The sequence below is a fragment of the Delphinapterus leucas genome, chromosome 16, assembly GCF_059928025.1.
Source record: "Delphinapterus leucas isolate spDelLeu-1000000601 "Yukka" chromosome 16, BTC_Dleu_Yukka2, whole genome shotgun sequence".
Classification (NCBI taxonomy): Eukaryota; Metazoa; Chordata; class Mammalia; order Artiodactyla; family Monodontidae; genus Delphinapterus; species Delphinapterus leucas.
In genome coordinates this window covers 4,674,581-4,744,903 of record NC_143144.1, presented here as the reverse complement: position 1 = coordinate 4,744,903, position 70,323 = coordinate 4,674,581, and the positions used below count along the sequence as shown (strand labels likewise).

The 70,323-nt window shown below is 48.6% G+C and overlaps 2 protein-coding genes across 13 annotated transcripts; one reads left to right on the top strand and one right to left on the bottom strand.

The window, feature by feature from the left end:
- Window positions 1-11,695: 11,695 nt before the first annotated feature.
- URB2 (URB2 ribosome biogenesis homolog) lies at window positions 11,696-36,794 on the bottom strand. 6 transcript variants are annotated; one of them, XM_089897382.1, is made up of 10 exons: window positions 36,697-36,794; window positions 34,620-34,758; window positions 33,106-33,282; window positions 28,082-31,388; window positions 24,452-24,612; window positions 22,755-22,865; window positions 20,718-20,960; window positions 18,033-18,120; window positions 16,189-16,328; window positions 11,696-12,157 (listed from the first exon to the last, which is right to left on the bottom strand). In XM_089897382.1, exons 2-10 carry the CDS (start codon window positions 34,743-34,745, stop codon window positions 11,933-11,935), a joined length of 4,578 nt encoding a protein of 1,525 aa, XP_089753508.1. In that variant the 5' UTR covers window positions 34,746-34,758; window positions 36,697-36,794; the 3' UTR covers window positions 11,696-11,932. The 6 variants fall into 6 exon arrangements, with proteins under 6 accessions (XP_089753508.1, XP_022408792.2, XP_089753505.1 ...); XM_022553084.3 differs by having other exon boundaries at window positions 11,696-12,130; XM_089897379.1 differs by having other exon boundaries at window positions 12,049-16,328.
- Window positions 36,795-37,006: 212 nt separating this feature from the next.
- On the top strand, window positions 37,007-63,305 carry TAF5L (TATA-box binding protein associated factor 5 like). Of its 7 annotated transcripts, none has more exons than XM_089897386.1 (6): window positions 37,007-37,161; window positions 40,778-40,877; window positions 46,414-46,558; window positions 49,348-49,452; window positions 56,444-57,168; window positions 61,421-63,305. In XM_089897386.1, exons 3-6 carry the CDS (start codon window positions 46,417-46,419, stop codon window positions 62,216-62,218), a joined length of 1,770 nt encoding a protein of 589 aa, XP_089753512.1. In that variant the 5' UTR covers window positions 37,007-37,161; window positions 40,778-40,877; window positions 46,414-46,416; the 3' UTR covers window positions 62,219-63,305. The 7 variants fall into 7 exon arrangements, with proteins under 7 accessions (XP_089753512.1, XP_022408798.1, XP_022408800.1 ...); XM_089897387.1 differs by lacking the exons at window positions 37,007-37,161; window positions 40,778-40,877 and adding exons at window positions 37,715-39,852; window positions 50,744-50,822; XM_022553089.3 differs by lacking the exon at window positions 37,007-37,161 and adding an exon at window positions 37,720-39,852.
- Window positions 63,306-70,323: the final 7,018 nt, after the last annotated feature.

Below are 70,323 nucleotides of genomic sequence, written 5' to 3'. Positions count from 1 at the left end.
CAGCTACAGAAACCAGAAGTTCTCTGAAGAAAAATGTGGACCTGTACCAACTTTTTAAACATCTTTATTGCTGTGACACACAGTAAAGAAGTTATATGTTGATGTTTAAGTTAGGATGCAGATTTTAGGCAAATTCCTCAATTTTAGTTTTAACTAGAATGAAAATAATTTGGTTAAAACACTTCCTTACAGCCTCACTCACATATGCCTTTGCGATCACAGCTGAATGGTACGTTGCTGCCCGTTTGCATCACTGGGCAGACTTGTCTGGTCACTTCACTGTTATACCCGCAGCACCGAGAACAGTGTGGCACACAATTACTGCCCAAGAAGTATTTGTTAAAAGAATGAATGCTTTTGAATGAATGAATAAATGCCATTTAGACGCAGAAGTAAATGCCCCCCAAACTTGGAAATAAAGTTGCTTCTGGGAATGAAATTAATAATAAGATATACTAAAATACCATAGCTGTAAAAATAACCCCAAATATTGCCTATACATGTGAGAATGAGGAGATTTGGGACTCCTAAGTATAATCAAGATATGGGGTGTAGTATTAGGGAGTTATGATATAACGTGATCACAACCAAGAAAATAAAAGACATTTTTTATATGTTGCTGGAAAAAACTAAGTAACTGAATGGGATCTGGGAAATAAGGGATCAGTGATTAAGAATTTTTAATTTCTCTGACTCCCTTACTAGTGAGAAAATAAGCTCCACGGGGTCAGAGACTTTTTTTTTTTTTGGTTTGGATGGGTGGATGGAGGGATGGATGGATGGATGGATGGATGGATGGATGGATGGATGGGTGGATGGAAGGATGGATGGGGTGGATGGGTGGATGGGTGGATGGATGGATGGATGGATGGATGGATGGGTGGATGGAAGGATGGATGGATGGATGGGTGGGTTGATGAATGGGTGGATGGAAGGGTGGACAGATGATTCATTCATTCATTTATTCATGTAGTAAAGAATTGTCCGTGCTAATCCAAATGGTAAGTCTTAGACTCACTACGTCTCAAGCCTCCTGTGGATCTGTTCCCCACAACTGCGTCTCCACCAGCTCCATCTGTGCCGGAGGAGAGACACAGAGGCTGGAAGGCTGAGCACAGATGTGTCTCGCTGCCAGGGAAAGGGGTGCACGAGGACGTGAGGTGAACGGTGACCCCTGGCTCTGCAAGCACAGATGGACACTCAAGTGCAGCCCCTAGCTCTTCTGCCTGGTCACCTGCCGGCCCCAGAGTATTTGCCTTGTCTACGTGGCTGCACTCCAGGCAGCAGGAAAAAGAACCCGTTCCCTCTCCTCCTGGAGAACAACAGGGCAGATGCACACATGACTTCCAGTCATGCCCCACTAGCCACGTGGCCACGCCAGGTAGGCTGGGAGGCGTAGCCTTTATGGTCCGTGGCCACATCCCTGGTGAATCTCTTCCTCAGCAAGGGGAGGACAGACACTGAAGGACAGCGTCTGCCCTTTGCTGGCATGGTGGGGTCATTTGTAAGGTATTTTGGGGAAAATGTGACACCAGTAAAAGTTAAAATATTGATGTTTGTAAATGAGCTGTTGCAATTTGCAAATTATATCTCTCCTTGACTGTCTTTCATTTCAATACGACTCTGGGTGAAAAGCAAGGCACAGAGCTTCGTCGGGCACAACTGCGTACATGAGCAAGGCTTTGGTGGCCCCCAGACTTCATCAGGGGGGTGGGGGAGAAAGGCACAGACCACAGTGGAATTAGAGAGCTGGGAGTGCAGCAGCCTGGGCTAGAAAGCCATGTGGGAGCCCTGCAGCAGCTCAGCATTGCCAGCATTTGAAGTTCGGGAGGAATGATGTGGAAAGACCCACGTGAAGTGTCCTTAGAACCCTGCAGATCCCTTTACACAAACATCATCCTCACCAAGCAAACCCCGATGAGAACCAGCTTCCCAAGGACTCTGAAACTGGGTAGGGCTTGGTGCCTTTGTTAATAGATCAAATATGGCAGTCACCATCAATAGATCTTGTCCCCTGTAAACCTCTTTCAAGTTTGGGGATCATAACATTGTGAGTTAACTCAGAACCTAGCTGATGCTGGGCTCACTGATATGGTGAATGTTCCCAAACTAGTGCGTGAATGCATGTCACCAGAACACAGGGACCCTGGGTGAGGGGCCCGGCCCATGGCGAGCACCCCCTCGGCGTTTCGATCACTGCATGACTCATGGCAACAGAATAAGCCCAACACCATGTATGTGGCGTCATGGCTTAAACATGCATGTTTACACCAGGATGACTGCCTGCCAACCAGAAGATGCAACAGGATGGCAGACCTGTCCCTACAGCCACCCATGTGAGACACAGGTGCTACTCTAGCCACCAAGAATCACAGAAAACTCTCAGGGCAAATAAGCACAGAAATCCCTAAATGCCTTTTTCCCAGCACTAAAAAAATTAGACCGTTCCAGTATTTCTGATTTAACATGGCTGATTTTAGATTCATATATCGGGGAGAAAAAAGGGACAGATCTCTTGCCAACTGCTACAATGGAAATAAAATAGCAAAACTTTACAAAAAGCCCAAATCAGAAATACATTGTAAATATAATTAAAGGTACATAATGCCCTGCCTGTCAATTTGCATAAGTGATCTTTTCATTTTCAGTGAAAATTATAGGCATAGCTATTCTCAATAAATGTGTAATTTGGATGGAGAAAAGCCCAGACCTAGCGTAAAATTCATCTCTACCAGTTGGTGTTTAGCTGTTTCTAAAATGAAATAGAGCAGAAACAATCACAGAGCTCCCAGAAAGTGAGCGGGTCCAAAGAGGTAGCAAACAAAAAGGAAACACCTGCAAAGCCCACAGCGTCCAGCCACCTCGGAGGATGTTGTGATTCCAGTAGATTGGGTCCACTTTAGGAACCCAAAAGTCTTTCTCTTTCTGCGTCAAAATATCCTTCATTGCCTAGAGCCAAGGATATCAGTTCACGTCTATGACTCAAAAGGCAAGGACCACAAAGAGAATAATGGCTAAGAAGGTCAAGGCTTTTCTTAAATTTCATTATGTATTTTATTTTTCTGGTTCTGTTATAAACTCCAATTTCCGATACTTCCGAGAGCAGCTTAAGTGTCCAAAAAGCTGGGCTGGCCGCGAGCACCTTGGTGGCAGCCGTGTCAGCATATTGTCCTCTGGGGAGGAGAGGGAGCAATGGCAGGGGGGACATCCACACCTGGTATTGGGTGAAGCCCTTTAAAATCCATTGCCTTGCTTAAAGGGCAGGACCCCTCTGGGGTAAATAATTATTATCTCCATGTCACAGATGAGAAAAATGAAACTTGGAAAACTAAGTCACTTCCCCAGAATCTCACCACTAAGACATGGTTCCTGCTACGTAGTCAAAGTTAACAAACGTTTGCTCAATGAAAGCAAGAATATATAGTTCCATAAGTTAAAAATAAAAATACAGAGGCTGTCAGATTCCATAAGCAGATGTATTTGTTTGCCAGAGGAAAACTATGGCCCAGTGCCCGAGGATCCTGACATGGGGCACACTGAGGGCCTGGCTGAAGGAGGGGAAGTACCCAGGGCCAAATCCTCACATCTGAGCAGGCACAGGAAGCCCAAGGTAACAGCAAACGCCTCTGGGAAGCAGGGTCTGGAACCAAACTCAGGGCAGGTGGGGGAGGGGCCCCACGAGCAGTGAGCACAGAGTCTGCTCATGAGGGGGTGTCTGTGCCATACTCGGGGCATCCAGGTGGGGGCACAGGCCACAGCGGCACAGGTGGCATGGGGGAACCCCACTGGTCACTTTGGGAAAGAAGGTGACCAGTATTCCCTCAGAGCTGAGAGATAAAGGCATTTGCCTCTGGGCGGGCACAGGTCCCTGGACACAAGGCTCAGTGAACAGAGTTCAGATCAGGAACTTCTGGGCAGTGCACAAACCGTACACCTGTACACGGCAGCCCTGAAGGCAGGCAGGTAGCTGGAGAATCTGTATCAGAACCTCTGGACCCCAGACGCTGCCTGTCTCCTGGTCCAGCTCCGTGTGGATCGTGACCTCCTGCCGACACAAGCAGGCCTCACCGAGCATCCTACCCCTCCACTTCCCTGGACAGAGGCCTTCTCTCCATCTCCCACCTGAAGCCTGAACAAGGCAGGTGCAGCCCACCGGGAGGGGCAGGACATCCCCTCCTTTCTAGGAGCTTCTCTCTTCTCTGCTTCACGGCCCTGCCCTCCCTCCTCTCCCTGGACCGCATTCCAGAAATAAAATAAGATCACACGTGTCCTCTGTCTCACACCCTGCTTCCTGGGGAGCAGAGGTAGATAGCTAAGAGAGTAAATGGAAGCCCCCTCCCCAGGAAAATGCACATGCCAACAAACTGAGGCATGGCGTCTCCGTGGTTCGTGGCTCCCCTGAAGGCCAGGCTAAGACCTAGGTACGAGTTTCAGTTTTGAAGTAAATGCACATTCCTTTCTCTTATCTGTGAAGACACTCCAGCACTTCTGACCCCAGGAGAGCTCAATATAGCACAGAGCACCCTCAACACAGCCACCAGAAGCTAAAACCTGACAGGGGTGAGGCAGCTCTCAGAGGCTCCTGGAGACCTGGATGGGGGTTTGAAGTGGATCTGAGACAGGACAGGGTGTTTCCGCCGCACTGCTCTGGCCCTTGACCAACCTCGGCTCACGTGGTCTTTTCCCCAAACTCCCTTGTATCTTAGCAAGTAGCATCAATGTTGTTCAGTAAGATAAAAGGTTCATTACAAAACCTTCCATGGCCCAGAAGCCCACCCAGACCGCAGTTCCTCCAGCCCTGCTGCCGTGGCCGCCCCACGTGTGCAGACACCTGAACCACTGCACTGCTCCCCCCGACACCCCTACCACCTGGAATTTTGGTGGGTTTCTGTTTGCCAGAGACCTTGAAAGACCTGAAGGTTCTCCCTCGTCTCCCCTAAGGAGGGAAGAAGCAGCCCCCTGGCCACGTGCCTGCATCTATGAGGATGAGCTTTGAAGGGGCTGGAGGAAACCATTAGCCATCGCTGGACACACAGCCAATGCACCAGCCTTGGACACACACGCTACCTGTCAACTGAAAACCAGCAGTGGCATCCAAATGCCACCCAGAGAACCCCTGAGAGGCAGGTAGGCAGTTAGGTCTGCCTAGCACCCCTGCTCTGTGCAAAGGTGCTGCAGACAGACAGACAGGCTGGCTGCTTTTAGCCCACTCCAGCTGCTCTGAATACTTCCTCCTCTTCACACCCCCCATTGCAAAGGGAGCCACCAGTCCCTGCATTTCCAGCGCTGCAAGCTGAGCCAGCGCCAGCAGCAGTATGCGTGGCCAGGAGCATCCTCGGAATTCAAATCCGGTGGAGCTACCTTCTGCCTGGTCTCAAATCTGAAAGACGACCAAAACCAGTTGCCTGGCAGACAGGTTCCCGAAATATCGGCCTCTGGTATTAAAAGCGCCCTCCTGACATGTGCCTGATTAGGGGCGATGGATCTGGAAACTGCTACAACCAGGAAGCTAAAAAAATATTACAATGCTAGCATCACATTTCCAGTAAGCTGTGGGAGGGCGTTAAGTGGAAGGAGGCCGCAATAACGCTTCCCTGCGGTAAACAGTGACCTCAGAGGCTCAGGCCACACAGCACTGGCCCACTCGCTCGTTCTCCTAGATATTTATTCTATGAAGACACATTCATTGACATTTGTGGAAGCAGGAGGGTGGAGAGCAGGTTTTCAAACTGCTCTGCTGAAAGCCCGGAGCTCCCAAGGGGCTTTCATTCAACGAGTATGAACCAGCGCCTACTACGTGCCGGCACCGTTCCTGGTGCTGAAATACAGCAGCAAAGAGCTCAGTCCCTGTTCGCATGGAGTTCAGCTTCTACTGGGAGAGAGGACACCAGACAAAATTAATAAGTACGTATAAATTGAGAGCAGTAAATATTGAGGAAAAGGGAATAAAGCAGGGAAGGAGTGAGGACAGCCAAAGCAGGAGGCTGGGGCTTTAGGTTCCCTGGGAAGGCTTCCGGGAGAAAGGGACATTCAAGTAAGGCTGTGAGAGAAAAGGAGACCCTGGTGGTCCACCCTGGTGGGGGGAGAAGGAGGCAGAGCCAGGAACGTTGTAAGGGAGGTAAGAGCCCAGGGGAGGGAAGGGGATGGGGGCTGACCCGGAAAAAGCCAGTATTAGGAAGGGGAGGGAGGGCAGAGTGGGCTGTACCGGGGGACCAGATGCTTCAATCATGGTAGTCCTATTTTCATCTGTTCAAAAAACACTGATGTTCTACATCAGATTTTGTTTCGGAAAATCACTCACTGTCAAAGGGGGGCTGGGGGACAGTTTGAAAACGCCTTTCACCCGTGTGGTGTGAAAGGCTTTGGAACAAGGCAATGCTGGGTTTGATTCCCAGGTCGGTCACATGCGGCCTGAGTGTCCTGGAGCTCTGACTTGCAGCTGACCCTCCCTCTCTGCACGCCCAGCACAAGGAGGCTTGGGGAAAGAGCCCTTGGCACAGAGTCTGCAGCTTACCTGAGCTCAACGGACGGTTTCCCTGATCCTGTCTCTAGCACGGACAGCCTGGGCTTGAGGGACACACAGGCTGGGACCCACCTTCGAGGAACCACAGCCAGGAAGGAAGGTGAGATAGTACACACAGGACACAGTGGGAGGCAGCCTCAGGCCACAGCCGAGCTAGAGGTTTAACCTCCAGAAGCCACTGTTTTCAGCTACAGGGGCCAGGAGGAGGTGATTCACTAGGGAGGACCTTGCAGGTGGAGGGGACGAGGTGCAGGTTTATCAGCAGGGTGTGTTGGAGGATGCCAGGGAGACTTTGGTGAAGGTCCGTCCTCGACAGCTGGAAAGGCTGTCGACCGACCGTAGTCAGATCACAGAGAGCCTCCAGTGCCAGAATGATAGGGTGGTTTTTAGAAGGAAATGGGTCCTTGGAGGTTTTAAAGATGAGATACAACCATTAGGACCATTTAGACACAATGTGTGGGATGGATGGCCAGAGGCAGCAGGAGACGGAGGGAAGACAGGGGCTGGGGTGCAATGCAGATGCAAGCGGCAGGAGCTCAGAGCCCTGGCAGGGCTTAGATAACCGTCTGCGCGGCTGACTGAGAAACCTGCCCTGTCCTCTCCGGTTGTTAACTCGAGAGACAAGGCAATTGGAAGAGTAGAAATTGGGAAGTTTAAGAGGGACTTTGCTCGGTGATGTCGGAGGGGGAGGAGAGGAAGCAGGTCCAGAGACGACTGTCAGGGACTGACCCCTGGGGACACAGGGCCTGAGGGAGAGCGAGCTTCGGGGACACCCGGGACCCTGGAGATGGAAGAAGCAGAAAAGCCAAAGGTGCCTGGATACAAGGAAGATGGAGGGCCAACCCAATAGCCCAGAAGCTGGGTGGTTCAAACTGGCCCCAGGATCTTTCTGAGGGCAGCTTCAAGGGGGAGGATATCAAGGTAAATAGGAATGACAAACGTAGACTATTCATATCTGGTCGGCGGTCAAGAGAAGGGGCTGGGGTGATTTGGGAGAATTATAGGATTGATATTCAAGTTTTTTAGATTAAAGGTATTCTGTGTGCATCAGTGAACAGAAAGGAAAGTGATAGAGATTTGAGAGGCCGAGGATGTGGTTAGAAGACTGGGAAAAGGCTATTTGACTCATTTAATCTGTGATAAAAGCCCAGAGGGTAGAGAAGATACCAGCACATGCCACCTGGCCAGAAAGCCGGGACACCAAGTGCCGTGCGCACCCACATGTGCACAGACAAGGGCAATCACCTCAGTCCTGAAAGTGGCCTCGGTGGTCAGTTGAGTGTGGCCACATCCTGTATGCTGACTTGCGTGGCTGCCCCCCTGCTTCCTCTGGGGCTCATCACCACTGTGGCACCTGCCAGGTGCTCTCTGCTGGGATCTTCATGGTTCCGTTTCTCCGAATGTGTTTCTCGTCCCGACGCCTGTGGAGCCTAGTCCTGCCGCCTGCAGCATGGTTGAGGCCCCCCCGCTGAGTCGCACCCCTCGGCCCTCCTTTGTAACGAGAACCCTTTCCCACTCGTCTCGGTTGCATTCACGATGGAGCATTTTGCAAACCTTTCTCTCCTCCGTAACATTTATGTTCTACCATCAGCTATAACCTCACGCAAAATCATTACAACAATCCAATCACCACGAATTCATAGCACCTCGAAGCCATGCCGCCTCGGCCATGTTTCTTCCTCTGAGGAAGAAAGAGATTTTCCTCCCAAGAGGTGGGCCCAGCTGAACAGCGAGAACAGGATTTTGTGGAGAACCATCATGATTCTGTTACTTCTCCAGCCACAGAGCTTCCTGCCCCGCCCGGGCGCAGGATAACCAGAGTGTGACAAAGTGACAGGAGCCAAAGGAGGGGGATGCTCGTGAAGCATGGCGGGCACGGTGCACGGAGGGACGAGGGGCAGGCCGAGACCGGGCAGTGCGGAGGGGAGGGGACACTGAAGAGGGTACCTTGGAGCGAGCGGGCTCCCACGGGAGGACGAATGGCTAGCGGCTGGTGGCCGAGTGGGGACAGATGTGGGGACGGCGGGAAGGGGGCCAGGGGTGGGGAGGTCCTCGGCGTGGACGCCAAGGCTACAAAGAACGGAGGCAGGAAATGGGAGGGAACTGGACACAGAGCCACGGAACCAGCAAGCGGGAGAGGGCTGGGAGGCATGGGCAGGATGTCCACAGCGACACAGGTGACAAGAGTCCTCTGGCCCAGCGCCCAGGATGACACCTGTGACACCCGTCAGGCCACGGAGGAGACAGACAGAGGGGGCTTGAGACCCTCCGAAAGGAAAGTGAAACGAGAAAGAGAAAAGAGAGCGCTAGGAACACATGGGAGGGAACGAAGAATCATAGGTGACCCAGCCTACGCCTCTGCAGAGGATTTCATGGGACTTGAAGCATAAAGGTGAGAGCTGATTAGACAAAAGAGGAAGGGGCGTAGCTGAATTATTTTGAAGATGAAACGAGAAACTAGGCAAACGAATTCCTTCCAGGCGCGCGCGAGCCCTCCTTGGCTGGACCCTGGGAAGCTGCCGAGAAGGAAGACAGGACACAAAGGCCCGGCCGCTCTGGTCCACGGGGGGAGGTCAGGATGGCCAGGGCAGCCCCCACAGGCACAGCCCAGAGCCCCACATTCATTCTTCTTGCCCCCCAACTTCCAGCACACCTGTCCTGCCCTTCGGGTGCCCATCCTTGGCCAAAACCATGGTGACAAGCGACGTCCGTGCAGCCTGACTGAAGGCCCCTGGGGGCTCCTGATCATCCGGGCAGGTCTCAGCTCAGACATCACCTCCCCAGGACGGCCCCGCCCTTGCCCAGCGCCTGCACTGGGGCCCCCTGCCATGATCCTGCGTACCTGTCGGCAGGTCTCTGTCTGTGTCCCCGGCAGGAAGCCAGCTCCGCGAGGCCCAGCACCCCCCTGCACAGAGGGACTGATGTCAGCATGTCAGATGCAGGAACCACACAGGCCTCCAGTGCAGAGGCTGGGGCCACACACATCACAGGGGTCTCACTGTCACCCCAGGACGCCCCACTGCCACGCGGAGAGCAGCCAGGGCCACCTCTCTGCCCGCAAGGTCTAGTCTGATAAAGTATTTAAAATGAGGACTGCCGAGCTCCCATGATTACCACTAAGAAAATGGTTTCCTCTTCCCTATTAACCACCAAAACAGAGTGGAAAATTATTCTCCCCTAGGAAGGTTTAGCGTTCAAGCAGAGATGTCTGCAGGGACGGCCCAGATCCACAGGCCCCTCGTCCCCTCCCTCCCAGGCTGCAGGCACCTCTGAGTCCTGAGCAAGGACGGCAGCCCTGCAGTGCCACCACCAGGACGCCCGAGGAACTGCTCTGGGCCTGCACCCCAGGAAGGGTCCCAAAGCAGGGGGATTCCTGAACTTCTGGCAGAGAAAAAAACAGGCGCAAATCTGTGAGGGCCTCAGAGACCAGTGACCCTCCTGTCGGGGCACTTGACCAAGAGGGTAAAGCCAAGAACATGGTTTTCACTCCAGCTTTGTTTACAATCTGCATCTGTAAGGTCCCCTGCAGGCTCCAGCACAGCATCTCCAGGTGTGAAAAAGGAACAACATCAACCCCGTGGAGGATGCTGCAGGGAAGTGGGCACAGGGACAGGATTCTGCCAACGCAGAGCATTAGGCAAAAGATGTCAGAACCCCGGATCCATTTCTGGTTACCAGAGTTTAGAAAGCTTCTACACACAAATGTCTAGACAGAGGGTAGGAAACGGATTAAAACATGTAGAATGCAAAGCAGAACTATATCCCAGACTCGGTCAGCCAATGCAAGAAATACAATCAAATCTTGAGGCGTGAAAAATGGGGTATTTCTCTTAGGTTGCCAAAAAATCCATTTTATATTGTCTGCTACAATAACACGTGCTTGAAAAGTTAGGATTAAAAAAAAAAAACAACAACTTTTGCTTAGGGATGATCCTTCAAACAATTTGTCTATATTTTGACTGACTAAAAAAGGGGTATCAAGAAAATTCCAACATAAATTCCACAAAGATAATAAGAAAAAAAGCAAATATCCCAATTGAGAAACAGGCTAATATTACATAAGGAACATAACTGTATAAACATAATTTTTATAAGAAATAAAAATGGTAAGTATAAAAAATGAAAAATCTCAGTAATTAGAGAAATTCAAAACCAAATAACATTTCCCTATCAAGGAGGCATTAAAACAAAGAAAATCAATAACATTAAAGTTGATTCACTGGAAGGAAAATAAATTTGTATACCTTCTGGAGGGCAATTTGGCAATATTTACATAAATCCTTAAAAACCGACAGGATTTTTTGACAAATAATACAACTTATGGGAATTTATCTTATAGAAATAATTATAGCAGGGAAGAGCTGGCTGCAAGCATCATCTGTAAAAGGGAATTTGTAAAGAATCTGATGTCTACCACGAGGATTTATTAAATAAAACGGCTGTGTCCTCAGCAGAGAGCTATGCAGCCATTACAGTGTGTCCAGTATCTCTCTGTCCCCAAGATGTTACTGAAATATTACACAGGAAAAAAAGTTGGGTAACTAAAACAAACAAAAAAGTGCACTTATGATCCAATTTGGCAACTCTATATACATCTATTTAAATACTCATCTGCATATATATATGCAAAGGGACAGAAACAAGGCCCTCCCAGATGACGGCGGCTGTCTGTACAGCTGAGACTGGGGGTATTTTTAAATTTTTTCCCTTTTATTTTCTGAGGTTGCTACAATGAAACATATTGCTTAGGCAATACAAAAAAAAAACAAGAGTATTTCTTAATATTAAATTAAATTAAAAGAAAGAGGAAAATAAAATTCCAAAATAAACTCCCGAGAGTGGAAGCAGGAAGGAAGAGCCCCAGGCCCAGCACCTTCCCGCAGAGCGACCACCCGCATAGCAGGGGCCGCCATCCCCAGCCGACACCAAGTCTCCACGTCCTGACTTGCACAGCTCCATCGGAAGATGCGCTCCGAGGGAGGGCAGAAAAGTGGTGTTTCAGAAAACGTCCCATGTTTCTTGAAGAACGTAAAAGGCAAAGATATTTAAATTGGGCTTCATTACACACCCATGTACCTGAAGTGAAAAAAACAAGTTCTACGTAGTTCCTAGTGGGGAGATGGGACCCCAAACCACTGGACCGAGACAAGAACCACATTTGGAGTGGCCACAAGGGAGATCTGGCAAATTTTATTGAATTCAGGATCTATTTTCAGGATTCTATTGCAATACTTACTGCATAAAAAAATGTTAAGAAATAGTGTGAAAAAATAACTGTAAAATGCAATACATATTATATAAACTCCAAAGGATTCTCCACGTGTTTCAATGCCGTGAATTCAAGCATCTGAAGTCCTGCCTCCTCCACCTCTCTTGGACCTGGGCCATGGCTGCACGTCCGTGCGCAGCTTAGACGGTGTATCTTCTCTCTCCCTCGTGCTTTGCCTTGTGGTACTTCACGTAATCACTATGCAGCTCCTTAAAGATGTCTCGGACCCCCGGCTGCAGCGAGGCCCGCAGGAACTGGATGTCGGGCTCAATGCACAGGTCCAGGATGAGGTAGATGCCCTCCTGCAGGAGGCCTTTCACCGCCGGATACAAGGTGACCTGGGAGAGGGGGACACACTCACTTCTCTGTGAGCGCAAACAGGCAGGTGCCAGACCCTTGAGGCTCTGACAAGGGATTCCAGCTTCTGCCACCAACTTGAGAAAAGACATTCCTTTTAAAATGCCATTTTGCTCGTAAGTGAAACAACTGACTATTCATAAACTTTTAAGTTTATATTTGGGGGAAACAGAGGCCAACTCAAGCAAACAAAAACCTGAGATGGAGTAAAACATCATGAAATCACAGGGGCAGCTTTGCTATTCAGTGAATGATGCCTCCGCACTTACCAGAGGCATTTAAAAACTTGAATCTTTAGATTTAAAAAATCTTATGGTAGGACTTCCCTGGTAGCACAATGGTTTAGAACCCGCCTGCCAGTGCAGGGGACACAAGTTCGAGCCCTGGTCCAGGAAGATTCCACATGCTGCGGAGCAACTAAGCCCGTGTGCCACAACTACTGAGCCTGTACTCTAGAGCCCACGAGCCACAACTACTGAGCCGATGTGCCACAACTACTGAAGCCTGAATGCCTAGAGCCTGTACTCCATAACAAGAGAAGCCACCACAATGAGAAGCCCGCCCACCGCAACGAAGAGTAGCCCCCGCTCACCTCAACTAGAGAAAGCCCCTGTGCAGCAACAAAGACCCAACACAGCCTAAATAAATAAATAAATAAATTTATGGGGAAAAAAAACTTATGGTAAGAGCCACCTGAACACTGTGTTATATTCTTCCTCGTGGCCAATCACGTTGGAAGCTCTACTAACTATGGGATGAGGGCGGCAATGTTGCCACCTCCCCCCAGAGCAGGGCAGGTAGGCAGTGGCTCTGACGCTCTCCAACCGGATCCCTGATAGATCCCGTCACGTGACTCAGTGTCAGACGTGACTTATAATAGATATTTTTGCTTCTTTCAACAATAACACAATGGGCCCTAAATTCCTAGCTGCCCCAGAATGGTTTAATCGGTCCCTGTGTCCAAAGATGCAAGCCTTCCTAAAAATCTGGGTTAACCAAAATCTGGGCCACAGCAGGAGGAGTGGCAGCCCAGCTCTGGCGTGGCTACATCGGCTACTGGCGCAAACTTTGCAGATCAGAGATTCAGGCTGGTATGTGGACACAGAGGCCAGGACAGCAGGCACTACTCACCCTGCCAGAGCCTCCCAGGCTTCAGCCGGGCCTGGGCAGGGCAGAGTCTGCCCACTGCGGCAGCTGCAGCCAGAAAGCAGCAGCAAGGTTCCGGCTGACAGGCCTGGCGTGTGGCCAATTCTTCCTTAGTGTCCTGATGACCTAGGAGTTTCATGCCTCTCTGCAGACATGCAGCTTCCGGAGAGGACACATTTTATTAACTAGGAGAAGCATGATTCACCAAGGCAACCTCCAGGAGACAGAGTCCTAAAGAGGCGGTTTGTTTCTGCCCCTAAGACGATGCTGTTGTTCACAGATATGGTTATTTTCACACAATAGCTCAAAAAACATCTGACAGATGATCATCTTAATTAAATTTTACCGTTTTATAGATGATAAGAACATTCAAGGGCCACAGGAGGAATGGCTTGTCTGTGATTCCATACTAAGGTATTAGGGAGGGAAAGAAAAAATAAAACGGACAAACTGAAACCAGAAGTCCTTAACCTCACTAGCTGGGTGAGGGCTTGCTCATTCATTCACTGAATCACCACTCACTAAACAAATAATTCCGTTTGCAAAGGCAAAAAGAGGCGCAGTAATTTCCCCAGTGGCAGCACTGAGGTCTGAACTGGGCATCTGAGTCCAAATGTCACAGCCCTTTAGCTGGTGTGTCTCCTTAATGAAGTAGAGCACGGGGAGGGGGAATGGGACAGCAAGGCCGGTAGTATCAGGACAACACAACCCCTTCGCATCTTTACGTTAAGACAGATTATTTGGAAAACAGGGGAAAAAAAGTCAATTTCTACAACGTTACGGTCACTGGCCAACGAATGGAAACATCTCTAAGTTAACCTAAAAGGACCTTAGGCCAGGGGAATAGTGCAAACTATTTTACTCTAAGCTATTGATATAGAGGGACAGTTGTAAATCTGATCTACAGGTAAAAGAGAAGATAAAAGTGACCGTAACTTCCCTGACACTTCTCCAGGGTGACACATCTCTGCGTGGAAGGAACAAAGTCTGTAGGAGCGGCTGCCCCTCCTGCCCGAGGCCGTCTCACTGTCATCGGCCCCAACCACCGAAAGACCTTTACCTACGCTGCCCGCTGCTGAAAAACTTGCCATCTAGCCTGTAATTAAACTTCAACATGTCTTCCTGGTCTAGAAAGATTTATGGCTCTCTCAGTAGAAGCCTCTAATACATATGGAATACTTTCTTCATTCCCGATTTTAAAAACAAGTAAGAGTTAAAACGTAGACTGTCCTGCCAGTGGATTCTGGGACGCAACAGCCTCAGATAATTCCCAATGCCTTTGGCCTTCAAGATTAAAATTAAAAAATAACAGGTAAGCATAAATTAGACACGAATAATGAGGCTGGCAAACCAGAGACTTTTCATAAAGTAAATCTCAGAAGAATAATCAGTGACTTCAGGGTTCAAATCACAGCCTCCGCTCTTGGCCCTTGGGTAAGTGATATTGCCGTGTCTCATTTTGTTCTTCAGTGAAACAAAAAATCATACCAGCTCGGACTTCCCTGGTGGCGCGGTGGTTAAGAATCCGCCTGCCAATGCAGGGGACATGGGTTCGAGCCCTGGTCCGGGAAGATCCCACATGCCGCGGAGCAACTAAGCCCGTGCGCCACAACTACTGAGCCTGTGTGCCACAACTACTGAAGCCCGTGTACCTAGAGCCTGTGCTCCACAGCAAGAGAAGCCACCACAATGAGAAGCCCACGCACTGCAGCGAACAGTAGCCCCCATTCACAACTCGAGAAAGCCTGTGCACAGCAACAAAGACCCAACCAGCCATAAATAAATAAAATAAATTTATTAAAAAAAGAAAATCATGCCAGCTCGTATTCCAGCAAAAGCTCACATATTAATGACTTGACTGCTTGGGAAACAACAAGATTCTATAAAAATGTTAAATAATTGCAAGGAAACCAAACCCCAAGCCCATATCTCATTCAAAGGACGACCTGCAGGGGCCCTTGTATGCGGCCCCAGTTCCTACACACCCCGCCCCCCCGACCCGGCCAACCGTCCGCCCACATGACGGGTATCTCCACTGGCTGAGGGATTGGGGCCGGGGCTGTGGAAACAACCTGAAGCGGGGTCAGGATGGAAGCTGAGGCCACACCAGGCTTTCTAAGGAAGCCCATTCACACGACCCTCCCTTGAGAAACGCCAACACCTCTAATGGAACACATTTAACCAGTGGCTCGCCACCATTCTTACGAGATTTACAAAGGGGGGTATTCTATTGAGAGCAAGATAAACGATGTAACTGTGTATCTATACCTGCACAAGGAGACAGATAATACACCTGAACACACTACTTTAAGAGTGTGACGTTCCATTTAAACAAGTAAGACACGAAGTCTTGTAACGAACTTACTACACAGGTCACGCGGGGTCTTGTGGAACTGTGAAAATAGCACACTGACACTCCAAAGTGAGATCACTGTTGAAGAATGAATGAATTATCCAGAATACTAAGGCCAAAAGTCAGATTAGTTGGGACCAGAGCGTTTAATCCAGTTGAACAAGTCTACTGGGGTCTCCCCCAGGCCATCTGCCTGAGCGTCGGAGAGCGGCCCCATGAGCCCCTGCTGCTGAGGGACCCCGGGATCCCTCTTTCTGCCTCCTGCTCTTGGACCGGGGTAACATTTCACCTCCCTCATGACCCAAGAGACTGAGCAAAACAGGCCCAGGGTTTGTGCCAGAGCAAGGAGAGACCTACCGGTGGCTGAGAGCCCCCGCGACCCAGGCACCGCCAGCGCCCTGCGTCTTCGTGCAGCCCGCACGGGGACCCTGCAGGGGCTGCAGCACACGCGGGACAGCCGCCACTGCACAGGACCGCCAGGCCCCACGGGTCGCTGGCCGCACAGCTGGGGGACCCTGCAACCGAGGACTGTGGGCTTACCTTCTGCACCTCCATCACATACTGGGCCACCATAAAGGGGGAAAACACCCTGAACTCCTCAGCCCGCAGTGCCATGTGGCTGTACATCCTTTCCACGAGGCGGGCGCACTCCAGCACCACTGGCAGGTCCTCTGCGCTTCCTACAGAAGTAAAGAGTTTCCAAACCGATTAGCTCAAAAGCCGTGAGTTTTAACTCTTCCAATTTTACTCTTTCAACATAGCCCCAATTATTCAAACCTTCCCTTTTTTTTTTTCCCCAGACTCTTTCGTTGGCTCAATTTGAAGACAGAATTAGGGAGACAGGATGTGTCCAAATATTGATCTATATTACAAAACGAAAGGCACTTACAATCCTCAACAGTCCATGGGTTTTTTAAGGATCGGACTAGAATAACCAAGATTTTAGGGTGAAATCTAGGATTGCTATTGTATCTAGAAAGGAAAATATGATTCTAAAGATAAGATGGCCTAATTATGTCTTTGCCTCGTTAAGTTTCAGAAATCATCTAGGATTTCTCCTTTATAGACAGGTATGAGGCTCAACTACCATTACTAGACCTCTTGCTGGCTTCCCAGGTTTATTTCTGACTCCTAGTTCCTCCCACCCTAAAGTGCCAGGATCACCCAGGCCTTTACACACTCCTCTCCCAGGGATTCTAACAGCCTGAAGTGTCCCCGCGACCCAGGTTACATGCACCCCGGCCCCCTCCAGCCAGGCCGTCACAGCAGTTGGGGAGGGACCCCAACTCAGCAGAGCAACCTCCCCGGTTTTCACTCAGCATGGTAATACACCGTTTTTATAAAATTCTAGAAAATGCAAACAAGCCTATGGTGACAAAAAACACATCAGTGGCTCCCTGGGGCTGGGGCTGGACCCCAAGAGGGCTCTTTCGGGGATGATGCAAATGCTCTGTGTTTTGACTGTTGGTGGTGCTTCCCCGCACGAATTTACCCATCAAAACTCATTAAAGGGGCTTCCCTGGTGGTGCAGTGGTTGAGAGTCCGCCTGCCGATGCAGGGGACATGGGTTCGTGCCCCGGTCCGGGAAGATCCCACATGCCGCGGAGAGGCTGGGCCTGTGAGCCATGGCCGCTGAGCCTGCGCGTCCGGAGCCTGTGCTCCGCAACGGGAGAGGCCACGGCAGTGAGAAGCCCGTGTACCACACACACACACAAAAAAAGTATATACCGTAAACAGATGCAGTTTGTTACACATAAGTTAGGCGTCAATGAACTTGACTTTTGGAATGCACAGTATAATATGCAAATTTCTAAATAATGAGACTCTCCCCCGAATTAGAAATTTAGCAAGAATCAACAAACCTCCAGGCTGGAAAACAAGCTGTACACATAATTTATGCGATTGTCGTATGGCAGCTTGCTTCATTGGTAAACAAACACAACCTTGCTGAGATGCAGCAGGAACAGTGAGCTGCAGGAACTCTGCCCCCGTATAAGATGAGCAATAAGCTGGCTCCACCACTGCCTGTTCCTCCTTCATTTCCCCGTTAAACTATGAGCTCTGTAAGAGCAAGAATGGAATTGTAGACGCTTTTATATCCCCAGTAAATGAGAGTAAATATTTCCTGAATCTAGATACTTTTTTTCTCCAGAAAAGAACTATTTCAATTAGGGGACGTTAAATGCATTCACTGCTGTGGGTACAGTTAAAAAATGTCACAGTCTGAAATTTTTAAAATTGTTTACGTGTTCATTTGATGATCTGAATATTTCTCTTACGTAAACTCAACTGTGTGGTTTTATCTTCCGTAACATGTGTGGCCAGAGACACCTGTAAAATAAACACATTTGAAATCGGTATCTGATACTGTTACTCTGAATTACCTTTGTCTTTCTGCCGCCCTTCGCGTATAACTGAACACACCAGTCTATGAAAACAGTTCAAGAAAGAAGGGATGGCTTTCTGCATCACCTGCAATGATAGACAAAAGACTATGAAAATATGTAGGCAACTGTTTATTTCAAGATCTACTTTAAAGGAGTTCATATTTATTTCCTTCTTAACCTTACCTATCAGGACACTCAAAACAGTGTGGCAACTCCTTTTTGCCAGGATTTTCTAGGGGAATGCTTACCCTACTTACTTAACTCTTTTACATCCGTTTTCATGGTCCGGGGTGGGGCTTCCATGCTGCCATTAGGAATCTAATGCAGCAATCCTAGTTTAGAATTTGCTGAATCTGTCTTTTACTCTGTTAGTGGTGCCTTCTGGAAATGGGTAGAAATAAATAACAAAACGTACAGTAGCCAGTGTATTCAAGTATAATTGCCACTAGAGAAAAAGATTACATAAAGCAAATCCATTTAAAATGAGAAACAAAACTTCTCATTTTTTAGCAATGAAAAGGTCTGGCTGGGACTTTATCTTGAAAAATGGTATGAAAGTTACAAAACAGGCTTCTTCTTCTTTTTTTTTTTTTCTTTGCGGTACGTGGGCCTCTCACTGCTGTGGCCTCTCCCGTTGCGGAGCACAGGCTCCGGACGCGCAGCCTCAGCGGCCATGGCTCACGGGCCCAGCCGCTCCGTGGCATGTGGGACCCTCCCGGACCGGGGCACGAACCCGCGTCCCCTGCATCGGCAGGCGGACTCTCAACCACTGCGCCAACAGGGAAGCCCAAACAGGCTTCTTTTACACTCAACCGTCCTGAGATCATGATCAAAGCAATGCACTGTCCAATAAGGCAGCCATGAGCCACATGTGGCCACTGAAATGTTAATTAATTAATGTTAAAATTCAGTTCCTAGTCATACAATTCCACATTTTACGTAGTCAAGACACGTGTGGCCAACGGTTCCTGTGCTGGGTGGTGCAGATACGGAACACGCCCGGCCCAGGAGTTCTACTGGCGGCACCGCTCTAAGGCTCAGGGTGAACGAGGAGTGAATCAAGTGTTGGGACTCTTTTCTTTGGTACAGTTTATCCAAGCAAAGTCTGGAGAGCATAACACCACATTCTTTATGTCAAGTTATCAGCTTCAGCAACATGTTCAGAAAGAGGTCATTTCTGCCAAAGAATTGCAGGGCGACATCGCATTTCCAGAGGCCCCGTCTTCCTCCTCTGCTATCACAGTGATTAAATGCACACAAATCCAGGGCCAGCCCATCTGAGTTCACACCCTGGCTTAATATGCAATCCCGGACAGAACACTGAACCTTTTCTGTGCCTGTTTCCTCATTTGCAAAGTGAGGATAATAACAGGCTGTCGTGAGGGTTAAATAAGTTAAAGCACGTCAAGAGCTCAGAATGGCACCAGCTGCGGATCACCCTGCCGGGGACCTGGCTGGGCTTACTCTGTACTGCTCCCTGCACATTCACCCAAAGCCGATTCCAGCCGGGGGCCCATACCAACGCCCATCCGCCGCCCACACGGCCCAACGCGTGGGCCCCGCTCCCCTGAGGCTGCCCCGCGGGCAGTGAGTGTGAGCTGCTGTCGTAAGTCACATCCTTCTTTGCTGCAATACCGTGTCATTATCCTTGTCAATTCTCTCCTTTCATTAAATGGTCTAATTCTGCTCAATGGTCATTCCTCACTGGTTTTGCAGGAGATGCACACAGTTTTCCAACGTCACTTTCATCAACTGCATGAAATCCTGAATCTTTTGCAAGATCTGTGGTGTCAGTTTGTAATTGATTGGTATTGCATTTACATTCTACGGTCACACAAAAATCTAAGAATCAGCAGAGATCTAACAACAAAGAGCCTCACAAGATAGGCAGGGCCGAAGGCGATTCTTAATTGGGGAGGACATTGGATGGAATGCTTAGTTTACCAGAGAATAAATTTTTTAAAAACTGCACTGCTGGCAGGTCTCCAACCTTAGAACATCAAAACACTTAAAAAATATTTGAACGTGCCTATGTATATGTGTATCTGTCCTATTCATAAGTTCCCACGCTTCACACGTATAGCAGAGGCACAAATGAACACCAGCCAAGGAAATCCAGTCTTGTAGCTAAAATTCAGACTCAGCTGGGTGACACTGGTCAAATCATTCAGCAGCTCTGAGCATCGGTTTCTCTACCAATGAAATGGGATTGCCACCGACTACACAGACTTGCTGTAGGGGTGAAAGGAGACACACAGCAAACGTTCAATAAATGGTGGCTAAACTGGAATCTCTTCTACGGGGCGTTTGCTCCTAGTCTCATTTTATTTAAAAAGCAGCACACTGTAAAACCGGAACTCAGGATGGCTCACTCCCTACATGCAACTGAATTATAAACCCGAGAGGAGATCTACGCCAGTGAGTGACATTTAAATATATGATCTGCAAAAACAGAATAATTTCTAACGGGCTTCCAGAAACACCCAGGACACAGGTATGTTCGAAGTGTCAGATCCAACACAGCCTGATGTGAAGGTCACATACTTCTGTGCTTGAGAAGCCACCTGGGCCCTAGAAATTACTCGAAGCCGGAAGTTTGTTCCGCAAACCACTGTTCTTCCCACGCCGCCGCTCTTCTCAAGGATGTGTTTCCCTGCCCAGCGGGCGCCCTGTCCTCCTCACCTTCGGGTGACACTGCAGGATTGAGAAGAGCACGTTGTGGACCCGCGGGAAGATGCGCCCATACTCGGGGGGCCTCAGGGCGTCCAAGGGCACGGCCAGCAGGACACCGAAGGCCAGGCCAACGTGGTGCGGGTTGCCGATGGCCCCCTCCCCCTGCCTCAGCAGCGCAGCCAGGACATCCAAGACGGGCCCGACCAGTGCCGGCGCCACGGGCTGTTCCCGACAAGCCTCTCGGGTCTGCAGCTACAGGGCGAGGAACGAGGGACAGAAGATGAAGGCGATCCTCCGGAGAAACAGCCCCAAACCCAAAATGACCGAGGGAAGAACGTCCAGACCCCCAAGTGACCCGAGTGGTCACTGGGCAGTTCAGAGAGACAAGGAGACCAGCGTTCAACCCCCTGGGCGGCACCTACGAGGGACGTGGCTGTCTCGGTCCACACCCTCTGACGGATGCGCCTACCACGAAGAGAAGTAATTTCTCATAGAAGAGTTGATTCATCTACTTTCTCAGAATAAAAAAACTTCACATCACACACATAACAATATCCTCCCAAAAAGATCCTTGGTTCTAAAATGTCTATAATTCAACTCCATTTGTTACATTTCATAAAGGACAGCTCTAGTTCAAGACATTCAATTATTGTTCTAAAGAATAAAGAGAAGAGACTGAAGTTGAGGGGTGGCCCGAAGTCTTACCTGGGTACCCTGGGCGAGCCCACCTGTGACAGCCCTCCTCACACGGCCAGCTATAAACAGCACCCCAGCTGAGGCCGTCTGGGGCCTCTCACAGTGATCATCTTTCCTGGGTGCCCTGGCTCTGCTGACGCTGTGCTATCCCCTTTAGAGTGACCTAAACGCCTAGCCTGGTGTTTATATCCACGTGGCCCTACTATGCGCTCGGCCAACACTGACCAGGCACTGCCCTGGGCCCTATTCCCCCCTCCCCCCCTTTCTTCCTGATGTTCCCCCTACATACACCTAAGTACAAATGGGCTTCGTCCACTAATGCAGATTCCCAGGTAAACAACAAAGCAACAAAACAAAAGATCAGAGAAGAAAGCAATGTCTATTCTCTAGACCCTTTTGCCCTGAGAATATGCTAACCCAAGGCAATGCTCTCACGTAGCACAAGCTATAATCAGGGTTGATAATGATGGTCAAATAGGCACTGCTCTTCCGAACCCAAGTCTGGGAATACTGACACCAGACTTTTATTCTTTTTTCTTTGCGGTACGCGGGCCTCTCACTGTTGTGGCCTCTCCCGTTGCAGAGCACAGGCTCCGGACGCGCAGGCTCAGCGGCCATGGCTCACGGGCCCAGCTGCTCCGCGGCACGTGGGATCTTCCCGGACCGGGGCACGAACCTGTGTCCCCTGCATTGGCAGGTGGACCCTCAACCACTGCGCCACCAGGGAAGCCCCCCCTCCACTTTCTTTTTTTTTTTTTGACACCAGACTCTTTTGAGAGCAGGAACACAGACAGCGCCCACCGGAACCAGGCTTTTGTTCTAATGAAACAAAAAGTCATGTGACTACTGTGTATGTTCACATGTGCCAAAATTTAACGTCTGCATGGGATTAACAATCGTCTATCTGCAACATTACTATCCTAGTCTAGACCCGTTTTTTTCCTCACTGAATCGTCACTTAAACACACATATTCCTACACGTGAATGAATGCATGAAACTGCCCACAGAATTTCGTGTGGACACAGAGAGGCCCGGGACTCCTTCTCCTGTCACCTAATTTAAATGGAAGCCCCCTGTGGGCACCACGTTCCTTCCATTACGGACCACGAATGCTTTCTGACGCCCAAGGGCCTTCACATCACATCTACTGATGACACTACGTGTGCAACCAGACAGAGGTGCTGCCTGGACACCCCGACAGAAAAGCAACGTGGTTACAGCCGTCTTCAGGACACGGCCCCGGAAACACACTCTGCATAATAAAACCAGAGCGTGACAGAAGCAGAAGCACCGCCCCGTCTGCATGTGAAAGGCAGGGGCAGGGGGACGCACAACCCAGAGGTACTCACCATTAGAGCCATGACCATCTGTGGGCACGCACGCCAGAACAAACTGGCCTTCTCGCCACCAAATGGGCAGTTCAAGAGCAACTTGACCAACGTCACAGCCGACAAAACAGCCTAGGGGACAAGGGAAAACACTCAGCAGCAGGAGGAACCAGCTCTCTCGGGAAGCCCAGCTCGGGAAGCAGGCTGGTCACTGGTGCTGCGACAAAGCAGAGCCCGTTAGAGCCCTGTGCTGGGGCAGGGACGAGACCCAGCTTGGGTCAAGTGCTGAGCGTGGTGCCCTTCACGTCACCTAATGAAATGAACAAGGTGAGCAGACTGCGGCAAAGGAAGGGCCTTCTCTGTAGCGTCTCACTAAACCGAACACGTAAACGTGCCAGGACAGTGAAACACAGGAGGCCACAGCGATCTTATCAGAGGCCCGTCTCGTCAAGGCGGCGTCGGAAGAGGAGGCCGCTGTAACTCACCCGCGAGAACCGCACGTGCCTAGGGGTGAAAGGAAACACGGACAACGTGCGACAAGTAGACCAGGTGCCGGGATGACAGGTGACGGTTTCCGACCATGGGAAGGGAGGGGGAGGGACTCAGTGACCCGTGCTGGGCATCCGTCAGCATCCGCTCCACCCATCGGCCCCTTCCTCCTGCTCCTAACGCTGCAGAGCCCCCACCACGAAATCCCGGCTTCTGCCCTTTGCTCCCTCCGACCACAACCCACCCCCACCCGGCCCGAGCTCCGTGTGTCTCCCCACTGAGGGTCTGCTGGCTGGTGCCCCCATCCCCCCATCTCCTGGCACTCACCTGCGCTCACTGCGCTGTGCAGTACTTTCCCCTCCCTGTCTCCATAGCAACGCCCCCCAGCCCCATCCAAAGCCTCTCCACCTCTGACCTCAGCTCAGCCTCACCTCCTCCACGACTCTCCTCTGACCATCTGACGGGCTTACATAGAAGTTTATGGTTTGTCTCCCCTGGCTTGCTGAAGGGAAGCCCAGAGGCCTTCTCAAAGCTGAGCCCATCGTGCTGCACACGCACGGTGAAAACTTCCAGAGGGAGGAGGGTGGCAGCAGAGATGGGCCTCGTGTTCACACAGAGGAGATTTAAGTCCTCCCTGCTGCCCCCAATCTGCTCTCTCCAGCTCTCCTCCCACCCAAAGCAAAACCCAGCTCCTGGGTGCCAATTACTACCAGCAATCAAGAAGCCACTCATACAGCAGAGAAAGCTCAGAACCAAAAGGCCTGGGCCGCCACCCTGGGCCCAGACAGTGAGCTCCCAGCCTTCCTCTGCCTGTGCGAGCAGGGACAGCCTCTGGCCGGTCCGGCACTCAGGGCCGTTCAGGGGACCAAACTCGAGCACATCAGCTCCGCGCAGAGCCTCCCAGACACACAGGCCTAGTGGGAGTGAGGGGCTTCGTTAGCAACTACCAAACAGACTAGGGGGCTAAGGACCAAAGGGCAACTCGTCACCCTGAAAGAGCCTCAAATGGGACCCAGGCTATGTGACCAAACCAAGTAAAAGCAGAAGTACGATGTGAGAGGTCTCACACAACGGATGTGAATGTAACTTTTTACGGGTCAGTATACGAGTACGGATTGACTTTGCACGTTTGTTTAGTTTCAGCGCTGACACCGCATTGCAAGTAACTTTTCCCGTTGAAGCCCATATCACTTACGTGCTGCCGCGCAAGAGAGAAAGGAGCAACCCACCTGCAGATCTGCTCTCCACGTGTTACTGACGTCCAGTCCCTGGAGGATACTCTGCAGTGCCATCCGGAAGTCCTCTGTCGTCCCAACCTCTAACATTTGGGTGAACAAGGCTCCCAAATGAGGCTCTATCTCCTCAACTACCTGAACCGGAATCGCAGGATCTGCGAGGAAAACAAAACTGCTGTGATAGACAAGGGGCAGGTGAAATGGTGCACAGCTGCTAAAGGTCAGCATCTCAGGGACGCAGCAACGGTCACAGTGCAGGTCGACACTGCAGGGCAGATGTACAGCATGACACCACCCCCTCACACCCAGCACCTGTGCCCTGCCCGCGGCACCTGTGCCCTGCCCATGGCACCTGTGCCCTGCCCGCAGTACCTGTGCCCTGCCCATGGCACCTGTGCCCTGCCTGCAGTACCTGTGCCCTGCCTGCAGCACCTGTACCCTGCCCATGGCACCTGTGCCCTGCCCGCAGTACCTGTACCCTGCCTGCAGTACCTGTGCCCTGCCTGCAGTACCTGTGCCCTGCCCGCGGCACCTGTGCCCTGCCCGCAGTACCTGTGCCCTGCCCGCAGTACCTGTACCCTGCCCGCAGTACCTGTGCCCTGCCTGCAGTACCTGTACCCTGCCCGCAGTACCTGTGCCCTGCCTGCAGCACCTGTGCCCTGCCTGCAGTACCTGTGACCTGCCTGCAGCACCTGTGCCCTGCCTGCAGTACCTGTGCCCTGCCTGCAGCACCTGTACCCTGCCTGCAGCACCTGTGCCCTGCCCTCAGTACCCGTGCCCTGCCCATTGCCCTGCCCGTAGCACCTGTACCCTGCCCGCAGTACCTGTACCCTGCCTGTGGCACCTGTGCCCTGCCCTCAGTACCTGTACCCTGCCCGCGGCACCTGTGCCCTGCCCGCAGTACCTGTGCCCTGCCCGCAGTACCTGTGCCCTGCCCGCGGCACCTGTGCCCTGCCCGCAGTACCTGTGCCCTGCCCATGGCACCTGTGCCCTGCCCGTAGCACCTGTACCCTGCCCGCAGTACCTGTGCCCTGCCCATGGCACCTGTGCCCTGCCCGCAGTACCTGTACCCTGCCTGCGGTACCTGTGCCCTGCCCGCGGCACCTGTGCCCTGCCTGCAGTATCTGTGCCCTGCCCGCGGCACCTGTGCCCTGCACCCAGCCCGAAGAAAAGCCCGAGAGAATGAGGAGGAAGACGATGTTCAGCAGGGCTTGTCTCTGGACCATGAGAGACAGGTGACCGGCACTTTCTTTATACTCTTTTTCTACTTTGCTTATATTCTTTTATAAAATCAATAGGGGCACAGGGGTGGGTGGTGCTTTAACACAGACGGGGATGTTGAAGAGATGGAAGGAACCCCAAGCTTGTGGGGACTGCCCGCTGCAGTCACCCAGTTGTTCCCACTTAATGCAGGACAGCCTTCTGAAGTAAACCCAGTGTCCCCAGGTTAGGGAGTTCAAGGCCCTTTGCAATCTGACTCCAGAGTAACTCTGCAGCCCCGTTCCAGCCAGCAGGCTATCCCACACTGCAGAAGACCCTCCTCCGCCCCAGTCTTTGCTTACGGGGGGGCGGGCGGGACCAAGGCTTCGAGAGAGAACATCTAGGTCCAAGTGTTCCACAAACTGTAACATCCTGGATGCAGGACCTCTCTGGGCCTCAATTTGCTCATCCGTGAAATGGGTAGAACAGCACCAACTCTTGCGGTTGGCACATCAAAGAAAGGGCACCGCAGACTCCCATCCCCGGGAGGCTGAGTGTCAGCACTGCCACCTTACCCGCCCTCCCTTCACCCACCTCCCATGGCGGAGGCCTCGCCTGCCTGCACAATCCACCGCTCTGGTCATTTCAGAGCCTTTCCTCACCCTGTGACTCAGGTAACTTGTGTGAATGTCTGTTTACTAAATGAGACAAGTCAAAATCAACAGCTCATTCATCGCCAGAGGACACAGTTCCACATGTATATGAAGCGTTTTTAAAACGGATGGGTTCTTATCATTGAACTGAGGCAGCTGATCCTCCTGTCAGAGAGCATTTCTTAAAAATGCTCATTTTTCTGAGCTGAAACCTACCTGAATCACCCCCGAGGACCCAGGTGGTCACCTTAACCCTCCCTCTCCCAGCCCAAAGCCTTGGGCCACTCCCCCCTTAGCCTTTGCTCCAGACCTCCCACCACCCTGGTCCCTTCTCCAGGCCCAGTCTAACAGCTCAGGTGCCTGAGGCCTGGGCCCTGGGGCAGTGCTCAGGCCTGCGATCTGGGGAAGCAGTGGGGTGGCTGGCCTCACTCCCGACCGCGGCTCTGCCCCCAAAGTCAAAGGTACCACCAGTCCAAGGACACACAGTTAGGACTTAGGGGCCACCTCCATTGCAGGGATAAAGGCGGACACTGCGTTCTGCAGGGGGTTGCAGGGATAAAGGGGGACACTGCATTCTGTCTAACGAAGGGGCAGGAGGGTCAGAGCTTCGGACCACCGGGGGCCATATCTTAGGACGTTCGTTTAGAATGCTCTAACCAGTGTTAACAGAGGACTGAATTTCAGCCCCCGTTACTAAGGTGACACCATTCCCTAAGACAGTAGCTGACAGGGTGAGACAGAACACGTCAGACCGAAGCCTTTCAGTCAATCCACAACCAGGGCAGATCAGAAAGGGGGGCGGCAGAGTGTCCTTCAGGTTACAGCACCCCAGCCCTGGCCGTGGCCCAGGCGGCCTTGCTTCCTACGGGGCCCAGAGAACACCTGTGTGTGCTGTGATGGCTGGGCTAGGCTGGCAGACTCCCCAGCCCCACCCCAGAGGACTACCCTGACTAGCCTCCACCTCGGTGCCAACCAAACAAGAAGAAAATGGACCCACGCCAACTGGGAACAGTGCCACCTTGATGAGCTCAAGTTAGGCACGGACCCTAGCCTGCTAACCTCTGACCTCGGGGACAGCAGGTAGTGACTGTCCTGCTGGAGAGAATGAAGACACTGGCTGGGTTTTCAGTCCTGATTAGCTGGCCTGCAAGGGTGACATCCGACTACAACACTGCGATGACATCACAGGCTGAGCCTCTGTCCAATCAGCACCCACAGCCCCGCGACGCCTGGTACCACTCTGAGACCTGCGGGACGCTGTCCTGCCCTCAAGGAATTTTATGAGGTTCCCTATAAATTAAGTCACTTGGAGTTTTGAAAAGTTGGCAGATTTTATCTTTCTGAAGTCCACTGATGGCGCTGAAGATCTGATACTGAAGGGCCTACGAATAAAGATGAAACTATCTATGTTGACCTCTGGGGCCAGGACAGAAAAAGGCTAAAACAGAGAAGAGTGGTTCAAAACTATAAACTAGAACAATCTCCAAAATAAGTGAAAAACTGAAGTGCAAAACAATATACCTAGAAGGCTGCTGTTTGTCTAAAAAGCAGGTAAAACAACTGTGAAGGTAACTTCTTACAGGTGCAGAGAAGGCAGACGCCGGAAACAAACTCCGGGGAGGGAGAGTTTCTCCCAGGTCATCGTGTGGTACCTTCGGAAATGCAGACCTGCTCCAAAAAGGAGAGGGGGAGCAACTCACCTGGCTGCCGCTTAGTGACCTCTCACCAAAAGCTCTACAGTACAGAACTAGCTTAAGAGAAAACGACTCACCTGCAAGGACTTTTCTCACAGATTGAAACACAGAGGTAAACACAGACTCCTTCTGGGGGTGCAGTTCTGGGGCTAAAAAGAACAGAGTCAAAAACTGCACAGCTGCCTGGAGAGATGGGGTGTCTCCTGCTAGAGCCGGCAACTCTGACAGGATCTGAGAGTAGACAGCCTGGTAGAGGGCGGCACGGGGCAGCAGCACGTGGTCCGTCCCGCCATGCCCGGAGCACAGGGCCACATCGGCCTCCAAGAGCGAGGCGACCGACGAGAGGACAGGCGGCGGGAGGCGGCGGCCCCGGGCCCCGCGGGCAGCGCAGAGCTGGAGCACGGCCCCCGCCTGTACCACGGCTGCCTGCAACAGCTCACGCGGTGCTTCCAGGGCCTCGTGCTGCTTCTGCTCCTTGACCAAAGGCCCCAGCACCTGGCACAGCTTGGTTAAGGACACCAGAAGGAGCTGCTGGCCCAGAGGTGTCTGATCTTCCGACCGTGTGCCTGGAGCTGCTTCAGGGCGCAGCTGGGAACTCGAGAGGAACGCAAGGATTTTCCCAAAATTGAGCTCCGGGCTGAGCTTCCTCTGGAGGAGCACCTGCAGTGGCTGTTCTAAGAACGTCCCCACCACCTGGAGGAATTCCAGCCAAGAGGGGTCGTCCACGTCCACAAGAAGCCTCCTACTGGCTTTGAACAAGGAGGTCAGCGTGATCTCAAAGATATCGCTAACGTACATGACCCTGAGCACCGACTGGGCGCTCTTCCCTCTCTGCAGGTAACCGAGAAGCCGGTAGCACGTCATCAAGAACCTGAGGGTCAGCGAGGGGGAGCAAGAACTGCCCAGCATGGTGCCGGCCAGGGACAGCAGCAGGAGAACACAATGCACATGGCAGGGGGGTGGGAGGCTGTCCAGCTGCAGAGCAGAAAGAACCTCCAAAAGCCGAAGAATGCTCTCCAGCTGCTCTCCCTCCAGCTGGACGGGGGAGTCACCCCTGGCCAAGGAGAGTAAGTTTTGGGCGATTTCTCCCCTTGGCTCTACACCTTCCGATCCGACCTTTGGAAATCTGCTTTCCCCGTGAGCCACGACCGCATAATCCCCTTCAAAAAGCCAGGGCAGCTGCTGGCGGAGAAGAGCAGGGCCCCCCTGGGCGCCAGCACACAGGATGCCGGCGCAGCTCGCAGTCACGCGCAGTAAGAGCGCAGAGTGGAGGGACTGCATTTCGGGGAGGAGAGGGCTGTGAAGGACGGCCTTCGATATTTCTTCAAGTGTGATGTCTGGCTCCTCCTCCGCCGGGCCTTCCTGGGCTTTGCTCGTTGGCAAAGTTCTCAGCAGGATGTCGGCCAGGTACCGCAGGTCGTCTGGACAAAGATAGGATGCTAAGATCGTGAGATTGGACACGACCAAGTGCCAGTGGGCGACGGGGTAGGTGAGCGCACTCACTGTCCCCACCTGGCCGTCCCAGGAGGCCGTCGTCCCCCGGGTCAGGCTCGCTCTCCCGGAGCCCAGGATGTAGGCGGCATCGCGCCTCAGAGCGAGGAGGGCTTCTTCAGACTGGACGCTCGCTTGCAGCAAGGTGTTTTTCATCCTCTGCAGGTAGAGCTGCTCCAAGCAGTACCTGCCGAGGGAGTCGGACTGAGCCGCAAACTCCTCTATCTCCTTCCACTGCCTGGCCTCCACGCCCGGGAGCAGCAGGGGGAGGCTCGAGGGCTCCGGGGCGGTGCCCGCGAGGGCCCCGGGCTCAGAGCGATACGGGTCACAGCTCAAGCCCAGCACAGTGTCCACCTGGGCCCAGGTATGGGCGAGCAGGAGTGCAGAGTCACCGACCCTCTGTCGCCAGGGCTCGGGCACCGAGGGCTGGGGCTTGCAGAGAAGGTCCAGCAGGGGCTTCACGAGGCCCCGCAGCGTCTCGTCCATGGTGCGCCGCGTGCGCCTGACCACGGGCAGGGGCGAGTCACCATCCAGGCTCCGCGCGTGGACCATGACGCAGTGCAGCAGCGAGCTCAGTGACAGCGACTTCAGGGCCATGTCCATGTCACCCTGCAAATCAGGCAGGACCAGAGACTGGAAGCTCTCCAGGATGAGGGCCCAGGCGTCCAGGACCTGGCTCGGGGGCAGATCCGGGAGGCACTTGCGGAGCACAGCAGCGGGGCCCGCAGACAGCACGGGCAGCCTGAGCGCCTCGGCCGCGGGGCGACAGATCACGCCCAGCACCTCCCCGAACAGCCGGGGCACCTGCCGGAGCTTGGCGAACGTCTGGAAGAGTGTACCGATCAGCGCCTCCTGGGCTTTCTGGGTCCGCAACTCTGCGATTTCTGCGTCGATCCAAGCTGAAGCCAACAGGTCATCCAGGTCTGGCTCCAGAATCAAATGATTCAGAGACAGCAAAACCTTGAGGCAGCGGAACCAGGCTGGCACGGGGGCCTGTGGGTGGTTTAGCAGCATCTCGGCCAGACGGCGGTAGAAGCGGAACTGAGTCTCCCCGTGCCGAATCCGGTCAGTGGCAATGTTGTAGATGGTACTACTGGCCACTGAATTTAGCAGCTGTTCCAAGGCCAGGAGTTCCACGGTCCAGTCAGACGCAGACAGGGCTTGCAGCTGCTCCTCCCGCAGGTGGGAAATCCTTAAGCAACTGAACAGCGGAGGGAGCACCTTGAAGCAGAGCAGCTGGTTCCCCTCCTTGAGGTAAGAATCTACAAAGAGCTTGTACAGCAGGGCCACGGAGTTGGCCACCACAGCAGCCTGAAGGGACGGTTCACAGTAGCCGGCATCCACCAGCCTGGCCATCACGGTGCCCAGGGGCGCTAGGAGATTCTTCATGGCCCCCATCTTCGTGTCACCTTGCTGCTGGTCCAAGAGCTCCTCTTTGTAGGAAGGGAGCAGCTCGGCCTGAAAAGCTCCACCTCGAAGCACGGCCTCAATCTGACTCCTAATGTCCCGGCCTAGCACCGGCCGCAGCAGGCCCTGGCCAGCCTGGGTCCACGTGCCTGCCAAGAGTAAGTGTCTCAGGACCAGGCAGGGCTGGAGCAAGTGTGTGGTCACCTCCCCAAAGGTGCGTCTCGGGTTGACCTGCTGCCGCTGAATAGAGAGGTAAAGGCCGAGGGTCAGGTGAAGAACCTCGAACAACTGGGGCATCACGGCTCCCGGCTGCCTACAGGCCAACCAGCACAGCTGGCTCAGCAGGTCAACCGTCAGCTCCTGCCTGGCCGTGTAGATGACAGCAAGGGCGGGTGTCGAGAGGATACCCTGGCAGCAGCTCAGCACAACACAGATGCTCCTCTGAGATCCCAAGAGAGCAAACTCGGCCATTCTCTCATTGATGATCTGACCATTAAGAAAGAAAGAAAACTCATCACTGACCCTAAACCCACACGTACACACAAAAAATACAACACAATCAGTGAACTCACTCCTTGCTCTCATCTGAATGAGAGAAATGCCCAGATTCGCACATCTAAATGAACTTGGCATTTCCTTAGCACACCAAAGGAAGGCAGAGGACCTGTCTTAACTCCTACACACATCCATCTGCTACCAGTATAAACTTGGGAAGGGGCTCAGTGCCTTTGTAAATTTGCTGTCCCTTTTTAAAGAGCAGAGTTTTATAAGGCTTAAACTCCTAAGATTTCACTTTTTCTTAGATCCTAAACCTATAATTCAACTTAGATGCTACAGGTAGATGGACAGTGGCCTTGGGTTATGATCCTGTGGTCCAAAACACATTTTTATAATCAGTCATACTGTTTGTATTTAAAAAGCCAAAGCAAAAGGCACTCTTAAAAGAGGAAAGTAAACGCTGCCAGCTACTACTTAACATACAGCAAACCCACAGTATTGCTTCCAAAATTCTGAAATTCACAAGCACCAGAAATCATGAGGGCCAGACAGGTTCCAAAGTTCACTTATAGGCTAAGTGACTTGCTCCCAGCCTTACGGCATCTGAGAATCAAATTTATCCTAGGTGTTAAGTTAGCAGTAGCCCAAGGACACAGGTGTGTTTATCTCCATCCGAGTAACTGCTGGCTCTGGAAAAGCCGAAACAAAGATATCACATACTTAAATGCCAGCACACTTACTACAGTGATCTCCAAATTTTTCTGATTATACAACTTTTTCCACACTTATACCCGATAAGGTTATAAATTATATGTATGCGCTATAGCACTAGTATCTTATATAATTATAAAGCATACATAGAAATTAAAGTGACTTTTTAAAAAACATATAGAGATGTAAGATTTTCTTCCCACACTCCCAAAGAACCATTCAGAATAACCCACTTTGGTGACCACTGGTCTATCATTTTAAAAAGTGACACAATTTAGAGCATAATTTCAAGAACCACTAAAGCCTATGAACCATCAGGCACCAACCATTTAACTCTTCTGTTCCCAGCCTCTACTGCTTTTCTCCTGCGCACACGCTCGTGTGGGTGAGGCTGCAGCGTAGAGCACAGGCTTTGTCATCACACAGATGGAGGTTCAAATCCCAGCTCTGCCACTTACTTCCTGTGTGACTTTCGGCAGGTTACCTGGCCCACACTCAGTACTCCTTATTCGTGCTTTTTATTGTCACCGGCTATTCTCACAGTATTTCAAAATACCCAGTACTGACAGTGAAGTTTATAATCCCGACCTGAGACTTCAAAATCACGGAGCCAAAAACCTTTGAGGAAATTCTCATCCAGATTTTGGCCTTTGACCTCCCTCCAGTCCAGCAGAAAGGTGAAAAAAAAGTCATAAAGTAGCGTCATTTGCCGGCTACCTTTTCCAACTAAAAAGGTAATTAACCACTTTATGAAAACGTTCTAAGCTTTTCATAATATAAAGTGCTTAGCATGGTGTAGAGCATACGATATGCATTCAATAAGTATCAGTCGTTATTATAACTCTAAAAATATTATTTCTTTCTCCTCCCCTACTTTGATATTGTCTGTATCTTCATATCATTAACCGTAAGACAAATAAGCCTCCAGCATCAACAAGAAATCAATAGAGATACCTGCAACACTTATAGGATAACACAGGAAACTGTTAATTACCTTGAGGAGGGAAATCTGAAGGTTAATTGTCTTTCCATTCTTGAGGAGATTCTGCAATTTTCTGCTATGTAGAATGTTATCCATATAGATCCAAAGCCTTTCGACAATGTCTTCCTTCAGTTCAAGTTTTTTCTTATAAAACGCAACCAACGACTGTCGTGCCCAATCAAGTAATACCTGAATTTGGAATATACTTTAAAAATAAACGAAAAACCAAATACAATTGCCAGGGGGGAAAAACTCTCCTTTAAAACTTATCTTTGGTAACATTATATTACATTTTGGTGTCTTAAAATATTTATTATTAAAGAAGCAATCAAAAAAACTAAGTGTGTCTCCATCTGGGGCCAATAAAAAGTTTCAAGAGAAACGGTTTCTTCTAACTAATTGCTTCCAAGTTTTACAAGTTAAAAGCACAACAACAATTGCTCAGAATGGCCACAAAAGGAATGACACACAAAAGCAAAAATGCAGAGTCAGAAGACCAGGGTTTGTGTCCTGGCTTCCCGAGTTAACTGCAGCTTCATCCCTAAACCTATTTACCCTGTTCAGAAGACAGTCTTCTATGAAATGATTCACAAGTGCTGTATTAAAAGGAGGGCTGGACATAAACAGTTTCCATTATTGTGACGTGTTTCCTTATTCATAAACACAAGGAAAAGTGGTGAGGCTTCAGCTCAGGACACCAGAACTGTCAATAACAACACGAATAGTGACAAACGCTAAAAGGAAAAAACTCTCTCTGGAGAAGGGTAGTGGAAACCTTGATGAAATGGCCTGCCACGGCTGCCAGGTCAAGCAGCCAAAATGATTCTCAGGTGCAGCCAGATTTAGAAACAACTAGCTCTGCTAGTGCTCTACATACTAGACCTCATCATTTCAATGGCTGTAATCCACCTGACACATTTTGTGCTGCTTAATACGAGCAAATGAGTAACTGCGTGAGCTCATCATCCCGGTCTCCATTGTATTAACTGCTTTTCTTAGTCAGATAAGCTTGAGAAATGTTAACAAAGAGCTATGTCTTTCTGGGTTCCTAATCTGTTTCTAATCTACCGGTTTCTAATCTATTTCCCCTCAGTTTACTACAAATGCTAAAGCTTCCCTACTTCCAGCCTTCGATTCATCAAGTTCCAAAGACGTTTAACAAAGCACCAACAAGAATTGCTTATGGAGCATCACTTAGGATTTACAAACAAATGAAGCTGCCAACAGACTCAGAACTTAACTTCTGTAACCTAAATCCTAATTTGCTCACTGATGCACATATTTAATTCAGAATATAAGAGATGTTTCCAAACATAAACGAAATGCTGAGGTTTTGTAACAGAAAAACTTTGTTAATGTAATACCTAACTACTTACTTTATCTCACTGATAGGACTTTTAACTTTCTAACCATGTTTCCTTTCCCAACCTTTAATCTTTTTAAATTTTAACTAAATGTCAATATGTAATTTACATAAGTGATCATTAGTTTAGGTTGTAGAAATGTAACTTTCACATTAAACTTACTTGTTCTTTATTTGGAAGAACACACTGATGGGAAATCCACGCAAAGTGCGCTAGTTTTAGTTTATCTTCCCAGGAAGTAGTCTTGCTTTTAAGTTTTAGAGAAATGCCAGAATAAACAGCAGCCATTGCTGTGCTTTACCTACAATTTAAAGCAATGGAAAAAATTTATATTTTTTTAATATAAAGGACCAGAATATTAAGGTCAAACTTAATAGGCAGCAGAAAATGAACACTATGTAACTTATTGTCTACATAACTTATACTCCTTTAAAAATATTTTTCTAATGAATTAAACACTGTTGGGCAGAAGTTTATACATAAGATGCTTGAGTCCATGAGTTTCTTGGAGGAAATTCAAACAGACGATGGATTACACACACACATACAAGTATTCCTGCTGTGATCAAACATCACATCCTCAGAGGTCAGTGCGCAGGAATTCAATGGAACAAAACCCAAAGTGTTCAAATTACTTGTGAAAAGATTCGTTCACACATGGCTTTAGACTGAAAGAGTTGTTTCTGCAAAAATATTCTAATACATACTATAGAGTATATATTAGGACCCACCCCACTGAACAGTTTAAAAAGATAAATAGGGCTTCCCTGGTGGCGCAGTGGTTCAGAATCTGCCAGCTAATGCAGGGGACACGGGTTCGAGCCCTGGTCTGGGAGGATCCCACATGCCGCGGAGCAACTAGGCCTGTGAGCCACAACTACTGAGCCTGCGCATCTGGAGCCTGTGCTCCGCAACAAAAGAGGCCGCGATAGTGAGAGGCCCGCGCACCACGATGAAGAGTGGCCCCCGCCTGCCACTAGAGAAAGCCCTTGCACAGAAACGAAGACCCAACACAGCAAAAATTAATTAATTAATTAATAAACTCCTACCCCCAACATCATCTTTAAAAAAAAAGATAAATAAGCAGTATTTGGAAATAGTAATATTTCTCCAAGTACAAAAGAAATATAGTACAAACCCAGTCCCAACAGATAGAATGTTTTTTCAGCTGCAACAGTAACTTCATAAACTTACCAACACACACTGCTTCTAAGACTCTACAGAATATAGTTACACGATTAACGCTGGAAGGATACAATTATGAATAAAGAAGGAGCACAAACATACCAACAACCTATAATCCTATAAAACTGAGGTAAATGTAGCTTAGAGTTTCCTAAAAGCCATAGTAAAAAGGGGAGAACATATCAGGTTAAGTCATTTTCATTACATAAAAGTAAACAAGTCAGTTCCTCAAGGGAGAAAGTTTTTCATGATACTTAATACTGAAATAAAATTATCGTAAATAACAACAAAATAGGGCCAATGAAATACCGAGAAAAGATCGCAGCCCCGTGATTCCAATTTAAATACTGTCAAACCAAAACAATTTGCTATCCTGAGAACTGAATCGCTGGATTTTTAAAATCTAAGGGGTCTGAAATCCTACAGACCTACCTTCAGAGCTAATTCTCAATAGGGATCTTTACAGGGAATGAGCGAACGTCGGATGAAAGACAGTTAGGTTCAGCACGGTACCCTTCACTATTACAAGAGGCCAGAACAGTCAAATGCTGTCAGTCTTCCTCTTTGTCGAAACGTCCAATATCCATTCAACAGCTACTAATTTAACTTCTAAATTCAATGTTACACAGCCATCGCGACAGCTACAAAGTACTTTAAAAGTATCTGCAGAACTGGCTACAAAGACGCCCCATACACCCTCCCGGATCTGTCAACCTTGGGCCCTTGGTGCCCGCAAAGATCCCTGCGAGCGGGCGTGGAAAGCCCGGTGCGGACCGCAAAGCCGCGTCCGTCCTCGCGCGGCCACGCTAAACCCTGCGGAACAGAAGGAAGCGAGCAGCCAGGAGCGAGGCGAGGGGCCGCCGGAGGAGCAAGCCAGCGTGGGAGGGCCATGCCCAGGTAGGGAGCTCACCTGGAGGGACCTGGTCACCTGGGAGGGACCGCGGGCGGGGTGGAGGGCCGGCTGGAAGGGGGCTCACCTGCAGGCCGCCCCCAGGTGAGGAACTCACGCAGACCCCGCCCGTGAGGGGCGGCGGGCGGGGCGGAGGGCACTCACCGGGTGAGGAGCTCTCCCGGCGGCCAGCCCCGGATGGGGACCGCGCGGGGACGAACGGCCGCAGCAGCGGCGGGACCGACTCCGGGGCCACCACGTGGTGGATCGCGCTCCTTCCTCCGGACTCCGGCTGCGCTGGGAGCTGCGGGGCGGTGCTGGACCAGGCGGAAGGAACGTGGGGCGGGACGGCTCGCACGCCAGGCATCGCCAGCCGAGCGCCGAGGCGCCGCGCCCATTGGCGGAGACGGCCGCGCGTCGAGGCCCGAGCGGCCCGGCCCAGCCCGCGGCGGCTCCGCGTCAATCAGTCATGGGGCTGCAGCCCAGAGCCGCCGCGGGGGCGGCGGGGCACTGGGCGCGGGGGCCCGGCTGAGCCGGCCGCGGAGCGCGAGCCTGCCGCGGAGACGACGGAGGCGGACGCGGGGCGACCCCGGCGGCGGCGGGGGGAGCGGGAGCCGCCTGGGATGTTCAGTGAGTGCGGGCGGTGGGCCGAGGGCGCGGGCGGCAGCGCAGGCGGCAGCGCGGCCTGGGCGGTGGGGGCGGGGCGAGCGGGCGGCACCGCCTGGAGGCCCGGAGCGCGGGCCCGGCCTCTTCTTCATTTACGGGAGAGGGAAGTGTCTGTGGGCCGAAGTCGGGATGAAACTTGGCGCAGGGTGGCGAGGAGGACGCGGGCGAGCGCGGCGATGCCCACCTGCAAGGGCGCCCGCAAGGCGGCCGCGCCCCTGACAGCCGCGTACGGGGTGCGCGCCGCGGAGCCCCGAGGCCCTGAGCGCCCGGGCGCGACGTGGGCGGGGGAGCCGAGGGTGAGGGACCGGGTGTCCTAGGAGGCTCAGCGGAAGTGCTGCCTTCCCGACAGCGGTGAGAGCGCCCTGGGCTCGTGCCCCTCGGCGGCAGGCTGGAAGCGCTGATCTCTGACTTTGCAGGTGGAGGTCTAGGAAGGGAGACCCGACTGGCAGGAATCGGGGCTGCGCTGGGAGGGGCGCGCGGGCGGGGGCCGTCTACTCTTAGGTGACCTAGCGCTGCGGGGTAGGGCGGACACGGTGGCTGCCCCGGTCTGGGTCCCCGCTCTGCTTGAGGGTGGGAGTAGGAAGAGGAGTTTGGAGCCATAGCTTTACACTCGGAGAAGCTTCTGCAGCGGAGGGGGCTTGGTGACTACATCGGCCTCAGGTCGAAACCATGTAACTACTATCTGTAACCTCTCGGAGCCTTCGTTTCCTCTTCAGTAAAATGAGGTAATGACTGATAAACTGGACCTTTTAAAGGATACCCAAAAAAGGATTAATGAATGTGAAAACGCCTGACAAGTGGGAAGTGTTCTGTAAATACTAGTTATCAGCTATTACAATTTCTTTTTTTGGCAGAGAATACTTTCTAGGTTCCTCGTAGGCCTAAAGTTTTTGCGTTAAATGTAATTTTGATTTTTGTCAATTATAAATCATTCCTGCCTTAAAAATCAGTGTTAAATTGGCAAACCAAAAAGTGGGCTTGCCTTGACCATTTTTTTGGTTTGTTTTTTGTTATCAACAGTAAAGCAGATTTGTGTGTTTTGGAATAGTTTTGTTGCTTCTCCCTCTGAATGTGTGAAATTTGTTTGGTTCTATCACTGTGGAACTAGGTAAAGGCTCCTCTTAACTATTCAGTCACTGGTTTTTTGGTTTTACTTTCGCAAACAGATGTCCTTCATAATACCTATGAAGGACATCTCTGGAGAAAGGGCTGTTGTTTGTTTGTTTTGTTTATTTGATGATTCGTTTTAGCTGGAAGGGAGCCCCGGGGGCGCTCTGGTAAACCAGCATTACCCAGTGGACCGTGCTAGAAACCGTTTCTAGCCTCTCCATGTGACAGCCAGCCAGCTTCTCAGGTAGTAACTGTTGTGATCAATCTCTCAACAAGCATTTGGTAAGCTTTCACTGTTGTGTTTCCCGAGAGAAGCCTTTGAGCAGCAAGACAGTGTAAAAGGTAAGAGCTCAGACCATGCAGCCAGGTGGCCCAAGTTCCCCTCCTGGCACCGTGGACCCTTGGGCACCTGTCTGACTTCTTTAAGCCTCAGCTTTCTTATCTGAAGAATGCTCCCTAGCTTATAGGGTTCTGGGGAGGCGTAAACGAGATAGTCTACGTAAAGGACTTAAAATAGTATCTTACCTGTGATGTACACTCAGTAAGTGCCAGGTATTAGTAGTGGCGGTGTAGGAAACAAATAGTATGGTGATTCCTGTGATAGAGGTTTGTTCCTGGGTTTGGTGGGTGGAAGGAATCAGGCTCAAGGAAGCTTTGGGGAAGAAGTGGCCAAGCTAGGCTGTGAAGCATGAGTGGGAGTTAGCTAAACCAGCTAGGAGTGCCATTTGGGGTGTTCCTACAGTTAATGGAGGAGCCTTGACCAAAACCCCTAAGGCGAGAAGGCCTTGTGGTACCCACCTGTTTTGTAAACAAAGGCAGGTAAGAGTAACCTCAAGGTGACACAGTGGAGACGATTTTTTTATCCTCCACACTGGTGAAGGAAGGAGAAAGTTTTTAAGCTGAGCGCAGATGGCATCAGATTAGCTGTTTGGAAAGATTGTGCCTGTAGTGGTGTGGGATTAAAAGTAGGGAAGGCCCAGCCACTTGTCCTGGCAGCTTTGTGTCTGCCTGTGACTCCAAAAGGAAAATGACTGCTTAGCAGGGGCAGGCATTTGAATCCAAATCTGGAAGCCTAAAGAGCGCTCTGAGAAGGCATGAAGAAACCAGATCATTCCAGGCAACCTTCTCTCTTAAAAAGCATCTTCAAGGATGTACTGTATATGCCTGACTACAAGGCAGGATTCCCCCCAAAGTATCCCTCTGAAAAGAGGGTGGTACCACATGTTTAAGTCTCTCCTGTTACAGGCACTGTAATTACTCTTTCCAACAACAAGATGCCATTTGGGAAATACATATTGGACTGAAACAATCTCAGTCATTGCTAGTTCGGGATATTTATACCACCAATGTATCAACAGTAAGTGATAAATTTAAAAAGTTCTGCCACCTGAATGGGTATTGATGGCTTGCGTTGAGATTTCCAGCGAGAGCATCAAGTGCTGTATCATAGATGATTTGGTAGGAGCGAAGATGGTGTGTTCTGGAAAATGGAATTTGATGATTCAGAGTGGCTTCAGTGACTACAGAGACGCTGGTGTTGAAGATGTAAGTGAATAGTTGGCGTAAAATTGTTTCATGAATTAATGTGTTGCCTTCTATATTTTAAAATACATGGAAGTTAATAAATTAAAGATTATAAGCAGACATTTGACTAATTGATCTACAGTCCTAAAGGTTTTTTTTCTAGTTTAAGTTAGCCAGAAATTTTTCTTTTTTAATTTTCTCATTGCAGGGGTAAAGTTGTCTTAGGTTCGAGCTTGCCTTTTATGTGAACGTTTTACAGAAAGTAACTGCTGCTCTGTTTGTCTACTGAAACAAATTCCTTTTTCCCGTCTCATTTTTTAACTTTAAGAAGGTTTCAAGAATGTTGTGTACTGGCAAGTTTTAGAAAACACTGTAGAAAACTCCCGTTCATAAATCTTTGTTTAGCAGTCAAATAAGATATCTTTCTGGTAAGATGTATGTAAATGTATATGTATCTTAGTAACCTTAGAGTGTTTGATAGTAATAAAAAGGTAGCTCCATTTTTACTAAGAAAATACTAATTTTTGGAGATTTGGCAATTTAGGAATCAGAAGTGTTTTGCAAGACTTTGTGCATTGCCATTTTTAAGTCAAGGCACTGCTGCTTTAGTTTCACAAAGTAATGCCATGCTCTGGAACTGTGTTGTCCAATACAGAAAGCACGGGCCATGTGTGGTTGCTTACATTTAACTTAATGAAAATTAAAAATTCAATTCTTCAGCTGCGTTAGCCACATTTTAATTGCTAGATAGCCCTTTGTGGCTGGTGGCTACCACACTGAACAGTGCAGACCTAGAACATTTCCTTCATTGCAGGAAGTCCTATGGGCAGTACTACTCTAGAATAAAAAGTGATCCGGCTGCTCTGTGAGACACACACACATAAAGGATTCAGTGTCATTAAAGCATCTCCAAAACCTCACTTGCTGCATTTGAATTCCATTTCAGGGAGAATGATAAACATAGAAAACCATATCCCCCTTATTCTGAGAGCACAGCATCCTGTTTCTTCTGTCTACAGTGGTTGTAAATGGAGCCCACGTGAAAGGTATTCTTTATGACGTAAGACACGGTAAATGTAGGTAGCCGTTCTATAAATTGTGCCATACTCTTCCATGTTAACAAGGTTTTGTATAGAAATAATTTTTCTGAGCCCTAAAATAGTTTTGAAGTAAGCATCAAATATTTGTGGCTTTCTTGGTTCATAAAAATCCAGAGAAATCATGTGCCTAAAGTAAACCGTCAAGAATTCCAAGCAGAAGCTAGATGACACTCACTTTACTTTTAATGTGGATTTCCAAGATAAAAGCCCTGTTCTAGGGAACTCTCCATCTGGTGGGGGGACCTAGAGAACAGTGATGGCAGGAGTGGGCAGTCTGCATGGGGTGCAGAGGATGATTTTAAGCATGGGAGTAGCATAGTCAGTCTTTCTGTCTGGCTGCATTCAAAAGGGTGTTTGAGGTTGGCCTAGAGTAGTAGGAGGACATTGGAATAGTCCAGGTGAGAAGTGATTTGCGCTGTCAGATCGCAGCAGTGAGGATATGGTAGCACAATGGCTCCAAGAGAGTCCTGTTTAGAATAAAGAGTCGATGGCCATTTAGAAGTGAGGGGAAGAGAGATAGAGAAAAGCATCTTAAGATGACAGTTTTCATTTGATTGGTTGGTTTTGGTTGTGGTTTTCTCTGTTGGTGGATGGTGGCACCATTAAGCTGTCTGGGAAAACTAGGAAAAGGAAGACGTATGGAAGGAAGAGAATTTGAGCACATCAAATTTCAGATGTTTGCAGCATCCAGGTAGAGAAGTCTTGTAGACTTGAGCTCAGGAAGGTGCTCTGACTAGAGACTGCAGGAGTCTTGTGTCAGTAGGGAATGTGAAGGGTGGAAGAGGGGAGCCAGAGACCTGCCTGCAGGGGAGGAGGCGTGTTCAGCAGCTTAGAAGCCATGTAAATAGTGGGGAAAAGTGACAGATTTGACAAGAGTTGAGGAATCTCATGTCTTAGTAAATAGCCCGCTGACATAGGAAGCAGGGTCGGCTGGCTGAGTAAGGAGACTGGAGCAGATTTGGGGGTGGCTGCAGGTAGGAAGCTGCAGGGAAAGGAAGTAGTTGACAAGGAAAGACTTCAGGGACTTTATGGAGGTCCCAGCTGATGTTAGTCAAGTTCTAGGGGCATCTGTCTGCCTGGCTGTATGATTTCTGCTCCACCCCCAACCCTCCTACCCAAATTAAACCCCCAGATTCTACATTGCATCCTGAGCCCGCAGCTGTGAGCCTTGTTCGTGTGCCATTTACTTCTTAGGACTCCATGGGGAAAGAGCACAGGTTTTAGTTCAAGTGTATTCATGTTACGTCTGTGTCTGAGCAAAGCCTGAATATGAAAGGCCAACCTAATTTAAAAATTATATCATGTATGACTGAAACCGAGCTCATTTATTTTTCAGCTGCGTTTTTATTTTCACAAGCATTTTATCACAATGATTAATGCAAAAGCTTATTAGGTTTGTAGGTGCTACTAAGAGTGACCTTTTGATGGATTTTATAAGCACTTAGAATACTGCAAGGAAAGAGAAGAGAGCTGATATATGAGCACCTACTAGGCACTTTACATGACCTCTCAGTTAAGAAAAAATACAAAATAATTTTTATCTGTTTTTAAGCATAAATTTATAATTGGAAAAAAAATACACTTACTTTAAAAAACAACAACAACAGAAACACCTAGCTACTGTCCGTATACTCAGTTGGGGAACTGATTTGAGGATAGTGGTGGTGAGTTTGCCTGGATTTGTTTTGAACTCATTCATCCTCAAAGCTGACACCTTATATCTGAGGGGCAGGGGGAGACACACTGTTCATATAGTACTCTATTGGCATCTCATGGAATTGTGTAGTGCTTAGCCCATGAAGTGCTGGGCTGGGGGTGTCTCTCCGAGCAACCCTCCACCAACCATACACATTTGAACATAAGTGGGTGGGGTTAGGCTGCAGCAAAGAGTATTAAGAGAGTGGTTCTTCCTGCACAGTTGTTACTTTAAGGCAGGAAGGTGATCATGTCCTCATTTTCTGTAGCAACTTTGGTAACAGTAGGCAACTATTAATGCATGAGAAATAGATACATATTGTGTCGGAATCCTCATGTTAATTTCCAGAAATCCTAATAATGTGACATGAAAAGAAAGGTATGTGATCATCTATTTTTAACTTTAAAGTTAAAATATTTTCTGTCAATTGAAAATTAAGGGAAACCCTGAAATTTTTAACAAAGATGTAATTAGATTGAAACTCAATTTAAATTTAAAAGATTTTATAATTATGGGAAAAGATAAACAGGTAACTTGGAATTGCAGTGTTAGTCTCATGTCTGAGTCTCTCAAAAGACAGGTCTGTTTTTAAGAAGGTTTGTAGGGGTTTTCCCCATTTCATTTATTATTTACTTCACTTGAAATATGTGTGCCCTGGAATCAAGTCCAGGGCAGTCAGTTGGATAATGTCCCTGGTATTTCAGTTGAGTGTGGCTATAAAAGAGACTAATGCCCGCGTTCCTCCTCCCCAGACTCTTGGCCCTGCAGCTGGCTCACAGCCCACCCTCAGGGAAGGTCCTTGTCCTACATGGTGGTTTGGAGCCAGAAACAGCTAATTTGGGCAAATTCATTAGCATCAGTATTTACCAGCTAGTTTCTAGTAATCCCCAATATGGCCCGTTTTTTACTATTGTTCATTCTCATCGCTTTCTGTTCGCTCTCTCTTTTCCCCTCCTCTTCAGATATGCATATACATTGTCCCACCTTGGGGACACTTGGCATTGCAGGGTCTGCTGTGTCAGTTTTCCCATGTCTTTTCCTGTGCACATTTTTTTTTTTTTTTTTCCTGTTAGAGAGATGACCTCTTACTCTCATCTTACCTGAAACTCTAAGGGACACAAGCATGCACTCCCATGGCAACAAGAGATCGGCAGTAGGAAGTCTGGAAAAGTTTTAGTCCCAGCCAAAATACAAGGCATCAGGCTGCTTTGGAAGAGCTTGGAGACTAAGAACTCTTGAAGTTAGATTGAAAGCATCTTTAGCAAGCGGCGTAGGGTCGTGTGGTGGCGGGGCCGGGGGTGGGAGCCTGGTGGATTGACTGCTTCTGACTTGGGTCCAAACTGGCAAAGGGTAGTACTCTCACAGTCTCTGTGTGCACTTAAATTTTTTTCTCTAAATATTACATTGAATCAGAATCTCCAAGGCTGAAATTATTTATACACACACTCGCAGGAGATTCTTATGTGTAACCAGGTTAGAAAACCATAGAGAATCACTGAAATAGTCAGACTGGTACAGGAATGCTTATTAGTAACCACAAAGAAACAATTATCTGTCTTCATCAATGGACAGGTGAATACTTAGAGCAGTGATCCCCACTCTCAAAGTCTCAGAATTCTTGTATGAGCAATAGAAAAAAAATCTTAATTAAAAAATAATCTGGGGACTTCTCTGGTGGTGCAGTGGCTAAGAATCCACCTGCCAGTGCAGGGGACACGGGTTCAAGCCCTGGTCCGGGAAGATCCCACATGCTGCAGAGCAACTAAGCCCACGTGCCACAACTACTGAGCCTGCACTCTAGAGCCCGCGAGCCACAACTACTGAGCCCACGTGCCACGACTACTGAAGCCTGCGCGCCTAGAGCCCGTGCTCCGCAACAAGAGAAGCCACCACAATGAAAAGCCCGCCTGCCTCAACGAAGAGTAGCCCCCGCTTGCCGCAACTAGAGAAAGCCCGTGCACAGCAGTGAAGACCCAACGCAGCCAAAAATTAAAAAAAAAAAAAAATCTGAGTTGTCATACAGTGAAAGACTAACACACCATAACCAAGTGAGGCAAATTCCATAGTGAAAGGTGGTTCAGTTTGAGGAAATTTGTTACTGTTTCACTGTATCACTGAATCTCAATCATTTCAGACCCAGTGCCCCTCCTTTCTAACAAATATTTGATACTGTCTCTGGTAATCCAGAAATGAAATGCATAGCTAATATAATCATTCTTTATACCTGGTTTAAAATAATATATTTATGATGTCTTAACATTTTATATTTGTATATAAATATATGTGGTTTTGTGTGTGCATGTCTCCAGCCTTCACTGTTTGCTCTGTTGTGTGACTTAGGCAATTGAAAAGTTGATCTTCAGATTGTGTTTTAAAAGAGTTACCATGAATCAGTTTGGAAGGATTATTTATTTGCAGATGGTTTTGGAACAACTTGTTTGCCGCAGTATCTGGGTAAAATAGTTGTTTGGTTATTCACCACATATTGTACACTGAAAGAAATTGCAATGGATAAACATTAGATACAGATAAACTTTTTTTAATATTTAAAGAAAAAATAAATAACAGGTTTTTGGAATGGGGGGAATTTTAAATCTTAAAAACATGGAGGAAATCACAAAGGAGAAGGCCAGTGCATGTAATTGAAACTGAAAATTTAAACACATCCAGATAAACTATCAAAAACACATCTTCCACACACAAAAAAATTAGAAGTCCTTGATTTAGAGAAAGTTACCCTGGTGGGGACCATCACATGTGTATGGATAATGTTGCATGCATTCCAAAATGGACACGATATTCTGATCCTGAAGAAGAAAATATTTTTTACATCACAGAAGTGAACCTAGAAAATTCATTCAGCTGTCACTGGTCATCTGGACTGCAGTATTCTTTACTCCAGGCAAAGGAGTATTTGAGGCCCATGGCAGTCAGGGGTTCCTTTCATTCTTGATAATAAATTTAGCAGTCAAGGAAAATAGTCCTTTTGGAGGGAAAACCACCAACTTAGCTTGAATTATCAGAAGTTATTTACCCCTGTTGAGTGCATTTCCTTCCATATAAGAATTCATGAGACATTTTCTAACACATATACATACCCTCTTACAATGTTGATGCTTTTCTGTACCTGGCGTTACAAATAAAGCGTGAAAGAGGTAAACAGTATGATTGACATGAAAACACACTGCTCAAATCCTTGACTCAGCGCCAGCAGCCTTTTCCTGACTGCTAAGAGAAAACATAGCTCTCCCTTTCCCCATTATTAACTTCTCACTTTCTAACATCTCTTTACCTGGTTTCTGAATGTCTCAGGGCTCTGATTTCGTGCTGCCCCCTGCCTGCTTTCTGGCTGGCTCCCTGCTCCCTGAACCCCTCTCCCTGAGCGAGGGGCGGCCGGTAACACAGGGCCCTGGAATTCCTCGGAGCGGATTGAAATCGTGGTCCTAAATGGAGTTTGCCGGGGATCTGGAGCTTTTTTTTGGGGGGGCGCACCTTGCAACGCGTAGGCATGTGAGATCTTAGTTCCCCAACCAGGGATCGACCCCATGTCCTCTACAGTGGAAGCGCGGAGTGTTAACACTGGACCGCCAGGGAAGTCCCGTGGGGCTTTATTATCTAGGCTATTCCCGTTTTCCATCATTGAAGTTGGCCGTGTTTTCATCGGGACAATACATAAAGTGGAAGAGGGGGTGAGGTTGGTCTTAAGGCTCTCAAGTCAGCCAGGAGACTGGCCGCGTGGCCTCTCCCCGCGCGTGACGTCAGGCTGTCCCTATGGTTCCCCCTCAGGTCATGAAACGGGTGCGCACCGAGCAGATTCAGATGGCCGTGTCCTGCTACCTCAAACGCCGGCAGTACGGGGACGCGGACGGCCCACTGAAGCAAGGCCTGCGGCTGTCGCAGAGCGCCGAGGAGATGGCCACCAGCCTCGCAGGTACCACCCACCCCCGTCCCGGAGGCAGCGTCCAGCCCAAATGCCTCTCTGAAAACCCCCTGCCCAACACGTCCTCCTTTAGGATCCCGGGGGCTTTGAGCTGTACCTGATGTCGTGTGCGACTTTCTCCTTCCATGAGCTAGGGCCAGGGTCTCTGTCCCCCTCTTGCACGTGTCCCCTCCCCTGTCGCTTGGGCCTCACCCATGGAAGGCATGTTCTCCAGGTGGATGAGTCCTTTGGGATCAGTGGGTGGAAATGTTGGCATCATACACGTGTTCCTGAGACTTTTAACATTTCTTTTTGCTTCTGCTGTTTGTTTTGAAATTGGATTTGGATTCTTTTTTAGAAAAACTTTGGAAAAATTTTTCCTGCTGTGCTGTCAGGGTGGTTATGAGCGTCTTTAAATGGCCAGGTGTGGGGAGCTTAAGGTGGCAGTGCCTTCTCCAGCTCAGCCCAGCTCCTCAGGGGAAGCCTCCTTCCCTTCAGTGTCAGACCCACTCACTCTCCCTCGCCTTCAGACTCTGCTGGGTTCCCCTGACAAGGACAGGGCCAGGCGATGAACTCGGAATCGATTCATGAGAGCCTTAATGTTTCTAGTAGGATGGCCAGTGTACAGGACCAGAGTAATTCCTTCTAAACTCGCCGTCACGGCCTTTGATAAGCTCCCGCTGGCCTGTGTTCATTGGAGCCTGTGCTGTTGCTGATAGACAGTAGGGCAGCACTGTTAAATTTGTGTTCTCAGTTGTCTTCTTTTCGATACGATGGCGTATTAGGAGAGTCAGTGTTCCTGGAAAACCACCAGGAAAAGCGGGAAGCTTCTAAAGTGTGATTATTGTAAGATTTTGTCCTAGGTTTTTCTGTTGATTGAGTAATCGGAATACTTACATCTGCATTCAGCAGATGGTCGTGAAGGTCTGCTGGTGGCCAGGTGCTGAGAAGTTCTCGAGAGAGCTAAGACTCGACCCTGGCTCCCGAGGAGCTCTGTTACAGTCAGCTGAGGCAGGCGGATGAGCTCATGCGGGCGGCGTGACGTGGTCCCGTGAGGGCTGCTCAGCCTCCATACGAGCAAAGAAGGTGGTGCTCTCAGGTCGGCCGGCAGGTCACAAGGGCTTCCCAGAAGGTCTCATGGTTCCCAGCATATAGTCAGGGGTCAGTAAATCGTAGAAGGCATAAGCTGAGTTTCCAGAGAACCGTTAGGAGCTTATCGAGGGGCAAAGCTGGGGGCGGGTGTCCAGGTTATCAGATGTGGGTCTTAGGAGGATGGCTGTGGTGGCAGTGTTGACGGGGGAAGGCCCGGATTGGCGCCAGGGGAGCTAGTCAGAAGGCTGCAGCGTGATCCAGTGAGAGGTGAGGACAGCCTGAGAAAGGGTGGTCATCGGAATGGCAAGGGGAGGATGCCTTTGAGGGCTTGTGACTGTAGGACTTGAGACTGGTTCCCTCACGGCGGGGCAGCAGGAGGGCCCGCAGCCTTCCAGCGTGTGTCCGAGTTCCCGGAGGGGCTCTGACTCTCTTCCCATCTGTCTCCCCGCCTCGATGCTCTCCGTCGTGTCTCCTCGGCCCTGCTGCATTAATTACATTCCTGCTTCCTCCTTCCCACGTGCGTCCCACGCACGTCGGTGTTCGTCCAGATTGTTGTTGAAGATGGCTCGTCAGTCCCCCGCCGCCTCTCCCCAGTTGTGAGGTCCCCCACCCCACCCCCAGCAGAAAGGGTAGGAGAATTTTGCTTTTCTTGTTAGAAAGCATGAACTCACAGAATGGCGATGAAGTGCATGTTTACATCCTGAGTATTGAGACTCCAGCCTCCTTCCTCCTCTCGCTGCCGAGAACACTGCCATCCAGGCACCTGCTGTCCAGGAAGGTGATTAAAAGCCTCGTCCCTGGTGAATCTGTCCTGCCCAACAGAATGGACCTAAAGACATCGCCAGCAGGGAATTGCCCATCCAGGTCCTCTTGGGTGATAAGCGCACGCCCAGAGTTCTCATCAGCTCTGTGGTGCCTCACTTTCAGATAACTAGGGACTGTCAGATCCTGGAAGAAACTGATCTGCTTCATATGAAAAATGGAAGGAAACAGTGAGAAGCAACTTGAAGGAAGCAAACAGCAGAGAGAAAAAAAAACTTCAAAACTACCATCATTGATAGCCTTGAAACAAGAAGAGACTGCTATTTTAAGAGAAGAAAACATTCAGATAAATACATGACAGTGAAACTGAAAAATCATTCGAAGGGTTGAAAGTTGAGGAAGCCTCCCAGAAAGTAGAGCAGAAAGGCAAAAAATGGAAAATCTGGGAGACATTAAAGGGTCAGTTCAGGAGACCTACCTCGAAATTGTAGGCGTCCCAGAAAGAGAACACAGGAGAGGAAGCAACAAAATGATTCAAGAAAATTTCTCAGAACTGAAAGACGTGAATTTCCAGATTGAAAGGGCCCACTGAATGCCCAGCACGGGGGTTGAAGATGAACCCATCCCAAGGCACACGATGGTACAGTGTCAGGTCCTGGGGTCAGATGCGTCCAGAGGAGTCTCTCGTGAGCCTGTGTGCCTCTCCTCTCTCGTCCAGCTCGCGTACCCTGTGCTTTATACCTGTCGTTCCTCTGCTGTCACGTCACTGGGTGTCAGGAGCGGGTGGGGTAGGCATGTCGGTCACATTTAACCAGAAGCCCCAACGTACTTTGAAAACGGGCTGAGATGTCAGATGCTACAGCTGCGCCTCCTTCCATCCATCCTGCCACGTTTTGGGCTGGCGATTGTCTTTGCCGTCCCCATCTTATGTATCTTTTCCTCCTTAGTCCAATCAGAATCTGGTTGTGCCAACATAGTGTCTGCGGCCCCTTGCCAGTCAGAGCCCCAGCAATATGAAGTGCAGTTCGGACGGCTGCGGAATTTCCTCACCGGTAAGTACTCCACACGACCCCCTTCTCTTGTTAAAAAAGGGTGCTGCGAATTTCCCTCAGAACCATCTGTGTTCCAGCTCTGGTGTTAGGTACCAGGGATTCAAAGGTGATTGAACACAGGCCTTGCATTCACAATTATGGTCTATTGGAACTCCCAAGAGAGTCAAATCAGGAGATTAAAGTGTGCAAGGGCAGAGCTCTGGGTGCATTACTCACTGTTTTGTCCATGGCCTTCAACACAGTGACTGTGACTTGTGTTGCATAAGTAGAAGCTCAGTCAGCCATGTAGGGAAACCTCCTTAAATGCAGCAGGTGTGAAATGGACGTTGATATCACTACCAGTGATACAGTACATCTCAAAATGGTTTTTTTCCCCTTATTTCCAAAAATGCAAGACAGTAATCCTCATGAATCAGCAACACCAAAAAATTAGAAGTTGTAATTTAGTCCAGTTTGTGGGTGCTGTGATAACCACAGACACACTGAATCAGTAGATATGAGTTCTAATGAGTTTTTCTAATTCACTCTATGACTTTTTAAATTAATCACTCTAAAAAATGTAGTCATGTAGCCTTTCTGGGGCCTTTAGTTCCTCGTATGTAAAGTGAAGAAGGCTGTTCAGAGGCAAAACCAAGTGATTTCGTCTAGTCCTAAGGTGACTGATGGTAATTTTAACGTTGGAAAGATCATTACACTAAGCGAGGCCATGTTGATTCTGGTTATTAATCAAAGTCTTTTGTTGAGTACTTGATACAAAACACCTTGAGGCACAAGAAATACAAAACTTTCTCTGTCCTCCAAGGATGGAGAGTAATTAGCATGTATTGGTTAGTAGAAAATTATAGTTAAAATACTTTGAAGTTGTTTTATTTTTTTTTTCTTATTTGAACAACCCTCAGGTTAATAATTTTTAATGGTAAAGGGGCATAGTAAGTGATCAATATATAAACCAAAATAATAGACCTAATTTTGCACACTTAGAGTTGTCCTAATTTTACTTCACCCTTATAATGGTTAGTATTTTAAAGGAAAGAATCCACATTTCCTGTATTCCGTAGTCGGGCAAAATGACCAAAATGTTACAGGAAATAAAGATTACAAAATAAAACCCTAAAGAGGGTCATCTTATCAGTCTCACAGTTGTTGACTGATGGGATTCATTCTGTTGAATTGTTACAAAGATGAAAAAATTGCGAAGACTAAGGGTCTAATAAAAAGTCTATTATGTTTAAACTGGAAAGAAAGAAACTCCATTAAGATCCTCACATCATATAAATGTTAAATGTCTCAGAACAGTGATCAGCTGCTTTCCATGTCCACTAAAGATAGAAAAAGAAAAATTGGATTTATAAGAAGGATTTCATTCAGAGGTAAGCAAGAACTTGGAGATAATCAAGTTATTTTTCATTATTGGCATTGGTTTTTGAGGCTTTGAGCAATTTTTAAATTTTTTTAAATCAGTTTTTAGAAAGTTATTTTACTCGTTTTTTTAAATACGGTTATGATTTCTCCCTGAGAGACTTCTCTCATCAACCTAGTGGTGAGGAAGCTGGTTTAGAAAGAAGTGCCTGGCATCTTTCAGCCCTTCTCTTTCACTCAGTCATCCTGTACTTACTTACGTGAGGCTCTGACTGTCCTGGGCTAGGTATTGCAGGAGAGTGTATTGATGGGGGCCTGCCCTCTGATGAGGGAGCCAGGCAACGCGGAAGCTCCGAATCTGTCACTGTAATAGTCTCCATCAGCCTTTTCCTACGCAATTTCTTGTCTTGTTTCAAAACTGAGAAGGCTGTCTGTTACGTTGTCTGTGATTTAATTCTTTTTTTTTTTTTTTTTTTTTTTTTGCACTATGCGGGCCTCTCACTGTTGTGGCCTCTCCCGTTGCGGAGCACAGGCTCCGGACGCGCAGCCTCAGCGGCCATGGCTCACAGGCCCAGCCGCTCCGCGGCATGTGGGATCTTCCCCGACTGGGGCACGAACCCGTGTCCCCTGCATCAGCAGGCGGACTCTCAACCACTGCACCACCAGGGAAGCCCTGTAATTTAATTCTGTAATCCTTGGTCACAGGTTATTTTGAGGGGGTGAGTATATGTGTTTTTCCTCACAGACTGCTTTTCCTGGAACATTTTTCTCCACCTTCAGGGCTCTGAAGAGCAGTCAACCGAATCAAATGAAGAGTTATTTCCTGAGCACCAAGATGAAATACAACATGTAGTCATTAATCTGAACTGAAAGTTAACCCTAACATAAGAGGGCTAGAAGTCACAGTTTTGCATGAGATGTGACTGGGGGAGTGTCTTCATAGGCCAAGACGGAGCCAGTCGCTGGGTGTTCGTGGGAGCTGCATTTGGAGTGAAGGGAGGGGCTGGCTTGGGGTGGGCAGAGGCAGCCTTCCTGAGGAGGGTAGGGTCGACGTTAGCACTTGCACGTTGGGCATCTGTGCCAGAGTGGGAGGATCCGGCCTACGTGCGAAGGCATGAGCAAAGGGGCAGAGACGGTGATGATTTTTTCAGGAACAGCGAAGGAGCCAGCTTTGTTGAAAATGGGCTTTCGGGGAGGGATAAATTGGGAGATTGGGATTGACATATACACACTACTGTATATAAAATAGATAACTAATAAGGACCTACTGTAGAGCACAGGGAACTCTACTCAATACTCTGTAATGGCCTATATGGGAAAAGAACCTAAAAGAGTGGATAGATGTAGATCTATGTGTGTAGCTGACTCACTTTGCTGTACAGCAGAAACTAACACAACATGGTAAGTCAACTATACTCCAATAAAAAAAAATTTTTTTTTAAGAGAAAAAAGAAAAAGAAAATGGGCTTTCAGATTGGAGATAAAGACAGACAAAATGGAGGCAAGATCTGACCACAGGGGTAGAAGTGTGACCCTCATCCTGTGTGATGGAGACAGGCCCGGGCGTGAATGTGGGTGTGGAAGCAGTGGACGAGAGTGTTTGTGGGAGGGGCGATGGGAGGCCAGCCTGAGTCCACTGTGGTCCCTGAAGAGTGAGACAGGGCTGTGGATTCCGAAAGTGGGGTCTTCAGTTCACAGTTACATTGTCAAGGTAGGATCTCCAGGGCTAAGGAGTAAAGAAGGGAGAAGAGCTAAGGATGCCTCAGGCTCTTTGGGGGGGGGTGGGGTATACTGAACAGAAATAAGTCAGGTTTTATTTTTTACGTTGTTATGATGATAGCATCCTGCTACGTAACACAGAAGATACAGACTGTGATACAGAACTCAGCATCAGCCCCGGGGAGATACAAAGTAAATTCTAGGAGATGGTAACTCTCGAAGGAGATAATAGAGAAAGGTAAGAGGTTCTAAGGCTGAGCTCTCTCCAGTATTTCTCCTCCAGAAGCTGTGGGGCTGAGAGCTGCCGTGAGCTCGCCTGTTGCTCCAGGGCCCTTCCTACAGGACATGTAGTGGGAAGAGCATAGCCTATGGAGTCAGTCACTCTGGATCTGAATCTGGAGACAGCTGTGACTCTTAGACACAATGTGGGTGTAAGTGCCTGGCTCATGGGAGGCACACATGCAGTGGTAGTTCCGCAGAGTGAGGTGAGCCTTCGAGGAACAAGGGAGGAAGAAGAGCCCCCAGGCAGGGACACGGAGGCGCAGGCCAGCTGGTGCTGTTTCAGAGCTGAGGACGGTGTGCAGTCGGTGGACCCAGCCCTGCGGAGAAGGGCCGGGGAGTGAGGACCAACAAGCTCGGAGTTCGTTTAACTTAGTGTCCTTTTCAGTAAAATATAAGATGTATGTTACGATTTCAAGGGAACGAGATTCCAATTGAGTTAAGCCTTAATGTGAGTCTCACCTTGTTCCACATAGAGAATATGTTGATTGGAGCTTTTATACCTAATGTACTGTTCTCTTCGGACAAGAAAGGACAATGAAATAGCGTTGGAACTATGGGCCGAAACAACAGTGGATTTCAGTGAGTTTTAAAGTACTGCATCCCTATTTCCAGATGGCTAGTTTCTTTTAATCCCGGACTTGGTAAATTAAAATGCCTCTCATTTTCGAAAATAAGCCTAAAACTAAGATTGTAAGGAGTTGAAAACAGCCCTTCGTCCCAATAGAATATATTGGATGTCTAATTGGTAGAGGTTGAATCTTTTTGTTTGTTTTAATTAGTATTTGGGGAAAGAAATATTCCAGAGGTCTTCTAAAGAATTACCGTATTTAAAGAATTATTGAAATCTGTATTAGGGTTCTCCAGAGAAACAGAACCAACAAAATGTATATGTATAGAGAGATTTATCTTAAGGAATTGGCTCATGTGATTGTGGAGACTGACAAGTCCAAAATCTGTGGGGCAGACCCGCAGGCTGGGACCCAGGAGAGCTGCAGTTCATGTCCACAGGCCGCCTGCTGGCCGATTCCTTCTCCCCCCGCCCCCAGGGAGGTCAGTCTTTGTTCTCCTAAGGCCTTCAACTGATTAGACGAGGCCCACCCACATGTGGAGGGTAATCCAGTGTACTTAGTCTACTGATTTAAATGTTCATCTCATCTAAGTTCATCTCATCTAAAAAAATGCCTTCACAGAAATGTCTAGAATAATGTGTGAACAAGTTTCTGGGCACTGTGGCCCAGCCAAGTTGACACATAAAATTAACCATCACAAGTCCACCGCCTATGGACTTGTGATGGCACCCTTACCCATCTCCTCAAACCATAATTAACCTGCAAGTAAAGGTGATTAACAAGGTCATAATTCTACTAAACATGGTACAGCTATCCCAAGTACAACCAAGAATGCCCTAATGCCTTCCTCAGAAGAGGAGGCAAAGTCCACAGGTGATGTTTACCCTTCTCCTTGAGATCCCATAGTTTAAATACTGTGACGTAAAGTTAACAATACTTAAACACCATGATATAGGGAATTCCCTGGTGGTCCAGTGGTTAGGATTCCACGTTTCCACTGCAGGGGGCCGGGGTTTGATCACTGGTCAGGGAACTAAAATTCCACATGCTACACAGCACAGCCAAAACAAAAAGAAAAAATACTATGATACAAAGTCACTATAACTTATGTTCCATGGTAAGGGGATAAGAAAGGAAAGAAAAAGATATTTGCTTATGTATAGGTATACACACACACAAACATGTTCATAACAAAATAAGGAGGAATACTCATGACAGGTCCAGTCTTGGGTTCTGTCACTGGTCACGTGGTCATAGCTGGTCTCTACCTTCCTCTGCCGCCTATTCTGTATTCCCTTTGCCTTCAGTTAGCACCTCAGCTGGTCCTGGTTCTTTACCTGGTGGGATGATGCAAACCTTCGTTCCTGAAAGGCCTGGGCCACTACTCGTCCTGCCTGGATTATGTTGTTGCATATTTCCACCCACCTTAATTTCAGGGACGGTGGTACTAAGAGATGCCCTAAGTGACCTCCTGTGTCCCAGACACACTGTCCTCGGCTCCCTGTGGAGCACAGTCCAGTTTCCCCTCGGCATTCAGGGTCACTCAACCACAGCCAGCACCAGAGCTCACCGTGCCTGTTGGTACAGAGGCAGGAGCCCTAACTTCAGTTCAGCCGGATCAGTGCGATTGAAGTTCAACTTCTAAGAATGCATTTGAGTGGGGGCATATTGATCCTCAAATGCACCTACTCTGCAGTTAATTCACCTGTGATGAGGTGAAATAGAGCATCAAGCAGAGAGAGCGTGCAGGGATCATCTCCCTTCCAGTTAGGGAGATAAGATTCCCTAATGCCGTGTTCCTGAATCTTGAGCCAGGTGTGGATTCCTTTTCAGGAAAAAAAAAGAAGAAAGAAAGAAAATGCTAGCGGAAGTGCTAAGAGCTGACGTAAAGCATTTTTATATTAATTACTTAGGTATGTACAGACATTACACATGAAACCTTTATGCTTTATTTTGTATAAAAGCTAAACTCATTTACATATAAAGTACAAGCAAAACCACAAAAATAAACTTCAAATTAACAGCAAGTGAAAGTAACAGATGGATTTTGCCAGTCATAACTTGCTACTCTAACGGGCCTAGGGCTGGTGTCACTCAGCTTCCCTGAGGTGCTGGTGCCTGCGATGGCCCTGCTCGCTGGCCACTCGCTTCCGTCCAGATGGCTGTGGAACCTTCGCTCCGTCACAGCTCTCTCTGCGCTCCCTCACTTAAGTGTCACACACACTTCTGTGCTTTTCTCATTAGCCTGTGACAAAGCTGTACACTTTTTTGAACATTCTTTGTCATGTACTTTCATGGTGTTAAAGTCTCAGGTTAGTAAATGATTTAGTCTTAATGACACGAAAGTGTTCCACTTGTAAATTATCACTGCAAAAGAGAAGTTGTACTTTTCAACCAGCAAAATCAAAATGAGTACACTGACAGATGTGGGACAATTACAGATGAACGATGTCATGTTGCCATTGAGACATGCCAGTCAGGGGGGCTAGACATGTTAATGAACCCACTAAAATAAGAACTTGATGTTACTGCAGGTGATGGGGCCAAGAGGAATCACCGAACAAAGTAGAGCACTAAAACTGTATGTTAATACTTACTTGCTAAAGGCCATCCAGATAATTCTGAATTTACCTGTGTTCATTGTTTTTTAAATTATCAAGTTAAAGTTTCTGTGAAGAACTCAGTCTCCCGAGAATGCATCTAAGTTCTCTCCAAGGTCTCAGGTCCCAGTTGGAGCAACACTAATGTGCTGGGGAAAATACTAACCCTTGAAGACCTGGTACGAGCTACTGAATGCATGTGAGAACAGGCACATCGCTTAACCTCTGGCCGTCGAATTCTGGGTTTACGGCTGACTTCGGGCCGTGTTTGCTGCCCTTCAGGGTCCGTGCTCTTCCTTCCTCAGTCCCGACTTGGACTTTGAGTGTGCAGAATTCTGTGTTGGGCTTATACTTCAATCCATAGCCTCAGAAAGTAGGGTCCTGGCCAGAAGAGGCCATGTGACGGCGGGCTCCCCAGGAGACTCTGCTGACTGTAAAGGCCCTGCTTCTCTTTCATTACAGATTCTGAATCCCAGCACAGCCATGAAGTGATGCCTCTCCTCTACCCCCTCTTTGTCTACCTCCACCTCAACCTGGTCCAGAGCAGTCCCAAGAGCACGGTGGAAAGCTTTTACAGCCGCTTCCATGGAATGTTTCTGCAGAATGCCAGCCAGAAGGACGTCATCGAGCAGCTGCAGACCACCCAGACCATCCAGGACATCCTGTCTAACTTCCGGCTGCGGGCCTTCCTGGACAACAAGTACGTGGTCCGCCTGCAGGAAGACAGCTACAACTACCTTCTCCGCTACCTCCAGAGTGACAATAACACCGCGCTGTGCAGAGTCCTCACCTGGCACATCCACCTGGATGTGCAGCCCGCCAAGAGGACGGACTACCAGCTCTACGCCAGCGGCGGCCCCTCCCGGGGCGAGGGCGGCGGCCTGGAGCCTGCCGATGTGCCCGCGCCCATCCTGCAGAACGAGGCCGCGCTGGAGGTCCTGCAGGAGAGCATTAAGCGTGTCAAGGACGGCCCCCCCTCTCTCACCACCATCTGCTTCTACGCCTTCTACAACACGGAGCAGCTGCTGAACACGGCGGAGGTCTCCCCGGACAGCAAGCTGCTCGCCGCTGGCTTTGACAACTCCTGTATAAAACTGTGGAGTCTGCGCTCCAAGAAGTTAAAATCCGAACCGCATCAAGTAGACGTGTCCCGCATCCACTTGGCTTGTGATATCTTGGAGAAGGAGGTAGGAATATCGGTCTTTCTTCCCTGCGTCTGCCTTACTAATCAGCTTGGAATATTCCTACCAGACGTGACAGATCTTACGGCAAACGCACTTCCTTATTTCCCGCATCGTATAGCTAACGCCAGACTCATGCCTCGTAACCTGTAGCCAGTGACTCCCTGCTAATGCCCAGCCTTGGCGGAGACAATAAGCAATTAGACGTAGGATCACTGGGTCAGAGGGTCTGCGTCTTAAAGTGTGATACTGCCGCCTCCCAGTGCCATGAGCAGTAGACGAGGACACTGGTTTCTCTCCACCCTCGCCCACCCTGGCTGCTCTCGGCCTTTCGAGGGCAGTGCAAGTCCTCTGGCTTCACCCAGGGTGCCGCCATTTTGTCCAGCAGTCGGTGTGATGAGCTGGTTCACTCTGTTTGCGGGTGGTAGTTGAAAAGGGCAGGCACAGTGGCCTGAGTTTCAGGTCACCGAGAGCCATTGCCTCAGAAAAAGCGTGGGCAAAGGGAGATAGAAATTGAACTTCACAGAGTTCACCTTCCCTGAGAGTGGCGCCATGGAAGTTGTGGGTAGGATAGCGCTGTCGTATCACCACTGAAATTCAGGTAGCTCGGCCTCAAGTTACTTTGGATGGAAAACCTTTGCACCAGGTTGAAAAGTTAATGAGTAAAAAAAAAAAATCACTCGAGTTAATTTCCACTTACTGATGAGGGTAGCAAGAATATTGGGTGTACAAATTAAGCCCCTTTTCTACCTATTCCTGTTTTCTTAGTCACCTTCCAGTTAGTATGGCCTTTGAGTCTTTGCTTCTTGCAGTTAAGACAGTATAATTAGAGGATGAGTTGTTAGGATGAGTTAGGATGTTGTTAGGATGAGTAAAGAGTCTAAATTCCGATGCACAAACTTTGATTTCTAGAATTCTGTAGTGCCCTGAGGATGTTTTTCAATGCATGAGTTTATCTTCCTTGGAGACACAGCTCTAGCTTCTTGGGGGTTCTTCACATACAGTGAGGGATACTGCCCTCATTTACTCTCAGTTTTTTACTTAAAAAAATTATTCCTACCGACCTTATTAGCTTTGATGATACTGAGTTTGGGGATTATTCTAGGCATTAAAAAATAATATAAAGGAAGATAGCAAAGGTAGAAAGATAGATGCAAAGATGGAAAGAACGTTAGCCTAAAATAAAAATTTTTAAGATTCCACCGTGGCTACCGCTGCATTTTGTAACATGTGAATTACATCTTATTTTTTAAAAAAAACCAAAACAGTAACCAAAAGCTCCTGTGTAAGCATAAAATTATCCCAAATGCAACTGGATTTACAGCCCTGCCCTCCAGCTTCTGTTGTCTCCACGTGAAGAGAAGCTAGATTAGCCTCGGAAATGTGTTCGCTGGGCCCGCAGTGCTCCTGTCACCCGGTGCCAGCAGCCTTGGAATGGGGAGCGGGCCTGCCCTCCCTCCCCCACTTTGCTGCACACCGGATGGAGGTAGCTTGTCGATTGGCAGCTGTGTGTTTTTAATATTTGCACAGCATGGCAAAACCACAGGTCCCCAGTGGAGGACTTGCCCTTCTTTCCAGTTATGTGGACAGGACAGGACCACCCTCATCACCACCAGCCTCCCCGCCCTCAGCCCAGCAGTGCAGCACCTGTGTTCAGTTCATTTAATGTCTGGTCATTCTGCCCCCAATCTGGTCGTCTTTAGGTTTGAAAAATCAAGTCAGTGTTGTCAATAATACTCAGTTCTGTAACTTGTGTATAAAACTGTCATTTAGATCTGGCCAATAGGAATATAATGTGAGCCATATATGTAACTTAAATCGTCCTAGTAGTCACATTACAAAAGTAAAAAGAAGTAGTCAAAATTAATTTTAGTAATGTATTTTCAATCCAATATGGCCAAAATATTGTCATTTCTACACATAAGCAGTATTTTTTAAATGTTAATGAAGTCTGTTATATTCTCCCTTTTTGTCCTAAGCCTTAGAAATCCGTTGTGTATTTACACGTAGAGCACACGTCCATTCACACTAGCCAGCAGCCACCTTTTCTCTCCTAGGTCAGGCTGCTGTCATCTCTCACACACATAGCAGTGTCTCACTTGCTTCCAAGTCTCACTCTCCCAAGCCCAGCCATATTTAATTTCTTTCAGCTCCATCGGTAGCTAATTGGAGAACAGCCCCGGGCTGACTTTCAGACCCCAAAGTACCCTGATCTAGGAATGACCATACTGTGAGCTGGGCCACTTGGAACGTCCTAGCCCAGAAGCAGACAGAGGGACTCCGTGGCCTAAAGCAGGGTCAGCAGACTATAGTATTTGAAGATGTTATTTTTCTTATTCTTTGAAAATTTCTAGTTTAAGCATGTCTCATCATGTACATAATATAGTTTATTATTACATGAAAGTACTTTACAAATTAGAAATTCCTATTTGGGATGCATCTGGGGTGGAATTTACTGTGAGGGTTTAGACAGTGGCAGGGCATTTGCGGTGCTGTTCTGTTAGCATGGGAGGCTCCGTGAGGCCAGGCACGTGTGACCCACTGCCTGTTCAGGGTTTCAGCTTGACTGTGCTGAGGCCCTAATGGGGATGGGTTGAGCCACAGAAAAAAATGTGGCCGGACTATTTGAAGCTGCGGTCCTGGCAGGGAGCTGATAGGGATAGCCAGCAGGCCCATTCCGGCTTCCCCATTTCTTGGTTTGTAGAGTCAACCAGGCACTTTTCCACAGGCTCAGGACAATGGTTGGGCCCCTGGGGAGTCCAGCTTGACTCCGGTGTGTCCTCCTCTCTGCCTGTGAGCACACAGAGGGGAGACCCACTTCCATGACTGCCTGGTCCAAATGAAGACCTCTTAAGCCTCGGAGACTACTGTGTGCCCTTGTCGGCCGCTAGCTTTCAGAGGCCCTCTGTGTAACTCACCCAGGGTCGTTTCTTGCCCCCGCAGCTCTGACACAAACTCTCCGGTGCAGAGCAGTAACTTTAAAGTGTTGTTGTAATCTCTTCGGAAAGGAAAATTACTAATATTCTTGGTAACGCTCAGTAGAACCTTAAGCTCTCAAACGCTTAAGTGCTTTTAATGTTGAGTATCTGGAAGAGCCATTTTGAATCTTCATGGACATCAGTGTTTATTTTCTCTTAACTTTTCTCCAATACATAAACATTGGAGGCATTCATTCCATTTTGAATTTAATAGTTTTCAGATTAAAAGGATGCCCTTTTTCTGTCCAAAGGCTCACGAGGCAAGCCGGTTCAAGAAGCTTCATCCTACCTCCTGCTTTTCCAGTGAGGTCACTTGACTTTATGAATTCCAGGGTGAGGACGGCTGCAGTTTTAAGGAGCTTGTCCGCGAGAGAATGAATGGAGAGTGGGTTTGAACACAGAGAGTGTGCTTGTGGGGAAGAGGATGAGGAGAGGGGCCCCCCCACACCACGAGCCGTCCTTTCTGTCGCCACACCTAGGGATTCATTTCCAAGACTCACATGAGTCACTTGGCTTTATTTAGAGCAATTCTGACTCCACGCCTCATTTGTTACTTTGGGAAAATATTTGAGACCCTCCAGAGAGTCACGGTTTCAAAACTCTTCTTTCCTTTTGGACACCAGCCGTTCATGCCTGGTCACAGGGTGTGAGCATAACTTACTGATGGCTGCACCTTCCTGGCCTACTGTTGTTTCTGCGGTATGTCCAGGTTTTATTTTTGGCTGAACTCCCGCAGCGGTTCTGTATAAAAATCTTGAAACCGCGCCTGCCTCCATCACTGGCCCCAGGCGTGGCAGTAACAGGCATGTGGGGATTTTTCTAAACGGACTGGAGACAGGGAGCAGCATGGCCTACAAAGCAGCTGAGACTGACGGGCGAAGACATGCCAGTAGAAGAGCATCTAAGGACATAAGTTCAAAAGTACGTCTTTTCGAGTGATCGGCTCTTGAAATTGGTTCTCCTCAACCTAAGAGTAAGGTCCACAGTCATCACTCTGCACTAGTAGCCTTGCTGTAGTCTTAGCTGCGAGGTGAATTTAAGGAAGGCAATTTGTAAGTGGTAGGAGACTTTTTATTCAGTTATGCAATTAAGAGTTCTTCTCCTGGAGTCACCGTAAAGAGCAGGGTCGTTCACTGAGTATATGCTGTTTCCCAAGCAGGTCTGTTTCTAGACGTTTGTTTTCCCTGACAGACCACTAAACGCTCTTCTCTTGTGTGTGTGTGTGTGTGTGTGTGTGTGTGTGTGTGTGTGTGTGTGCATGCGTGCGTGCGTCCCCGCAGGACGACGAGGACGATAACGCAGGCACGGAGATGAAGGTCCTGCGGGGACACTGCGGGCCAGTGTACAGCACCAGGTTCCTTGCGGACAGCTCAGGGCTGCTCTCCTGCTCTGAGGACATGTCCATCAGGTACTGGGACCTCGGCAGCTTCACCAACACCGTGCTGTACCAGGGCCACGCCTACCCCGTGTGGGACCTGGACATCAGCCCGCACAGCCTGTACTTCGCCAGTGGGTCCCACGACCGCACGGCCAGGCTGTGGTCGTTTGATCGGACGCACCCGCTACGCATCTACGCCGGGCACCTGGCAGACGTGGACTGCGTCAAGTTCCACCCCAATTCAAACTACTTAGCCACGGGCTCGACCGACAAGACGGTCCGGCTGTGGAGCACCCAGCAGGGGAACTCGGTGAGGCTCTTCACGGGCCACCGCGGCCCCGTGCTCTCTCTGGCCTTTTCCCCCAACGGTAAGTACTTGGCATCGGCGGGTGAGGACCAGCGGCTGAAGCTGTGGGACTTGGCTTCCGGAACCCTCTACAAAGAGCTTCGGGGCCACACGGACAACATCACCAGCCTCACCTTCAGCCCGGACAGCAGCCTGATCGCGTCAGCGTCCATGGACAACTCGGTGCGCATCTGGGACATCAGGAGCGCGCACTGCAGCGCACCCGCTGACGGCTCGTCCAGCGAGCTCGTGGGCGTCTACACCGGCCAGATGAGCAACGTGCTGAGCGTGCAGTTCATGGCCTGCAACCTCCTGCTGGTGACCGGAATCACACAAGAAAATCAGGAACATTGATTTTTATCTTTGATGTAACGGACTGGGGCGTGCAAAGGGCTCCAGACGACAAGTCTTAGGACAGACGTATGGAATCACTGACTGACTGTGAAGGACTCCCCGCGTCCCCACGCATCCCCCCTCGCGCCCCCTCGTCCCGCGGACATCCCGAGCCCGCCACCCTTTGCTCAGCCCCCAAGTGTGGAGGGACGGGGGGAGGAAGGGCGGTGACGGGGAACGGACGTGAGATCAAGAATCACGGAGATCCCGCGGTGTCCCCCTGCCGGCCCCTTCCTGTCTCTGGAGCCAAGATGCCCTCACCTCGCCGGGGCTGCACTTGGCCAGAGGAGGTTTGCTGGGCGCCCTCCCCAGGAGCAGTGCTGCAGGGTCACTGGGTGAAAGGGACTCTATCTGGGTAGAATTCGGGGGCGGGAACTAGGAAAGGGGGCGGGGTCATCCTGGCAAATGTCTTTCCTTTTTCGTGATTACAGAGAACCAGGATTTTTTATTATTATTATAATTATTATTATTAATGAGAAGAGGAAACCTAGCACTGGCAGAGGGGGCCTTCTCTGCTCTCATCTTTCAGGTTTTACTCCTGGCACTGGCTGTGATACTTGGAATTTTGAGGTTCAGGGAATTCAGAGAATTTGGTCGTACAGTGTATTGGGAGAAAGGGAAAATTTCTGGGTGACAGATTGATCACTCCAGCTGACATGTTTCTAGAAGTGGGTGGGTGGATTTGATTGAGAAAGTCTTGGGCTCTTGCAGTGATGGTGGGATAGATTCTTTTCGTGGCTGCACTTCTATTAACAGTTCTCTCCCCTGAAAGGACAGATTGTGGTAAAGAAATGAAAATAATTGGAAGTGAGAAGTCAAAAGATAGAATTAGAAAATGTTGAATTTCCAAATGATTCTGAGGTGTGGCTTTTCCAGCGTCTTTTCCCCCTGAGATCATCCCTCCCACCTCCTGCTTTGCAATAGCAGTTTAATGAACAGTCTGTGAAACAAATCTTAAGTACGAACACACACGTCGAAAACTATGCTCTGAGGATAAAGCAACTTCTAATTTGTGGAAAAAGGATTAAATATTTCTGTTTTCTGAAAAGAGTTATTTTGTATTTTGTTTTTTATTAAAATGTAGTTTCAAAAAACAAAAAGTGTTGGCATCTCTTTTAAACTGAGGACAGGCGGGGGTGTGGGCTGTTCTGGGGACACAGCTCAGCTTTCTGCAAGGTGGCAGCCAGTTACGTAGCCCGGACTCCCCGGGGAGCTGCTCTCCTGTCTCTTGTATTCTGTCCAGCTTGCTTCAAATCATTCCTCTTTGCATTCACGTGGATTATTGATAGCATACAGTACTTTTTATATATCCAAACTTGCCAGTGGCTCGCCAGAGACAACATACATTTTTCTCTCTAGAGTTTTTTGGTGAGATCCTACTTCAGTTTTCTTTAAAGACCCCATTGTAAAATCTCTAAGGGGCATAAGGACGGTGTCATTTAATTAACTCAGACCATTTATTGAACCATTCCAGATAAAGGACTCATTCAAAGATTTAAATGATGCAAGAATTTTTTAAATGTACTTTAAAACATAATTTTCTGGCAAGGACACCAAGATGTATCACGAAATTAAATGGGAAGACTAGAATTCTAGGGCAAAAAAAATTTTTTACTTGAGCCTAAGATCCTAATTAACAGGAAATGTTTCTTATTCATAAAAATCCATATATTTGAGATATTGTAAGAAAGAATATTTGGCGGCATACCCAGGCAGCATCACCTTTCACGTGGTCTGCTGGTAGAGCCTAGAATTCAAGCACGTTCTCATCCGTAATAAGTGAGCTCTTAAGTTGGATTGTGTGGTGTATTGCTAGAAACAATGAAATGCCTAAATTGGGCTGAATCTTTCTCAGAAGTGAAAGGACCACCGATTTTCGGTTTCATTTTTGTGTTTTAATGCAGAACTTCTCTAATTAAACACAGAAGTGCATTAGGTTGGTCGGCCATCACACTACCAATCACATATACACTTTGTGATTTCAGTTCAGGCTCTCAGTGATCTGCATAGTTGGCCTTTTGTGAACTAATCTTAATGTGGGATACAGTTAAATTACCCCACACTACTTCCCCCAAATCTTAGAAATATTATAAGGGTGTGTATGTGTCCTTATGTCCACAACGGTGCATGAGAACATGGTCACACTCTTCAGGTCGCTTTCTTGTACTGCTTTATTTTATCTTCAGAGCAATCCTGTGAGGCAGACAGGACTAGAGATATTACCATTTTGTAGGTGAAATACCTAAAATACCCAGAAAAGCTGTAGTATCTGTACCCAGCACGGAATAGTCAACATGTCTCAAGTGTGTTATGTAGACGATCTATGTTCCAAACCCTCAAGTTCTAGCTAGAGGGTATAGTCCTGAAGATAGAAGAACTTATTTTTTAAAAACTCTCCAAAAAGGAAATAGTATAAATAAGTTATTTAACAAGCATATGTATATAGCGCTTACTCTCTACCAGAAACTGCTCCAAGGGTTTTATGAAAAGTAACTTATCTCCATAACAACGCTGTGGGTTAAGTGCTGTTTTTAATCCCCATTTTACAGGCGAGGAATCTGAGGCACTGATGGATTAAGTCACTTGCCAAGCGTCATCAATTACAGCTAGTAACTGATGAAGCCAGAGTTTGAAGTGGGCAGCCTGGCTCAGGGTCCATGCTTCATCCATGCTGTTGTCTCCCTTCATTCCCACAGAACCAGGTAAAGAGTGACCTGAGGTCTCTAGTAACAGTGTTCCTGGCAGTAGTTACAAGACTCATGCTTCCCTTTGCCAGATAAATCAGTAGAAACAGCAGGATCAGGAACTGCTAGTAAGAAAAAACTTAATATATAGCTAAAAGAAACCGCAGAATATTCACTTATTTTGAAGCACAATGGTAAATCTCTGCAATGTGTTTAAGGTGGGGGACGGGGGAACAGCTGAAATTTCTTTGACAGGCTCAGAAAATCTGACTGTAATTTAGCAATATAGACTAGCCAAAAGAGAGAAAATTAGGATAAAGGAAAGTAATGTAAGACATAAAACAGGAACCAATTTAAAGCTTTTATGTTCAAGATCCAGCTTCTAAGGATATCCATGATTCCTAGTTTTTCATTTTATTCCCGTATTTAAAATGTCTTGGTTGTATTAAAAAAAAAAAAAAAGACCTGTTGCATATGTAGGCTTCTGGTTTTGCTGTCGCCCAGATTGGTATTAAGTACATGGGTTAAAAGATTAGTCTGTACTTCAACTTGTCTTTCAGTTGCATGTTTTAGAGAAGTGTCCATTATATCTATGCCCGGCCCACACCAAAACTTCATATTATTGTCACCTGCATAGTAGCCAAGTGACTCAAACTGCTTTGCGGGGAGCAGAAACTCTTCACTGAGGAGCTTAAGGAATGCAAATGTTCCCTGTCAATTTCACACGTTGAAGGACACTTAAATACTCTCCTATGATTGACTGAAATTCAAAAACAATTTTTTAATGTAAATATGCGAGTGTCTGTTACAATCAGATATCATGTTAGTGGGTGGAAATACAGTGGTAAGCAAAACTGACACAGTCTCTGGCTTGACTTTAGAGAGGGAGGCAGATATTGATCAAATGATGCCATAAGTACATACATATATGATTTCAGTCTGTAGCGCGTGCTGTACTGGCTGCGGTGGAAGAAGAAACCCAGGGATCCGGAGAAGTAGTAATTAAGCCGAGGCCTGTAGGATAGGTGAGAGTTATCCAGGCAGAGTCAGGAGAGAACTGGGCACACTCAGGGAAGTCCAATGGGGCAGGTAAGGAATGCCATGGCGTGACATGAGCTTGGGTAACTGGCATGGCGTCAGGCACCAACAGGAGTTTGGGATGGAAGCCACTGAAGGGTGTAGAACAGGGAAAGGATGCAGCCCGGTTTCCACCTTAATATTGCTGGCAACAGGAAGGCATACAGACACATGTTTACAACTGGAACTCACTTCAACGTCAGGATAACTAGGCATCGATTACTGAACCCAGGCTGTCAAGCACTGCGGGGCACAGCTGAGTGGTGGAAGCCAGCTGCCCTGCCGAGTGGCCCCCCGGGCAGTGAACTGAGAGCAGCCTCCAACCCAGAACCGGTGAGGACCTAATTCTGCCAAAGGCCACGCGGCTGAGCTTGGGTGCAGATCCTGCCTGGCTGAGCCTCAGATAAGACCGCTCCTGACCAACCTGGAAGCAGAGGCATTCAGTAAGTGCCCAGATCCCCAGCTCACACTGGGGTGAAAGAATTACTGATTTAAAAAGAAATCACTGGCAGCTGGAAGGAACACAGAGTGGGGGCAGGGTGGTGGGCAGTTAGGGTCATTGCAGTTGTGCAGGGGAGAGAGGCGGGCGGCGTGGGCCAGAGTGGCTACAGTGGGCAAGGAGAGAAGGGGACAAATCCAGTGAGTATTTCAGAGCTGAATTCGGCTGGACTTTGTCCTGGGTTGGATGGGAGAAAAGAAGAAAGGAATAATGGATGACCACAATGTTTCTGGCAAGAGCGATTTCATAGCTGGTGTTGCCACTTACTGTGATGAAAATACTAGAGGAAGAGGAGGTTGGGGAAGAGATAAAGAGTTCACTTTTGGGCCTCTTAAGTTTGAGGTGATTATGAGAGAACCAAGTGAAGACGTCAGACGCCTTTAGAGAGGGACAGACGCCTGGCGCTCAGGAGACATCGGGCCTCGACCTGCTAATTCGGGAGTTGTCTTCATTACAGTGCTTTCTGCCACGTGGGACAGAAATAGGACTCCAAGTGGCTTTAAAAATAACGAATCTTATTGGTTCACATAACAAAGTCTAAAGGTTAGGTGTGTCTCCTGTGCAGAGCGCTACCAACAGCAACGAGGGCCAGATATTCATGTCCAGTGGGAATGTGACCTTACTTTCCATTCCATGCTCTTAAGAACAAGGAAAAAAATTTCTGGAAGCACCAACAAACCTCTCCGATTTGGATTAGGCCTGCTAATCACTGAATCAGTCCCTGACAGGGCAAGAATCCTTGGCATATAGTTGGAATTGGAAACCTTGCAAATAGATGAGATGACCAAGGATAACCAGGAGATCGGGGTTAGGGCTACGTCTTCATGTTCCCTGACATTTAAAGGTCAGGAAGGAGTTACAGCCAACAAAGGAAGAAAAACAGGAGAGGGTGCCGTTCCAGAAGCCTAGGGGAGAAAATACTTCAAAATCGGTAATGGTCAGCTGTGCTACTGAGAATTCACAAAAGATAAGGATTCAAACTTATCCATTAGATATGGTGGGGAGGGGTGGTGGGGACTCACAATCTGAGCACTAGAAGTTATGGTTGAGTAATGAGCATTGAAAGACCGTTGAAACTGATTGAAAGGAGGAAAGGTAATAGGAAACAAATATGAAACTGTGAAGGTGACACACACAGCAAGGGAGGAAGGAGAGATTTGGTACAACCCTGCTAAGACAACTTGCAATCGACAGGGAAAAAAAAAAAATTAGACCCATAACTCACTATGCATGAAAATCAACTCCAAGTAAAATAAAGCCTAAATGTGAAAGGCAGAAATCTAAAGCATTTAAAAGAATATCCTCATGACCTAGAAATAGGAAGAAATTTCTAAAGACACAAAAGGCCCTCAATAAAAAAAAGAGAAGATTGATTAAATTCAAAAACATCCATTCATCAAAAGAACCAAAAAAGAAAAAGTGAACGGGCTATATAAATAGAAGGACGGACTAGTAACATGTGATGGACATAGACAAACATCTGGAACCGCACTGGACAGTAGAATCAGCTGTGAGGAGGGGAATGTTCTCTAGTTGAGTCCTGTAGAACGTTCTCTCCTGTGGAACGTTCCTTGAGGAGGGGAATCTTCTCAGGTTCTGTCCTGTGAACGTTCTGTAAGTAGGAGAATATTCTCTGGTTCTGTCCTGTGTAATGTTCTGTGAGGAGGCGAATGTTCTCTGGTTCTGTTTGTGGAACGTTCCTTGAGGAGGGGAATATTATCTAGTCCTGTCCTGTGAACGTTCTGAGACGAGGGGAATGTTCTCAGGTTCTGTCCTGTGGAACGTTCTGTGAGGAGGGAAAGGTACTCGGGTTCTGCCCTGTGGAAAGTTCTGTGAGGAGGGGAATGTTCTCGACTCCTGTCCTGTCCTGTAGAACGTTCTGAGAGGAGGGGAGTGTTTTCTACTCATGTCCTGTGAACGTTCTGTGAGGTAGGGAATGTTCTCAGGTTCTGTCCTATGGAACGTTCTGTGAGGAGCAAAATGTTCTCTAGTCCTGTCTTGAGGAATGTTCTGCGAGGAGGGGAATGTTCTCTAGTCATTTCCTGTCTGGTGAAACATTCTGAGAGGGGGGGAATGTTCTCTCGTTCTGTGTGTGGAACATTTTATGAGGAGGGAAAAGCTCTCTAGTCCTGTCCTGTCCTATGGAACGTTCTGTGAGAGACAAATGTTTTCTAGTCATGGCCTGTCCTGTGGAACATCTGTGAGTAGTGGAATGTACTCTACTCCTGTCCTGTGGAATGGACTGAAAGGAGTTGATTCTGTTCTAGTCATGTCCTGTGGAATGTTCTGTGAGGAGGGAAATATTTTCTACTCCTGTCCTGTGGAATGTTCTGTGACGAGGGGAATGATCTCCACTTCTGTCCTGTGTAACATTCTGTGAGGAGTGGAATGTCCGCTGGTTCTGTGTGTGGAACATTCTATGAGGAAGGGAACGTTCCCTATTCCTGTCCTATCCTGTGGATCGTTCTGTGAGGAGGGGAATGTTCTTTGGTTCTGTCCCGTGGAACGTTCTGTGAGGAGGGTAGTATTCTCTGTCCTGTACTGTAGAGTGTTCTGAGAGGAGGGAAATGTTCTCATGTTGTATCCTGTTTAACGTTCTGTCAGGAGGGGAATGATCTCTAGCCTTGTCCTGTGAACGTTCTGTGAGAAGGAGAATGTTCTCTAGTGCTGTCGTGTGGGATGTTCTCTGAGGAGGGGAATGTTCTCTGGTTCTGTCCTGTGGAACGTTCTGTTAGGAGGTGAATGTTCTCTAGTGCTATCCTGTCCTGTAGTTCATTTTGAGAGCAGAGGATGTTCTCTATTCCTTTCCTGTAGAAATATCTGAAAGGAGGGAAATGTAGTCTGGTTCTCCCCTGTGGAACGTTGCGTGAGGAGTTGAATGTTCTCTAGTCCTCTCCTGCTTTCTAGGACGTTCTGAGAGCAGGGGAATGTTCTCACGTTCTTCCGTATGGAACGTTCTGTGATGAGGGGAATGTTCTCTGCTTCTCTCATGTGGAACACTCTGTTAGGAAGTGAATGTTCGCTAGTCCTGTCCTGTCCTGTAGATTGTTCTGAGAGGAGGGGAATGTTCTCATGTTGTATCCTGTTTAACGTTCTGTCAGGAGGGGAATGTTCTCAAGTTCTGTCCTGTGAATGTTCTGTGAGGAGGGGAATGTTCTCTGGTTCTGTCCTGTGGAACATTCTCTGAGGAGGGGAATGTCTCTAGTCCTGTCCTGTCTTGTAGAACGTTCTGATAGAAGGGCAAGGTACTCAGGTTCTTTCCTATGGAACGTTCTGGGAGGAGGAGAATGTTCTCTAGTCCTGTCCTGTAGAACATTCTGACAGGAGGCGAAAGTTTTTACGTTCTGTTTTATGGAACATTCTGTGAGGATAGGAATGTTCTCTAGACCTGTCCTGCTCTGTAGAATGTTCTGAGAGGATGGGAATTTTCTCATGTTCTGTGCTGTGGAACGTTCTGTGAGGAGGGGAATGTTCTCTAGTATAGTCCTGTCCTCTCCTGTAGAATGTTCTGAGAGGAGGGGAATGTTTTCTAGTCCTTTCCTGTCCTGTAGAACTTTCTTAGACGAGGGGAATGTCCTCTCATGCTGTGTGTGGAATATTGTATGAGGAGGGGAATGTTCTCTAGTCCTGTCCTGTCCTGTGGAACGTTCTGAGAGCAGGGGAATGTTCTCAGGGTCTGTCGTGTGGAACATTATGTTAGGAGGGGAATGTTCTCTAGTCCTCTCCTGTAGAAGGTTATGAGACGAGGGGAATGTTCTCACTTTCTTTCTTGTGGAACGTGCTGTGTGGAGGGTAATGTTCTCTAG

What these genes read in the sequence shown, in the direction of transcription:
- TAF5L (XM_022553088.3), top strand. Translation starts at nt 39,709, where the DNA reads ATGGCTTGCGTTGAGATTTCCAGCGAGAGCATCAAGTGCTGTATCATA. An exon ending in GATGGCCACCAGCCTCGCAG is followed by an intron (nt 46,559 to 49,347) that starts GTACCACCCACC and finishes TTTCCTCCTTAG; the next exon opens with TCCAATCAGAATCTGGTTGT. An exon ending in GTGATATCTTGGAGAAGGAG is followed by an intron (nt 57,169 to 61,420) that starts GTAGGAATATCG and finishes GCGTCCCCGCAG; the next exon opens with GACGACGAGGACGATAACGC.
- URB2 (XM_089897379.1), bottom strand. Translation starts at nt 34,745, where the DNA reads ATGGCTGCTGTTTATTCTGGCATTTCTCTAAAACTTAAAAGCAAGACT. An exon ending in TTCAGATTTCCCTCCTCAAG is followed by an intron (nt 31,389 to 33,105) that starts GTAATTAACAGT and finishes CTTAATGGTCAG; the next exon opens with ATCATCAATGAGAGAATGGC. An exon ending in AGATGGTCATGGCTCTAATG is followed by an intron (nt 20,961 to 22,754) that starts GTGAGTACCTCT and finishes CTCGCCCTGTAG; the next exon opens with CTGCAGACCCGAGAGGCTTG.